Genomic DNA, 70,888 nt, shown 5'->3' with positions numbered 1-70,888 from the left:
ACCACACAGACAGACAATGGAGGCAGATGCATGGGAACACCACCACCCGAGAGTGTCCCTTCACGTCATCCACTATCCTGACTTGGCAGTTTATCCTCATTCTTTCAATGTCACTAGGTCAAAATCCTGGAACTCACTCTCTGTACTGACACCACATAGACTGCAGTGAGTCAAGAAGGTGGGCTCACCACCACCTCCTCAAGGGCAATTGGGGTTAAGCAGTAAATGCTGAGTTTGTCACTGACCTCCCCCACAAACATTCCAAGAGTCAATTAAAAAAAATTTTTGCAACCTTCAAGATTGCTGCCAACATGTACTTTGCTCCCATAACCGCATTGATGATGCAAACCGCCTGGTGCCCATTTCAACATTTACCAGCAGTCCTCGTGCTGCCTCACTGTCTAAAGCTACACTTACATTAATCACATCAACATCACTATGTAGGCATGTGGGAGCAAAACTGAAGCGATCAGGTGTCCTGACTTATACGCCACCTCCAAATGTTCAAAAACTGCACTCAATATAATACTCCCACTTGCTTGATATTTTAAACTTTTTATCTTTAGCTTCACTGATACCTTTACATTCAAGGTCACCCTGTGTTTAACTTCTCTTTAGTTGTGATATCAGTGCCGTACTGCAGACCACATTGACCTCGGCATTCAAGCACTCCAGAGAGTCAGTGCCTCTAAAGGATCCATGTAGCCCAATGGAACTACATTTCCAAAGGTCACAAGCATCAACAGTAAACCACAGTACACAAGTAAAATAATGAAAGTTCTTGCTGAAAAGTAGTTCTCCTGAGAATCATACTGAGTGAAGTTGTCTTCACAAATAATATTGGACTGTACCATAAACAAAGATGTCCTTACCCATAGTTAAGGTGCCATTGGCTGCTCTCTGCACTGCATCCACAACATTTGCAGGTTGAAATCCAACAATATGATAGGCTGAGCCAACGAGGCCTATGAAGAGAAGTTACAAGAATAAGATAATTAAAGGAAGGTCTGACATTCTGTAGAGAATGACTGTTTTATTGCTGCACAAAAGTTTCACCACCACAAGAATCTAGTTCAGGGGTGGGCAAACTTTTCCGTGCAAGGGCCACATTCAGAAATCCACAATTTTAAAGGGCCGCATAGTATATTAAGTAAAATAACTTCACCCGGTTATGATTCTGGGCGCCTCATATAGAACATAGAACAGTACAGCACAGAACAGGCCCTTCGGCCCTCGATGTTGTGCCGAGCAATGATCACCCTACTCAAGTCAACGTATCCGCCCTATACCAGTAAGTAACCCAACAGCCCCCCCCCCCCCCCCCCCCCCATTAACCTTAAAAAAAATGTTTTTAAAAAAAAATTTTTTTTTTTTAATGACTTGGTTGGCCGCATAAAGACCTTTGGCGGGCCGCATGTGGCCCGCGGGCCGTAGTTTGCCCACCCCTGATCTAGTTGCTGTAGCCCCTTTGAACGGCTGTCCGACATAGAAACAGATTAAAATGGCATCACTGACAGAATGGGTCACAAACAATTTCCAAATGTTACCCACAAGCCTGTAACTGATAATATCCAGAAGCTGATTGTTTTAAGGTTTGCCTCCCCTTCAGATGCAAATAATCATATCACTGAGTGGTCATTTTAACTGGAAGAGACGAGAGGATGCATTCTATCTAATCAACACACATGATTAATAACGTACTGTGTAAGATTAGTCTAATAATGGCAACTACAAGGATACGACGAGAGGGATGGCTAAAGTAGGATGGAAAAATAGGATAAAAAGGAAGATGGTAGAGATGCAGTCACACACATTTAAAAAGATATTTCATAGCTCAGAAAGAAACAGTCTATGAGAAAGAAACACCACCCATGACTAACACAGGAAGTTAAGGATGGCATTAAATTAAAATGGCTTACCATGCTCAAAGGATTAGTGGGAGGTCAAAAGATGGGGAGAATTTTAGAACCAGCAAAGGATGACTAAAAAATAAAAGACAGAGAAACTGGCAAGAAATAGAAAGACAGTAAAAGCTTCTAACAGTGTATATAAAAAGGAACAGATGAAACTAAGCACTGATAGAGAAAAAGGGAGAGAGAAACGTGGAAGTTGTTATGTATATTTATATTGTGTGGTAGTAATGTTATTAAAAAACGTTAACATACATACAAACAGTGTGTCTACTAAAGCTGTAATTAAAGAGTCGTAAAAGGTAACGTGATCATTCATTCCAACCAGGCTACAGATAATGGAATCGTATTTTGATTACTGGAGACTCCCTGGAGTGTAGGTAATTTATGAGGGAGTGGTAGTTAGTCCTAGCTAAGTAGGTCATGTGACATCTTGGTGGGATATGGATCAAGTAATTAATGGGAGGAGCCAAATGGCTGCTGAGAGAGTGGATGCATTGGTTACAATATTCCTAAAATTTATTAGATTCTGCCCTGCAGACTGAAAACCAAAAATGGAACATCCCTTTTCAAGAAAGGAGGGAAACAGAAAGCAGGAAACTACAAATTAATCTAATTTCTCTCTCAATCGGGAAAATGCGCGAATCCATTACTAAGAAATTAGTAGCAGGGGCGATCTGGTAGCACAGTAGTCAGCAATGTTACTTCACAGCTCCAGAGTCCCAGGTTCAATTCCCAGCTTGGGTTTCTGTCTGTGCGGAGTCTGCACGTTCTCCCCGTGTCTGTGTGGGTTTCCTCTGGGTGCTCCGGTTTCCTACCACAGCCCAAAGATGTGCAGGTTCGGGGGATTGGCCATATTAAATTGCTCTTAGTGCCCAAAAAGGTTAGGTGGGGTTACTGGGTTATGGGGTGGAGATGTGAGCTGAAGTGGGGCGCTCAATGGGCTGAATGGACTCCTTCACCAGGACTGTTGGAAAATCAAAATACAAATTCAGCAGTCGACATGGTTTTGTGAAAGGGAAAGTGTGTTTGCCAAGTTGTACTGAGAGTGGCAGACAGATCATTCCTACAGTACTGTGCACAATTTTGGTCTTGTAATGAACTCCAATTGGCTTTATTGGTTGGCCAATTGGAGTATGAGCTCCCTCAATGATCGCTCATTGAGGGGGCCCATATAATCACCTGTGTAGGCTTTGTGAGCAGCCTTAAGTTGACTGGACTGCTATCAGCACTGTTTGTAGCTGCTCCTGTAATATCGTTATTGTAAATAAATATTGGTGTGGTGACGGAACTCCTGCCTCCCGTGGATTACTACAGGTCTCAATAGAATACCTATTGTGCAGGAGGCCTTCGGCCCATCGAGTCTGCACCAACCCTCTGAAAGAGCACCCACATGCCCCGCCCTATCCCCATAACCCCACCTAACCTGCACATCTTTGGGCTGTGGGAGGAAACCGGAACACCCAGAGGAAACCCCCGCAGCCTGGGAGAAAGTGCAAACTCCACACAATCACCCAAGGCTGGAATTGAACCTGGATCCCTGGCGCTGTGATGCAGCAATGCTAACCACTGTACAACGGTGCCTCCTTACTAAAGAAGGGATGTACTTGCATTAGGAGCAGTTTGGAGAATGTTCACTAAGCCAATTTCTGGGACAAGAGATATGACTAAGAGAAAATATTCAGCAGGTTAGGCTGGGGTTGAACTGAATATACAGATGCAAATAATCTGGCGTGTTTTAAACAGTGATTGACTGTGGTGATGTCAAGCATATAGAGTGACGGGAACTGAAAGATTATGGTTTTGCAAGGTGGAGTAAATAGTGATTTATCCAAGACATGTAATGGACAAGCAATCTGACAGTTCAATTTAAATTCAAATCATAAATCTGGAATTATAAAGCCAATCTCAGTAATCACTGATCTCCTTTAAGAAAGGAAATCTGTTGCCCTTAGCCGTTCTGGCCATCTGACGCACATCAATCTGGTTGACTCTTAACTGGCCTCTGAATAACTTAGCAAGCCACTTAGTCCAAGGGCAGTTAGGGATAGGTAACAAATGTTGGCTTTGCCACGAAAGCCTACGTCCCATGAACAAACCTTTTTTTAAATGAGCCCCTCATATCTGTGCCAGCTCATTGCAAAGGCTATCCAATCATACTCCTCCTCTGTCCTGCAGTACCCACCCCACCTCACCCCCCTTATGCATTTATCCAGGGCACAGAGACAGGGGTGCACGCAGTACAAGACATTAGGGCCCGGGGGTTTGAGAAGCCCAGGCTTGGTATCCTAAAGGGAGTTCTTGTAAATGGAGTCTGAGCAGCAAGTGCTTGACCTGACTGGCTTTTTTTTAAAAAATCAGTACCGTTCGTCTGACTTTTATTTTATTTCACATCAGTTTCACTGGAGTTGCTGCGCTGCTACGTCTGACCTTCAGGCAGCTTCGTGGTTCAAATTTTTTTAAGCCAGCCAACCATGAAGCTGCCCGAAGGTGACAACAGACAGCACAGCATGATTGGGTGTGCATGTAGCGTGGGAAAGACAGATCCTGCTTCTCCCACTTATGCACTGGCTACAAAACCCTTCTCAATAACATTTTTCAGTGAATACAGATTTTGTAAAATCAATTACTCCAGGATTTATGCATTCAACTCGTGGGGAAAGAAATGAAACCAAGGGCATGGGAGATAAAGAGAGCACGAGAGGGAGGATCAGTTATAAAGCTTCCATCATCCATAATCACATTGGCCATGGTGAGCAAGAGATGGGTGAAGGTTAATATGGAAATATGTGCAGGGGCAAGAGCCAAAGCAGCAAAGGAGCTCTGTAGAGCGGTGTTTCTATTGGATAAGTAATTGTTTGTACACCCATTATACATCATCAGGGTTTTCAGCATTAAATTCACAAGCCTAAAAGGTTAAGCCCAGCATGCACGAGTCTTTCAGCTGCAATGAGCAATTTGCGACATCTTCTGGGGAGGTCAAGGAAAAGTAGAAATTGAAAGAGAAGTAAGGAGTCTCTGCCAATAACAAAGCTGGCCCTGATCTGGGGAAGCTGTCAATCAGCCTTGTGCTAGGATGGACCCGGCTGTCATCCACATCCACAGCACGTGCCGTTCCCAGGGAATTGGAACTTAGCTTCTTGTGATAGTTACCTTGAGTGAGGCAAGTGAGTTGAGTCCTGTGTCAGTTTTTCCAGGGAGGGAGAGGGAGCTCAGGCAGTGACAAGTGAATGAAAAGTCCCCTCTCCTCCCTCCCTTCTACAACTCTTCAACAAAGAAAGAGACGGTCTGTTATTTCTATATCGAACAGGTAGTGAAATATATGAAACAAAACCAGAAAGATTTTCTTGAACTCCCAGTTTGCAGGTATCGAATCTTTTCCCCAAATTTGAATTTACTGCCACAGTGGAAGGAACACATTAATGTGGAAGTTACTAAAATCAGTGTTATTGCCTGTGGTGTTATAAACACTGGGGGATGATCGTGATGCAGAGTGAGGCCAACAGCGGGCATTCAATTCCTATACCAGCTGAGGTTATTCATTAAGACTCGCTTTCTCCTCTCACCCGAGGTGTGGTAATCCTCTAGTTAAACCAACACCAGTCAGCTCTTTCCCCCCCATCAAAAGGGAAAGCAACCTATGGTCATCTCGGACTACGGAGACTTTTATTTACTTTTGGGGGCTGGTTTAACTCTGTTGGCTGGACAGCTGGTTCGTGATGCAGAGCAAGGCCAGCAGAGCAGGTTCAATTCATATACAGGCTGGGGTTATTCATGACCTCAGTTATTCTCAACCTTGCCTCTTGCTGGAGGTGTGGTGATCCTCAGGTTAAACCTCCAACAGTAAGTTTTTCTGTAAAGGGGAGAGCAGCCTATGGTCATCTGGGATTTTTATATAAAGTAAACAACTAACGGGATATTTTCCTGTTAAATTAATATTGCAGGATGCTGTCAAACTAAAATGTGTACTCTGGCTTATTAATAGTGACGTTGGGATAGTAGGGTGGGTTCCGCTGCTGCTCCTAATATTAATGACCCAAATTGCAACTTTGCTATGACCTTTCAGTGTTTGGTGAATCGTGAAATGGGAACAATATCATGCACAATTGAATGAAAAATGAAAACCGCTTATTGTCACAAGTAGGCTTCAAATGAAATTACTGTGAAAAGCCCCTAGTCATTACATTCCAGCGCCTGTTCGGGGAGGCTGTTACAGGAATTGAACCGTGCTGCTGGCCTGCCTTGGTCTGCTTTCAAAGCCAGCGATTTAGCCCTGTGCTAAACAGCCTCAGCTGTTTAAAACCCTCAGAGTGAGGGTTAAAGGGCGGGACCAGAAACAAGCCCATGATTGCTAAACCTGGGGCTGCATTTATCCAATCCCACCATCGAATCTGCTTCCAGCATCTCTTCAAATATTGCAATGGGGAGTGTGAAAGCAATCCCTCCTCCGGCTCTCTTGTCAATCAAAGGGAAAGGCCGGGGTTAGGCCAGCCCTTCCTTGCCAGCGATCCTTTACCGGCCGCTCTCCCAGGCCTTCCCCCTGTGCCCAAACACTCACCGATGCCGGCCCCGATCCGTGTGGTCGCCCAGGCTTTGCTGGGACATTCCTCGCCATCCGCCGCGTCCCAGTAGCCCATCGCCGCGCGGCTCAAGGACACGGTCACTGGGTGGGGGTGGGGGTGGGGGTGGGAGGGGTGGGGGGGGGGAACCGGCCGTCAGTACCGCGAGACGTCAGCGGCGGCAACGTCACCACGTTCCCGGCCGTCAGTCCCGGGAGACGTCAGCGACGACAACGTCACCACGTTCCCGGCCGGCTTCCGAATGCGGCCGCGCGCATGCGCAGTGAGGTCACCCTCACGTTTGAAATGGGAGGCGGGAAACTGGTGCCGTTGGTCATTGAGGGCAAGGTGTGAATGTGCAAACTCACACCCTTTGCACAATGGTTGTGTAATTGGCTACCCACAGGGCATGGCCGGATAAGGATAAAAAACATATAATCGGTGCCAGCATAGGGGTGGGGTGGGTCATAGGGGAAGCTGAGTTTCTGGATGAGCTGAGGGTGAAAAGTGGGGGCCTGGCCAGAAGAGCCTTGGAACAGTCCAGTCTGGAGATGACAGATGCAAAGGGTTCAGCAGCAGGTGGACTGACTGAGGCAGGCGATGTTAGAGAGGTGGCCAGCCCATTGAGTTAAATAAGATGGCAAGGTTACAAACGGTGTGGTTCAGCCTGAGACTGACCAGACAGAGAGATGGAGTTGGTGCATTGCGAACACAGTTTGTGATGGAGCCCAATTTCATAATTGTTTATTTGGAGATTAAATTTTGGCGCATGTCAGAAAAACACCAATACATAACAGGCAGTGCCAAGGTTCGAGAGGGGGTGATGTAGAGTTGGATGTCATTAGACTGCACCTGAAATGCGTCATTGTGTTTTGGTCCAAAAGTGTGTTGTGCAATCCCTTTAGAATGTTCCCAGGTAACAGTCCACCCAGCGATTGTCCTGAAGGGCTAACTTCCCACTGACAATTGTGCTGGGCTGGGAACCATCCAGCAAAGCGATTTTAATCCCTACCTTGGGATGCTGCTCCCAATTTAACACATAGTTACTCGGATTGTCAGAAGAAAAAGGTCGCGTTACAGCCGCTAGTGCCATTAAACGGTGTGTCCTTTTTCAATCCGCTCCCTTTGCACTCCACCACTGAAGCCACTGACCTGCTTCACATCTTCAGCCTCATCCGGCCTGAGACAGGAGGTCGAGCGAGATGGGCACTTTGGAATTCAAGCGCAGGAAAGCAAGGGTGGCAATTTCCTGCTCATTGCCACTTCAAGGAAGGTACAAGCCAGAGAGATATAAAATTTTATTGACTTGACATACCAATAGCTCAGATTTAACATTAGCATTCTCACATTTAAATCTTAACATGATTATTTACTTTGATAGTATTTGCTGCATTTTGCATGATGTGCAGAGGTAGAGAAGTGTGCACTAGTTACTCTGGGGTCTTTTAAAAGAGGGCAGAGCCCTGATCGATGGAAACTAAGTGACAGGTTAGTACTCCGAGAATTTGTTTCACAGACTGACGTGGGTCCTTTTCACATACCTATACAGAGTAAAACATTTAAGAGTGTTTCAAATCCCCAGTTCCTAGCTGTAATACTGAGTGATTTCAAATTTATGGGGACAAGCGCAATCAAGTTATTTTGACGTTGGAAATATGGTCAGAGATAAGAGAGAAAGCAGTTATATATTTATCACTTTACATATCAAAGTCTTACCCTGAAAGCTGTGTTTTGTTCATTCATTGGGTCAAAATCTTGGCAGTCCCTCCTATGATGAAATGTAGGATATTATATATTATATCTCATTTTGTTGGAGTAATGTTATTAAAAAACCCTGGGTTCAAATGCAGCATGTCTGCTAAAGCTGCAATTAAGGGGTTGTGTCATTGATTTTAACCATTTACTTGTTAACATACAGATGACTAATAGAATATTGTTTATGTTTAGGAGGTTCCCTGGGGTATTTGAGGGATTGTGTTTCGTCCTGGCTAAGCAGGTCATGGGACATTTGAGTTGGAGGAGTCTGGAGAATGCCTTATGCTTGGGATACAGATGATGGAATTAATGAGAGGAATCAACTCTCTGTAGTGTGCAGGTTTTCCATAGAATTTTGGTCTGACAAGACAGAAAGATTTTCAGGTTGTTCCTGAAAGGGTCTCTCTCCAAAGGTCCACACAGAGAAGCAAGAAACCCCGATTGTTAACTTTATTTCATAAGTGGCATTTGAACTGTATTGGTTGCTTAATTAGAATATATAGTGGCGACGCAACAAGAAGGAAATGGGAGGACGACCTGGGGATGGAGATAGGGTGGGGACTCTGGAGCGAAGCACTGCATAGGGTCAACTCCACCTCCACGTGCGCAAGGCTCAGCCTGACGCAACTAAAAGTGGTACATAGAGCCCACTTAACAAGAAACCGTATGAGTAGGTTCTTCCCGGAGGTGGAGGACAGATGTGAACGGTGCCAAAGAGGCCCGGCCAACCACGCCCACATGTTCTGGTCTTGCCCCAGACTTGTGGAGTACTGGACAGCCTTCTTCGAGGCTATGTCCAAAGGGGTGAGGGTGGAGCCATGCCCGATAGTGGCGGTCTTCGGGGTTTCAGACCAGCCAGATCTAATCCTGGGGAGGAGGGCGGACGCCCTTGCCTTTGCCTCCCTGACCGCCCGCCGTAGAATCCTGTTTGGCTGGCGGTCAGCAGCACCGCCCAGAGCTGCAGACTGGCTGGCCGACCTCTCGGAATCTCTCCAAATGGAGAAAATCTAATTCGCCATCCGAGGGTCGGACGACGGCTTCCACAGAACGTGGGAGCCATTCATGCAACTGTTCCGGGACCTGTTTGTGGCCAATGTACAAGAGGAAGAATAGTCGGGTGGCCAAGAATCAGGGGAAAATGGACGGGAATCGGGGGAAGGTAGCCGGGGGGGGGGGGGGCTACGGGTTCGTTACGGGGGTTTGATGGCTAGCTAAGGCCCAAAACCAAACTAACCAGGATGTTGCCTGGTATGGAGGGAAAATCTTATGAGGAAAGGCTGATGGACTTGAGGTTGTTTTCGTTAGAGAGAAGAAGGTTAAGAGGTGACTTAATAGAGGCATACAAAATGATCAGAGGGTTAGATAGGGTGGACTGCGAGAGCCTTCTCCCACGGATGGAGGTGGCTAGCACGAGGGGACATAGCCTTAAATTGAGGGGTAATAGATATAGGACAGAGGTCAGAGGTGGGTTTTTTACGCAAAGAGTGGTGAGGCCGTGGAATGCCCTACCTGCAACAGTAGTGAACTCGCCAACATTGAGGGCATTTAAAAATTTATTGGATAAGCATATGGATGATAAGGGCATAGTGTAGGTTAGATGGCCTTTAGTTTTTTTTTTCCATGTCGGTGCAACATCGAGGGCCGAAGGGCCTGTACTGCGCTGTATCGTTCTATGTTCTATGTTCTAAATAAATGCCAATAAACATGTGCCTCGGCCATATTGGGGAATGTAAAATATGTATGCCGGCTAAAGGGGGGAGGCCACAGTTATTATTACGAAGATGCTTACCTGTAAATATATATGTTAATTTTTGCGTGTTTTTTTTTCCTCTCTCCCTAACAATTTGTAATTTGTTCAATATAAAACATGAAAACTGAATAAAGAACATTTATAAAAAAAAAGAATATATAGTGGCAGTTGTAGATAGGAAATAACTTTTTTAACTGTTAATTGGAAAGCTTTTACTGTGTAGCTAGTGTGTCTGATTCTGTGTTTAAGTTAAAGTTTCTTTTATCATAAAAGATGGTCAGCACTGTGAATGTCCCTACACCACATGGACTGCAGCGGTTCAAAAAGGCAGTTCATCTCTTCCGTCTCAAGGGCAATTAGGGATGGGCAATAAATGCTGGCTCAGACAATGATCCCCACATCCCGTAAAAATTAATTTAAAAAATGTTGCAAATAAAATAATTTGTTCATTTTGAATGAGTGCTTATCTTTGACTTAAAATAGAGGAGAATTCATATTGTAGCATGCAATAAATTTTAGGAGCTGGAGTACGAAGGGCGAAATTCTCCGACCCCCACGACGGGTCGGAGAATAGCGGGAGGGCCTTCCCGACATTTTTCCCGCCCTCCCGCTATTCCCCCCCCCCCCCCCCGCCAAACTCCCGACACGAATCGCTGCCGCCGTTTTTTTACGGCCGGCAGCGATTCACAGCTGTTCGATGGGCCGAAGTCCCAGCCCTTTACGCTGTTTTTACGAACGGCAAACACACCTGGTCTGGCCATTCGTAAAAACAGCGGGAACAACTCGCTTTTTATAACCATGGCACCGATTGGCACGGCAGTACCACGGCCGTGCCAAGGGTGCCATGGGCCCGCGATCGGTGGGCACCGATCGCGGGCAGCGGGTCCGATGCCCGCGCACTATTTGTCCTTCCACCGCCCCGCAGTATCCATTCGCGGGGCGGCTGAGGGGCATCCCGGCCCGCGCATGCGCGGATTTCGCGCAAATACGCGATGACGTCATCTGCGCATGCGCGGGTTGGAGTCTTCCAATCCGCGCATGCGCGGCTGACGTCATATGACGCATCAGCCGGCGCTAACTCCGGCAAGCGGGCTTAACGAAATTCGTTAAGCCCGTGATGCCGGAGCTTGCGGTGTCGGGCTGCTAGCCCCGACCGGGGACCAGAATCGGTTCCCGGTCGGGAAGGGGCGTGCTGGCGTCAAACCCGCCCGGGTTTGACGCCAGCCTTACGATTTCTCCCGTTTTGGGAGAATCGCGCCCGAAGTATTTTTGATTCTGATCCCAGGTCATGCTTATCATTTGCTTATGTATTGGCAGACAAGAAACAGTCTGAATTACAGCGGACATGCGATCTCTTTGCAGGGTATGACCGTTGATGCAGATATCTCGTGTACAAATGGCAAGATTGTGACAGTAGGGAAGTGCAGAAGTCAATTTGCACACAACAAAATCTCATAAAAAGCAGATGACTTGAATCTGCTTTCTCTACTTGTTGGTTGGTGGTAAGGGAGACTTTGGCTAATATGCTGCCTTCAAATAATTTTTCAGAATCTTTTATATCCACACAATAAGGCTGGAGTTCAATAGTGAAGCAGTGCCCTCTCAGCTCTGTCCTCGAAAGTCGTCTAGTGTTGGACTTCCGCTTGGGACCATGGAGTGATTGGTCACATAAAGGGCTGTTCCTGTTCAAAGTCACTGAAAAGGGCTCTTTTTACCCAGATCCAGGTGGAATTTCGATGAAAAGGCAAAGGTGAATGTTAGAGGAGTAGTTTACCCCGGAATGGTATGTCTTCTGATCACCGGACCCGGCAGAAAACAGTGAGAGGTTTGGCTGGAAAGTTGAAACAGTCTTGTGCTTCAGAGACAGTCTCTTCCAGCATGCAGGCGGGGGAGGGGCAAGCTGTAAGGCCCCAGATACAGGAACTGATGACTTTACCAAGGAGGAATTCCATAAACAGAGGAAAGAAATGCATGAGGATCATGCAAAGACCATTGCAGAAGCTGTGGCACCCCTGGAGAGTACTTTGGAGCGGATAGAGAGGTCTTTGGAGGTGCAGGGGTCACAGATTCGGGAGATTGAAGGAGTGATCTCGGACCACAGCGATCGTGTGGTGGCTCTGGAGGCGGAGATGGGGCTGCTAGGAGACCTTTGTAAAACGCTGAGGGCAAAGGTTGAGGAGCAGAATACCTCGAAAAGACAGAACCTGCGAATAGTGGGCCTGCCTGAAGGAGTGGAAGGTGTGAGTGCCACGAGGTACGTCTCGAGGATGCTGGCGGGGCTGGTGACAGAAGGGGTGCTGGATAAGGCGCCTGAAGTGGACTGAGCGCATGGGTCTCTGAGGCAGAAGCCTAGAGCTGTGGAGCCGCTGTGTGCGGTGATCATGAGATTCCATAAATTAATGGAGAAACAGAAAATTCTACAGTGGACCAGGGAGAAGCGTAGCTGCGACTGGGAGGGAAATAACGTCTGGATTTAGCAGGACATCGGAGCCAAGTTGGCAAAACGGCGGGCAGGTTTCAACAAGGCCAAGGCGGTGCTGTACCGACGGCAGATCAGGTTTGGGGTGCTCAACCCGGCGAAATTATGGGTGACGTTCGGAGGCCGGGAATATTTTTTCGAGACCCCAGAAGCGGCCAAAGACTTAAGGATCATAAACTGGGGGAGAACTGAGTGGACAATGCTTAGGAACTGGGGTGCTGGCACTATGTAATGGTCGGTAGCATGTTTGAAGTGGGTGTAGGGATTGGGGGATTTTCGCATTTTTTTGTGGGGGGGGGGGTTCTGTTCAATGTTGAGATTGTAAGGAGTTGTAGGAGTGAACGGTTTATGTGGGGATGGATGTTCACATTCCCCCTCCTGTTTTATGGGACTGTTTGTGTTTAACATCTGTTTGTTTGCTTTATGGAGGAGGCTACCTGGAGTTCAGGAGATGTCCTTGCTTGGGTGGGGGAGGGGAAGGCCAGCAGGAAGCCTTCTGCTTTGAGCTGAGGAGTGGGGCGGGGGGGGGGGGGGGGGGGAGGTCGTTAGGATGTGCCTTTGGGCAGGGGTAGCCGCGCTAGCAGTTTATGCTGGTGAACGGAAGTGAGGTGGCGGGAGAGAAAGCCAAGACGGGGGGAGGGGGGAAAGAAGGGGAAGGGGAAAAGTGGGGGGGGGGGGGGGGGTTTGTGTGACGCAGCAGGAGGGGACAGATGACATGGTCAAGGGCGAAGAAAGGGGCCATCTGGGATGGGCTAGGTACAGAGTGGAATTAAAAGGGCAGGAGTTAAGTGGGGAAGGTGACAGACAGTAGAGGGGATTGGAGGCGCAAGCCTCCGGTAAGGTTGGTAACATAGAACGTCCGGGGACTGAATGGGCCGGTTAAAAGGTTGCGGGTGTTCGCGCACCTCAGGAGCTTGAAAGCGGGGGTTGTCTTTTTGCAGGAGACCTCTGTATGAAGGACCAGATTAGGTTAAGGAAGGGGCGGGTCGGGCAGGTTTTTCACTCGGGGTTTGATTTGAAATCGAGGGGTGTGGTGATTTTAATGAGCAAAAAAATGGGATTTGTGAGTCCGAAGGAGGTGAGGGATCCAGGTGGAAGATATGTGATTGTGAGTGGGGTATTGGAAGGGGCACCGGGAGTGTTGGTAAATGTGTATGCTCCAAATTGGGATGATGTGGGTTTTATGAGGGGGTTGCTGGCAGCGATACCGGGTTTGGCCACGCACCAGTTGATCATGGGAGGAGATTTTAACTGTCCTGGAGCCAAGGGTGGATAGATCGAGGCCTAGGTTGATGGGTAGGGTACGAATGGCAAGAGAGCTGGGGGGGGGGGGGTTTATGGAGAGGATGGGAATGGTGGATCCATGGCGCTTTCCGAACCCAGACGGAAGGGAGTATTCCTTCTTTTCACATGTCTATAAGGTGAATTTGGGGATTGATTACTTTGTAGTGAGTTGGCAGATTTTGGTTGGGGTGGAGGGGGCAGAGTATGCGGGGATAGTTATCTCGGACCATGCGCCCCACTGGCTGGATATTCGGTTCAGTACGGGACGAGAGCAGAGGTCGGGGTGGAGGTTTGACTCGGGGTTGTTGGTGGATGGAGGTTTTTGCGATAAAGTGCGGTTGGCGATTAGGGATTGTGTGGAGTTCACTCAGAATGGGGAGGTGTCGGCGGGCATTTTTTGGGAAGCACTGAAGGCAGTGGTCCGGGGAAAAATTATCTAATTTACGGTTGGTGCGAATAAGGAAAGACGGCGGAACATGACCGTCTAGTGAGCGAGATAGTGGAGGTGGACAGGGAATATTTGAGGGTGCCCACCGTGGAGGGATTGGCGAGGAGGAAAAAGTTGCAGGGGCTATTTGATAGGCTGACAATGAGGAGGGCGGTAGGGCAACTGCGTAGGGCAAGAGGGGTGCAATACGAATATGGGGAGAAAGCGAGCCGCATGCTGGCGCACCAGCTGCGGAGGCAGGCTGCGTCCAGGGAAATATTGAAGATCTGGACTGGTGCTGGGAATGTGGTGTCAGAGCCAGGGAAGATAAATGAGGCATTTAGAGAGTATTACCAGGGACTTTATGAGCAAGACTCTGGAGGAGAGGAGGGGGACATGGGGCGGTTTCTGGACAAGCTGGAATTTCCCCAGGTGGAGGAAGCAAAGAGGCAGCTGTTGGAGGAGCCCCTGGGGCTGAGGGAGGTGCTGCATAGTATCAGGGGTATGAACTTGGGGAAGACCTCTGGGCCGGATGGGTACCCGGCAGAATTTTATAAGGAATTTGCGGCGGACCTGGCACCACATCTGTTGGGGGCGTTTAATGAAGCACTGGAGAAGGGGGAGTTGCCGGAGACGATGAAGCAGGCAGTAATCACACTAATCCCAAAAAAAGGGAAGGATCCGGTGGAATGTGGGTCGTATAGGTCCATATCAATATTGAACATGGATGTGAAAGTATTGGCTAAGTTGTTGGCGGGGAGGATGGAGGATTGTGTCCCGGGGGTGGTTGCAGAAGATCAAACAGTCTTCATGAAGGGCAGGCAGCTGGCGAGTAATATAAAATGGCTGTTGAATGTGGTGATGAATCCGTCGAGAACTCTGGTACCGGAGGTGGTGTCCATGGACGCGGAGAAAGCATTTGATCGGGTGGAGTGGCGGTACTTGTTCGAAGTTTTGGGAAGGTTTGGGTTTGGGCCGAGATTTGTGGCATGGGTGCGGTTGCTGTATGTGGTGCCAAGAGCGAGGGTGAGGACGAATGAAATGAGCTCACGAAGCTTTGACTTACAAAGGGATACAAGGCATGGGTGCCCGCTGTCGCCGCTGCTGTTTGCGCTGGCCATACAGCCATTGGCGATGGCTCTCAAGGGGGTCGGCAGAGTGGCAGGGGATAATGAGGGGATAGAGGGAGCATCGAGTGTCGCTCTATGCCGATGACCTCTTGAAAATGAAAATGAAATGAGAATTCACCTGAGAAAAGAGCAGTGGTCCAAAAGCTAGTGATTTGAAACAAACCTGTTGGACTTTAACCTGGTGTTGTAAGACTTGTTACGATAGTATTGTTGTGCATACCTGAACTGTAAGAACTATGTGAGATTATTGAATGGTAAATCTACAAAATTTGTAAGGAATATCATCTGGAAAATATTAGTTTTGTGAAGTCCATGTTCAGCATCTTCAAATCGGAGCTTGTCTCTGATTCATCTTCCACTGTCTAGTCAATGTTTTCCTAACAGGTACACCAGCCCAAACCCGTCACAACCAGAATACAATGAAAGGTACTCTGCTTGCAAGACATCACAGTCAAAACCAGACACACAGATGTACGAATTAACGCCACTTTAATTAATTAAACAATCCCTGTCATAATACAACAAATGCCACCGTAAGGTTAAGCATGAAGAATTACAATAAGAACATAATTCCTAAATGTATCACAGTCTTAGACGGGGTTTTTTTTTTTGCTGGGTTTCTTTTAAAACTTACGTTCATTATTACAGAGCTATGTTCAATATCCAGGATGGTGGACAGTGAACAAGATTAAACTTACAGTTCACATTCAACATAACACTGTAAAATCCAGGATACATCCGAAATGAAAGCCTAAACCTATGGCACCTTCCCTTAATAGGTTGGTGGAAGTAGCTTTGCCTTCCTCCTGATCGATCCGGGCGAAGTGCTCTCCATGCTCATTGTCACCATCCACACTTGTTGTCTTCTTTCTTTGATTATCATCTTCTTCAGTCCTCTTAAATAATGTAGCACATTTTATCTCTTCATAATGAACATTATTGCTTTCCTCTCTCTTGGTTTGGCATTGTAAACCATTAAGCATTATCTATGATCCAATTACATATTCTCTGCTTCTTTCAGAAATGCTTCAGATGTTCTTTAGTTTTTTTCTGAAGTTTTCCTGGAACCCTTATGAAATATTTTTTTCTCAACTTTCAAGTTTTGTTTCGGACTCTATGGCAGTTAAATTCATTAGCCCTTGATCAGGGATCGTGATGAACCCATACCCTTACAGTGAAATGCAGGTAGTGTATTTCCTGCTGCTTGCTCATTCTAAGCAGGAGTCCAATATGGTTGCTGCCTGGCACTGCTTAAAGCTAACCTGTACTGCTTAAAGTTAGCCTGTACTGCTGAAAACAGGCCTGTACTGGCTGCACCTTTTCAAAGGAAGGAGCATTGTAGCTGTGGGAGTTACTGAGATCAGTGGGAATTGCGCGCGCAGCAATAATCAACAATGGTTGCCCATTGGAGGACATCAAGGTTTTCACATGCTCCACTGGAGGTCTTAATGAAGAGGTGGAAAGAAAGAGAAAGAGCTGCACTCGTAGGGCATGTCTGGAAAGCAACGGCAAGGAATAGCAGAGGAACGCTCCAGTAATTAGTTCTCGCTCAGATCCGCTCATTCAAGACCCTCTATGGACCAGCCTTCAGTCTTGTTTGTGTTGCTAACCTTTTGTGATGATGTGGATCTCATTTTGGGATATAATGCTGCGACTGTGGTGCAACTCTAATGGAGACCATTGTCCTTCATGAAATGATCCTTATTCAATACAAAGATGGAAACATCTGCATTCTTCAAAGCTGCAGCATTGCTATATTTAGGGCTGTACGCATTGTTTATTTCACCACAGCAATGCTTTGTACCATTCTAGTCTGCATAGGATTGGATTTGATCAGCTCTTTTCTACTTTCAATTACATTTCATTTGTCACAACTGGGCTTGAACCAGAAACCAAATAGTTTTGTGATATGCTTTCTTTGCATTCATGTTTGTTCTCTGCAGGTGCTACACTTCAAGCAAGTTCTGCAGTGAATCTACAGCTCTTGTTTATTGCCTGCGTCCATCTGTATCATCACATCTAAGTGCCTAATGAACTTTGAAACAGTTCTGCAACTATATAGTTGGCTTGCTGGTGGTAATATGAAGCGTACCATGCGGTGGTTGATCCAACATTCTGCCCATGATGTTAGTCATCTTTACGCACTGCATATTACATTGCCAGATGCTGATGTAATCAGTAAAAAGCCAATCTTCATTATGGGTGCATCCAAGATGTTTTGTGTTTGGCTGAAGGAAGACTGCACTGTGGAAAGAAAGAAGTTGTATTTATTAGAGATAACCAGTGTGTGCTTGACATAGCGGCCACAAAATTGAATTCCACGGTGCTGCTGGTGTTTTTTGCCATGGAAACGTGGAGTGCTAAATATGGTGGTCAATCCACTAGACTGGTGTGGGAATGCCATATATTTGTCAGAGGATCTGGGAGTGGGCAGACCACTCCGCATCTACGCTAACCACCTCTTTCCCCTTTATTTAAAAGAATCAGCATCGGACTTTCAGTTGAGCAGCTTTTGACATTTTCTTGCTCAGCAAGAACTGGAAGAACTGTCTACTGGTTTGTTGGAGTCAGAAAGTAACCATGCTGGACTTTTCTAAGGAGTTCAGTGGCAGTTCAAGACCTCCAAGCAGAAAACCTGCACTCCCCCTCGGGGTTATATATTAGCAGCCCTGTTGAGCTGCAGTAAGACAGGGAATACAGTACAGGCAGCGGAGAGGAAGCTATGCATGGAACGAGAACAAGGAAAGCTTTCAATAGAAGGTTGTAGCCACCTTGAATCTTCGGGGGGCATTTCTCCGACCTCATCCTCAACTAGGAGCAGTGTCAAAGGAGCAAGAAGGTGATTTGTGTCACCACCTTCAAATGGACCTGAGGTGTGAAAGAAGCCTAGCCCATCACTTTTTAGAAGTCTGCAAATGGATCCCTCCTTCATTATCTCATATTTTGCTCAAATTTTCAGAGGAAAATATAGCTTTACAGTACTATTTTTAAAAATGTATTTAATTTTTTGGCCAATCTACCTACCCTGCGCATTTTTGGGTTTGTGGGGGAGAGCCCACGCAGACATGGGAAGCAAGTGCAAACGTCACACGCACAGTGGCCCGGGGCCAGGATCGAACCCGGCCTTCAGCACCATGAGGCAGCAATACTAACCAGTTCTCCACCGTGCCGTCCCTTAGCTTTACAGTACTGAAGCAAATTAAATCATCTTTTCAAAATTGTAAACTTTCATAATTGTTATGCTAAGCAACTTTTTTTAAGTAACTCAGTTAAAATTTATGCAATTCAAGTTGTGTTAATTTGAGCAGTATTGAAGGAGTGCTGGATTGTTGTAGGTGCTTCCAAACTTTCAATGAGATATTGTCCCAGTAGATTAAAGGGGGCTTGGTGGCACAGTGGTTAGCACTGCTGCCTCACAGCAGCAGGGACCCGGGTTCAATTCCGGCCTGGGGTGACTGGCTGTGTGGAGTTTGCACTTTCTCTGTGTCTGCGTGGGTTTCTTCCGGGTGCTCCGGTTTCCTCCCACAGTCCAAAGATGTGCAGTTTAGATGGATTGGCCATGCTAAATTGTCTTTTGGTGTCCAAAGATCTGTAGGTTAGGTGGGAATAATAAGGTGGGGGAGTGGGCCTTTCAGAGGGTCAGTGCAGACATGATGGGCCAAATGGCCTCTGCACTGTAGAAATTCTATGATTCTATTGTTTCAAAGTCCCATCTTCCGGCTTGACTAATTCGGGTGAATGTGAAAGTTGTTATCTCATTATCTGAAGAGGAGCAAGGAATTTTCCTGGTGTCCCAATCAAATATTCCACCCTCCCCAAAAGTTACTAAAATAATTGTTGCATAATCTTCCTTAGGGCAAAATGGCCACAACATCTGCCTGCAAATAATAGTTGTTACTGTTCGTGAATGCACAATATTTGAAAGGTTTTTGGGGTGTTTGTGAGAGATGTGGTAAGATTTCAGACAAAAGGTAGACATTTAGATGCTTTTGCATGGGTGTTTGTTTCATAAAGATTGTGACAGGCAGAACTTCTGCATAGCCATTTTGATCTGGCTCTCTTACCCCAGTGATAGAATCATTAGCCACCTCCATGCTCAGCAATGGTAACATTTCCGCTGCAACATTTCCTACCTTGTCAGAACGCCATTGGTGCGTGTGCTGAGTTTACAGAATCAGACACAGCCTAGAGGTCTGTACGCGTGCTTTGAAATGTCTCTTTCTGCTTTCTGTCAGCCTGGATTGTGCAGCGATAGGACCCTCTGAATTGTGCCTCTTTTGGCTCCGATGGAGAATGATGCGGTAAGTCCCAGTTATGGGACTAAGGCAGTTCCAGGTAGGATTATTGCAGATGTGTTCCTCTGTGATTCCCAGGCCTTTCAACGTTTTCTTCACCTCGTTTTCCTCTTCGTTTAGAGATAGAGAGCTGGCCAGGTGGGCTGGATTCAAGTGGAATGGTTGGAATGGCTCTGGACATTCCATTCCCTCCAGCCACGGGCTTTCCAGGATGTTGGCCAGCGTGTAGCGGTTTGTTGGAATGGTTTGAAGAATTCCTTGGATTAGTTTCTGGCAGGGATCTGACACATAGCCTGGAATTGTGTATGATCCGAGTAAAACGCGCTTTTTCAGCTTCCTGATGTTTTCTGCATGGAAAGGCAAGGTTGCTGTCACCATGAAGTACAGCAGGATGCCCAGAGCCCAGATGTCCACATAGGTACCAAAGTAGCTCTTTTCTCCAAATAGTTCTGGGGCTGCATAGGGCGGGGAGCCGCAACAAGTGTTTAAGGGTTCATTCGGCGGACACAATGCACTGAAGCCAAAGTCACCCACTTTCACACAGTTAGCACCTGAGTAGAACACATTTTCTGCCTTGAGATCCCGATGGATCACATTGTTCTCATGCTGAAAAAGGAAAATGGAACGTTAGGTAGGCAAAATATGAAGCAATCGGGGAAGGAAGAGATCAGAACACTGAGGAGTGGACAGTCTGTCGGTTGTAATACTCATACCGGCACACCCAGTATCAAGGCTATCACCGGTACCAGCTTCATTTTTCTATTCTAGAAATGGCTTCTCCCCAGAGCAATGCCAAAATTCACATTTGTAATGCAGGGTATTATCATCACTTTAATTTTACTTTGCTCACTTCCGGTTGCGGCCATGTCCGAATAGGTCGCGCACACGGCAGCTCCCGCCGAGAACAGACATTTGGGCCCTCTAACGGAGCTGTATCGGCACTTCGGCGGTGATTCCCGGTGGGGCAAGAGACGCTGGAGAGGTTCCCGTCACTGCTGCATGGAGGGGACCAGGAGTGGGGCCGTCAAGAGAGCGATTGCGGGGAAGCGAGCGGAACGGGTCCGTGAAGACAAAATGGCGGCCGGCACGGACCAAGCAGCGTGGGCCCAGTGGTCAAGAGAGCAGTAGGAATTCCTAAGAAGCTGCTTCGCAGAGCTGAAGATGGAGATGCTGGCCCCTATGAAGGCCTCTATGGAAAGGATGGTGGAGACTCAGAAGGTGCAGGAGAAGGCGATCAAAGAGGTGGAGAGAAAGCTATCTGACAACGAGGATGAGATCTTGGGCTTGGCGGTCAGGGTGGTTGCGCATGAGGCCCTGCACAAGAGATGGCAGGAGAGACTGGATGACCTCGAATATAGGTCTAGGAGACAAAACCTGTGAATTCTGGCCTCCCTGAAGGTGCGGAGGGGGCGGGCGCGAGCGCATTTGTGACTACAATGCTGGTGACGCTGGTGAGCATGGGGGCCTTCCCGCGGCCCTTGGAACTGGACGGGGTGCACAGAGTCCTCGCGAAGAAACCTAGGGCGAACGAACCACAGAGGGAGATGGTGATAAGGTTCCAGCGCTTCACAGACAGGGAGCGTGTCTTGTGTTGGGCAAGGAAGGAGCGGAGCAGTTAGTGGGAGAACTGCGAGATTCATATATACCAGGACCTGGGAACTGAATTGGCTAAGAGGTGTGCGTATTTCAACCGGGTTAAGGCGTCCTCCACAACAAAGGGGTGAAGTTCGGGCTGCTGCATCTGGTGAGACTTTGGGTAACGTACCAGAACAGGCACCACTACTTCGATACGCCGGACGAGGCGTGGACATTTATTCAGCATGAAACAATGGACTCGAACCAAAGGACAGCTGCACGTGGGTGAAACGGGTGAAATGTGTAACCGGGTGTTGGCCGAATGTAAGATTGGTAATAGAATTTAAGTTGTTCGCTTGTCTTTTTTGTAACGCCCGGGATGTGTTTCTTGTTTCACAAGAAGAACTTGGATGGCTCTCGCTCTCTTACCTTGTGGGGGAGGGGAGGTTGGGGGCCAAAGGAGGAAACAACAGTGAGATTGGGGATAGAGGCGGGAGCGGCCGGGGTCAGCATGGGTCAGCTGACTTACGGAAGCGTAATGGGGGGGGGGGGTTAATCAGTGCTAAGCGTGTGCTTGACATGAGGGAGTGGGAGCCTGGGGGGGGGGGGGGGGGGGGATGGGGTGCTGCTTTGCTGACTGAAGGGGAGCCAACTTTTGGGTACCGATGGAGAGTCAGGTTGGGGGGCCTCCAGTGGGAGGTCTGGAGCGGCCGAAAAAGGGAGATGGCTAGTCGGTGGGGGAGGGGGGTGTGGTCAACCCCCCCCCCCCCCCCCCCCCCTTCCCGGTCCAGGCTGATCATGTGGAATGTGAGGGGACTGAACGGGCCGGTCAAGAGAGCCGGCGTGTTCTCGCACCTAAAGGGATCAAAGGCGGACATGGCCATGCTACAGGAGACGCATTTAAAACTCGCTGACCAAACGAGGTTGAGGAGGGGATGGGTGGGCCAGGTGTTCCATTCGCGGCTAGACTCAAAGACCAGAGGGGTGGCAATTCTGGTTAGCAAACGGGTGGCATTTGAGGCAGGGTGTATTGTGGCGGACAAAGGGGGCAGGTACATTATGGTGAGTGGCAAGCTGCAGGGGGCTCGGGTGGTGTTAGTGAATGTCTATGCCCCGAACTGGGACAACGTGGAATTCATGAGGCGCATGCTGGGTAAAATCCCAGACTTGGAGTCAAGTAATTTGATCATGGGTGGGGGACTTCAACACAGTCCTGGATCCGGCATTGAACCAGTCTAAGTCCAGGTTGGGAAAGAGACCGGCAGCGGCCAAGGCCCTGAGGGAGTTCATGGACCAGATGGGGGGTGTGGATCCGTGGAGGTTCGTGCGGCCAAGGGCGAAGGAGTTCTCTTTTTTCTCCCACATTCACAAAGTGTACTCTCGGATTGACCTTTTTGTGTTGAGCAGGGCGTTAATCCCAAGGGTGGACGGGGTCGAGTATTCAGCCATTGCGGTCTCAGACCATGCCCCGCACTGGGTGGACTTGCGACTAGGGGCGGAGGGAGGGCAGCGCCTTCTCTGGAGACTAGATGTGGGACTGCTAGCGGATGAAGAGATGTGTGGGCGGATAAGGAGGATCATCCAAAACTATGTGACAACAAACGATACAGGGGAGGTAACAGCAACAACGGTCTAGGAGGCTATGAAGGCAGTTATTAGAGGGGAGTTAATTTCTATTAGGTCCCATAGAGAGAAGAGGGAGAGGGCAGAAAGGGAGAGGCTGGTAGGAGAGATACTCAGAGTAGACAGGAAGTACGCGGAGACACCCGAGGAGGGGCTGCTAAAGGAGCGCCGGAGACTGCAGGTGGAGTTTTATCTGCTGACCACTGGGAAGGCGGAGGCACAGCTGAGGAAGGTGAAAGGGGCAGTCTGAGTGTGGGGAGAAAGCAAGTAGGATGCTGGCGCACCAACTTCGCAGGAGAGAGGCGGCCAGGGAGATTGGGGGAGTTAGAGATAAGGCAGGCAACATGGTCTTGGGCCCAGAGAAGATCAATGAAGTCTTCAAGGAGTTTTATTGTAAGCTGTATGAGTCAGAGCCCCCGGTGGGAGGTGAAGGGATGGAGCAATTTATGGACCAATCGAGGTTCCCAAGGGTGGACGAGGATCTGGTGGAGCAACTGGGGGCCCCGATTGAGTTGGAGGAGATAGTTAAGGGCCTAGAAAGTATGCAGTCGAGCAAGGCCCCGGGACCGGATGGCTTCCCTGTAGAATTCTATAAGAAATTCTCGGAGCTGCTGAGCCCACTCCTGCTAAGAACCTTTAACGAGGCTAAGGAGAGAGTAACCCTCCCCCCGATGATGTTGCAGGCTTTGATCTCGCTCACCCTGAAGAGGGAGAAAGATCCGCTTCAATGTGGGTCCTACAGGCCGATATCGCTCCTGAACATGGATGCCAAACTGCTGGCTAAAGTTTTGGCTACTAGAATTGAGGACTGTGTCCCGGGAGTGATTGATGATGATCAGACGGGTTTCGTCAAGGGCATGCAATTGAACACAAATGTGAGGAGGCTCCTAAACATTAACATGATGCCCTCAGAAGGAGGGGACGCAGAAGTAGTGGCTGCAATGGATGTAGAGAAAGCCTTTGACCGGGTGGAATGGGAGTACCTGTGGGAAGCGTTAGGTAGGTTTGGATTCGGTGAGGGATTCATAGGATGGGTCAAGTTACTGTATCAGGCCCCGGTAGCGAGTGTATCCACGAACCGGCTGAGGTCAGAGTAATTTAGGCTGCACCGAGGGACGAGGCAGGGGTGCCCCCTATCCCCGCTACTATTTGCCCTTGCAATTGAGCCGTTGGCCATAGCGCTGAGGACTTCAAGCAACTGGAGGTGGCTGGTCCGGAGGGGGGAGGTGGGGGGGTGGAGGAGCACCAGATTTCGCTTTACGCAGACGACCTGCTACTGTATATTTCGGACCCGCTAGAGGGGATGGGGGAGGTCATGCGGATCCTAAGAGACTTTGGGAGCTTCTCGGGGTACACGTTGAACGTGGGGAAAAATGAGCTGTTTGTAATCCATGCTAGGGGTCAGGAGGAGAGACTGGGGGAGCTTCCGCTCAAGATGGTGGCGAGGAGCTTTCGTTATTTAGGTATACAGGTAGCTAGGAACTGGGATGCCCTACACAGGCTCAATATATCTCGGCTTGTAGAGCAGATGGAGGGAGACTTTAAAAGGTGGGACATGCTCCCGCTTTCCCTGGCGGGAAGAGTGCAGACTGTGAAGATGACGGTTCTTCCCAGATTCCTGTTCGTCTTTCAGTGCCTCCCCATTTTCATCCCCAAATCCTTTTTCAAGCGGGTGAACAGGATTATCACAGGATTTGTGTAGGCCAACAAGACCCCGCGAGTTAAAAGACCATTTTTGGAGTGCAAGTGGTGGGGGGGGGGGGGGGGGGGGGGGGGGTGTTGGCGCTTCTGAACCTCTGTAGCTACTACTGGGCGGCTAATATAGCCATGATTAGGAAATGGGTAATGGAGGAGGGGTCAGCGTGGGGGCGGCTAGAGGAGGCGTCATGCAAAGGCACCAGCCTAGGGGCACTAGTAACGGCACCGCTGCCGTTCTCGCCGGCACGATACACCACAAGTCCAGTGGTGACAGAGGCACTGAGGGTCTGGGGTCGGTGGAGAAGGCACAGGAAGGAGGAGGGGGCCCTAGTTTGGACCCCGATACGGAACAATCATAGATTTGTTCCGGGCAAGATAGACTGGGGGTTTCAAAGCTGGCACAGGGCAGGCATTAGAAGGATGGGAGACCTGTTCATAGATGGGACTTTCCCTAGCTTGAAGGCGCTGGAGGAGAAATTCAGCCCTGCCCCCTGGAAACGTCTTCAGATACCTCCAAGTCTGCGACTTTCTCAAAAAATAAGTGGGGACATTTCCGTTGCTACCCCCTCGTAGGATACAGGATAGGATAGTGTCTGGTATCTGGGTAGGAGAGGGGAAGGTGTCGGACATATATCAGGAGCTGCAGGAGGTGGAGGAAGACCCAGTGGAGGAAGTGAAGGGCAAGTGGAAGGAGGAGCTGGGCGAGGAGATGGATGAGGGCCTGTGGGCTAATGCCCTGGGCAGGTAAATTCCTCCTCATCATGTGCCAGGCTCAGCTTAATTCAGTTTAAGGTGGTACATCGGGCACACACGACGACGGCGAGAATGAGCAAGTTCTTTGGGGTGGAGGACAGGTGTGCAAGATGTTCAGGGAGTCCAGCAAACCATGTCCATATGTTCTGGGCATGCCCGGCGCTTAAAGAATTCTGGCAGGGCTTTGCGAAGACTATGTCCAGGACTTTGGACACGCGGGTGAAACCGAGTCCAGAAATAGTGATCTTTGGGGTGTCAGAGGATCCGGGAGTGCAGAAAGCGAAAGAGGCCAAGGTTTTGGCCTTTCCTTCCCTGGTAGCCGGGAGATGGATCTTGTTAATGTGGAGAGACTCGAAACCCCCGAGTGTGGAGACCTGGGTTAATGATATGGCTGGGTTCCTCAGCCTGGAGCGAATAAAGTTTGCCTTGAGAGGGTCCTTGCTGGGGTTCTCCTGGCAGTGGCAACCGTTCCTTGACTTTCTAGGAGAGCGTTAAAATGCCAGCAGCAGCAGCAATGGGGGGGGGGGGGGGGCCTTAGGTGGGGAACTGTTCATTTAATGTATATTCTCTTTTTGTATAATGATAACAGCCACCTAGTTTTGTTAAATATTTTCCTTTTATTTTTCTGTTATTGGTTATGTAAACATTCTGATCGAAAAAAGCTTTAATAAAAACAAATTTTTTTAAAAAATGTTTTACTTTGCTGACTGTAATAGGGCTGGAATTTCCCCCACAAGATTCGGGGGCCTGATGTTGGGATCAGTTGGAGGTTCTGGGCTTGTACTTCCCAGCAGCAAAACTGGTTCAGCATTTCTCTGGGAGGCAGCCTTACAACTACTTTTTATTGGGCTTCTTTATCTGTGTAAGGGAGAGGTAACTCTTGCACACCTCCCATGAATGCCAGAAACAAATCAATTTAGTTAAACAGCACAATGGAAGTTGGCCATTTTTGTTCCAATTTCTGTTTCAACTCTCCGTCCTTTAGTCACTGCAGGGGTGCCTTTCCCTGCACCGCGGGGGTGCCTTTCCCTGCACCGCGGGGGTGCCTTTCCCTGCACTGCGGGGGTGCCTTTCCCTGCACTGCGGGGGTGCCTTTCCCTGCACTGCGCGGGTGCCTTTCCCTGCACTGCGGGGGTGCCTTTCCCTGCACTGCGGGGGTGCCTTTCCCTGCACTGCGGGGGTGCTTTTCTCGCAGGACAGTTGCATACCATTAGGAACAGGAGATGGATAAAAATCAAGAGTGATACAATCACATTTAGCTGGCATTTTACTGTTTTTAAAGTCTCGGATGGGTGTGGTTTAATTGAGGACCCGTTTCGACTTTCACAAAGGCTGCCTTCATTAATTCTTCTTTCTTCCTTTCTTTGGGTCAGTGCTGAGCTAATTTGGTGGAGGACCCACCGAAGTTGCAGGAAGATATAGACCGGTTGGTCAGATGGGCAGATCAGTGGCAGGTGGAATTTGATCCTGAAAAGTGCAAGGTGATGCATTTTGGAAGGAGTAACACGACAAGGGAGTGCTGTGAATGGCAAGACACTTGGAAGGTCAGAAGAACAGAGGGATCTGTCTTGGGGGGTGGAGGGCTGGTCCTCAGATCCCTGGAGGCAGCAGGACACGTTAATAGGGTAGTTAAGAAGGCACACAGGAGAATTGCCTTTTTATTCCAGGGCTGGAGTAGTGTGTGCAGTTCTGGTCACCTCACTATAGGAAGGATCTGATTTGCTTTGGAGAGGGTGCAGAGGAGATTCACCAGAATGGTCTCTGGGATGCAGCATTTGAGCTATGTTGAGAGGCTGGATAGGCTCGGGTTGTTTTCATTAGAGCAAAGAAGGCTGAGGGGGGACCTGATTACGGTTTATAAGGTAGAAAGGGGTATGGACAGAGGGGTAAGGAAGCAAGTGATCCCTTAGTTGAACGGTCATTAACGAGGGGGCATAATTTAAAAGAGGGGCAGGAGGTTTAGAGTGGATTAGAGACTATTTAGATTTACTTCCAGAGGAGACTATTGCTATGAGGCTACTTAGGTAATTACAGACCTGTTTTGCTCCACTGTTGCTTTTGCAGATAGTCAACATTCACTGGAAGATCACTGGCTGGTTAAGAGCACAAATAGCTATACATAGGGCTGAAAACACAGATATAGAATGCTGAAAATTGGGTTGCCCTGGTTTTTGAGCACGAGGGGAACGATGCCAACGTAGTCGGAATCACACACAATTGTCATGTACCTAATTCAGCTGTATGTTTGTAGCATTGGTTTGAGCAGCTCCGGTGATGTTTCTCTGTCCTCCAAGCTACCTGCAGCCTCCGCGCACAACAGGGGGGCCAACAATGCCATTGGCTGATCAGGGAGGTACCACCAAGCTTCCTATTAGGAGAGGCTGCATATCGGAGATCATGGCTAATGGAAAATCCGTTTGAAAGATTGGGAGAATGTCTGAGCAAGGAAGGTTGAGGGCTCACTTTTTTACTAGTGCTGCACTGGAGGCTCTGGTCACTGAGTTGGACTCCAGGATGGAGGCTATGTATTAGCTGGACCTGAACTTGCTTCACCAGCATTCTCACAGGAAATGTCCCAGTTAATAAGAAGCAGATGAGGATGATGATCTTGGGATTTAATAAGAAGACCATAAGACATAGGAGCAGAAATAGGCCACTCGGCCCATCGAGTCTGCTCCGTCATTCAAACATGGCTGATATTTTTCTCATCCCCATTCTTCTGCCTTCTCCCCATAACCCCTGATCCCCTTATTGATCAAAAACCTATCTATCTCTGTCTTAAAGACACTCAGTGATTTGGCCTTCACTGCCTTCTGTGGCAAAGAGTTCCACAGATTCACCACCCTCTGGCTGAAGAAATTCCTCCTCATCTCTGTTTTAAAGGATCATTGCTTTAGTCTGAGATGGTGTCCTCTGGTTCTAGTTTTTCCTACAAGTGGAAGCATCCTCTCCGCATCCACTCTATCCAGTATCTTTCAATAAGATCCCCCCTTCTAAACTCCAACGAGTACAGACCCAGAGTCCTCAACCGTTCCTCATATGACAAGTTCTTCATTCCACGCATCATTCTTGTGAACCTCCTCTGGACCCTTTCCAAGGCCAGCACATCCTTCCTTAGATGCGGGGCCCAAAACTGCTCACAATACTCCAAATAGGGTCTGACCAGAGCCTTGTATCGCCTCAGAAGTACCTCCCTGGTCTTATATTCATGTTTCTCACGGAATTTTCTAGCAAACAAATCTTGATCACTGACCTTAGTCATAACTGATTCCCTACCGAGATGGGGAAGCCAAGGTCAGGATGATGATCACGTGTTATGCAGTGTCTGCCTGCCACATAAACAATCAAGCACCACCTTTAACTCCAATTCACTTTAGCGAAGGATTAGTCCTTTAAGACATAAGTGATGTATGGAGGAGGGCAGAAGAAGAAAAGAATGACCTACCTTGTAGGGTTTTCTTCATTCTCTGAATGCTGTGGCAACCTCTACACTATGCTGCTACCTGGTCATTCCAGAAGGACTTTGAAGGATATAAAATTGATACTGCTTTCTTCCTCTCACAATGTCCTCTGGCAGTCTGAAAACTAAATGCAATCTTGTGTATATGTCAGAATTTATAAATGACGCAGGAATGGAAAGATTATATAGACAATTTACTTTAAACCATCTGACCTTAAAAATGAGATGTAGATTCAGTGAATATTTGGAATCAGTCCAATTCGGTGGTGTGTAAAGAAGGTGACATCTATTTAAAGATGACAATATATGACAGAGTTTTATTTTTAAGCCAAGACTACATCTCCCACTTACCATATGTTTGACAGCCGATATAATCTGAACAAATATAAATTTACTCTCGTATTCCATGAGTCGTCCCTGCGTGGAGATCCTGGTGAACAGATCCCCTCTGTCCGCATACTCCAACACCAGGTAGAGTCGAGATTGTGTCTCCAACATCTCGTACAATCGGATGATATTCGGGTGATGAAGTTGCTCCATATTCAGGACTTCATTTATGAATGGTTGCTGTGAATTCTGGCTCAGTTGCTTCTTGTCCATGATCTTAATCGCTACCTTCTCTGCAAATTACAAAGAGGAAGACATTGTCATTAAAATAAGAGAGTGATTAATATACTGAGTGTAGTCTCCGCGCTTCCATATTGAAGTCAACGGAAGGAGTAGATAAGTTTATCTGATTCATCATTCAGGTTTCTGGACGTGTAGTGTGTTCAGAGCACTACATTATATATTAGGATAGCAGGTACTGGGATACAAACAAAATGCTTAATTTACTGAGAGACTGTGTGCTGACTGGCACTAAAGTAATCCAAGTAGTTTATAGCCTTTGCATGTTTTTAAGCTGCTTTAATATTGTCCCTCCCAAGTTAATCATGATTGGTAATCTTACTTTGATGGATCTAATATAATCTTGAGGAAATGTGCATTGACAGACCAATGTTTCTTTATGATGATATTGTTATGTTGTCATAGACCCCGAGGGGACAATCCAGAGAATATGGTTAACACAGAATGCTTATTATCAATTTCAGTGGTATATCTTGGCTCCGGGTCACTGTCCATGGGATGTTTGCACATTCTCCCTGTATCTGCATGGGTCTCACCCTCACAACCCGAAGATGTACAGAGTAAGTAAATAGACCACGCTAAATTGCCCCTTAAGTGGAAAAAAAGAATTGGGTACTCTAAATTTGAAAAAAAATCAATTTCAGTGGTTAAATAGTTACCCATGAATCTGATACTTTTCATCATATTGATATTACTCATGTGATCTTACAACCATCCAGATAAGAGCATAGTACTCTATCAGTTGCATGTCCCACCATTTGCTGAGTGTATCTGATCTAGGCAGTTACATCCATCATGGATGAGAAAATCTTAGATTGGGGGAGGTACTGTGGTGAGCACTGCTGCCTCACAGCACCAGATACCTGGGTTTGATTCCTGCGTTGGGTGCCTGTCTGTGTGGAGTTTGCATATTCTCTCCATGTTGGCATGGGTTTTTTCTGGGTGGGTGCTCCAGTTTCCTCCCACAGTCCAAAGATGAACAGGTTAGGTGGATTGGCCACGCTAAAATTGCCCATTAGTGTTAAACAACGTTGGGCTATGGGGATAGGGTGGGGGAGTGGGTCGAGATAGGGTGCTCTTTCAGAGGGTTGGTGTAGACTCAATGGGCCGAATGGTCTCCTTCTGCACTGTAGGGATTCTATGGATGAGACAGGAATGTTGGGGACAGCAGTGCGTCATGACTGTGTTCTTTTTGCAATGCACCTCATGAATAAAATTAGCAAAATAGGAAGGTGCAAAAACCATTTTAGAAGCTGTTCACCAGGGTCCATTGGAAAGAGTGGCCCTTCCTCTTCCATATCTTTTACACTTAGTACGAAGGATATTCCTTTACTGCACCTCCCATGAATCATTTATTTTCACCAACTGAGCAAGTGACCGTGCAACATTTTATAATAACATTCAGCCTCATCTAGTTAAGATAGTGTTTACCCCCAGTCCAGTGTTCTAGTACGAACAGCAATACCTTTGCCTTGGCAACCTGAGCAACGGGGATGGACCAGTGGGATTGGGATGGGGATTGAGGGGGGCGGGGGTGGGATGATTTGGTGACTTGCTGAATAAAACCCCTTAAGATTATTGTCCCAAGAACAGACAGCTACATCTTTACCAGCACATCATTATTTAATATTCCTTTCTTCAAAATCTCTTGGGTGTGCTAGGATTTTGAATCTTACCAGTTTGAATGATTTTGTGTCTTTTCTAGACGTCATTGCAATGGGTATTTTGTAATTGCCACTGTCACCACCTTGAAGGATTGTTAATGCACAATTCTTCTGGGCATTATGTACCAAGTCGCTGTTTTGCAACTGAGACACAAAGCATTTCATAACTTGGTTGTGCTTCAAATAATTGGAGCAGCCACAGCAAGTGGCTATCAGATTCATTGATTGGGCTAAGAGCAGAGGTGGTGCACAAGAGGCCAGAGCCTGAGGAACTGAGAGTTTAGGTGGGGACTTTAGGTATGTAGAAGGGCACAGAGAGAGGATCAGAAACAGAATGAGTGTTTTAAATTTGAAGCATTGTGGGAAGAAAGCCAATGTCAGTCATTCAGGGAAGGGATGAAAGATCAGCGAGGCATGGTGTGGGATAAGATACAAACAGCAGAATTTTGATGAGTCATAATGGCACAATAGGAGACCATTTGACCCATCAGGTCCCTGAGCTGAAGTTAAGGGATATCAGAGGGTGAACGATGGGATTCCAGCCTGAAGCATTGATGTAATTGAGTCTGAAGGCAAAAAAACATGAATGAGTTTTCAGCTGCAGAATGGGGTGAGGCATTTTGAGGAGGTGTAAGCGGATGGTCTTTGTTACAGTGATGATGCATTCTTCAGATGCTGTCTTCAGAGAAATGCATGCATTCAGGGCTTAGGCAGTGGAAAACTTGGGGAGACGTGGTGAAGAGAGAGTTTGACTAAGAAGAGAAGCGATGCTGCAGCAGAAGTTAAATGGCTTGAATGTTCAACTTGGGAGAATAGGGTACTGAGTTGGCAAACAGCCTGATTTACTCACAGAATTGCATTCCCCTGTCTGGTCAATCAATGGGTAGGCTACAGAGTCTTTGACAGGGGACGATTTTGGTCTTCAAACTATTTAACTGGAGTAAATTGCATCTTAGTGAGTGTGGAGTCAGATGAGCTCAATTTCACTGAGCTGAACAATGAAGAGTAACATTGGAGGATCTTACAGTGGCTGACCATGTCAAAGGCAGTCAAAAGATTGAGAAAAATGAGATAATTGCGCCATGACCACATTCGGAAAGTTTGTCATTAGTGACTTTGGTCAGGAACATTTCAGTGCTTTGCTACAAGAGAAACCTAATTGGAGAGATTCAACCATGGAATTACATAAATTTGAACGTAGACCTGGAAGATTAAGAGAGATGAGGCAACCAGTGCGAGAATGGAGAGGCTATGATTTCTTTGCAAGAGTACTCCAAAATTGTGGTGTTGAAAAGGAGAGAGTATCCTGGGAACCTTTACAATGCCAAGTGGCGTGGGGGCCAAGGAAGGAAGTTGGATTTCATAGATGTGGAGTCAAGGGAGCAGACACTTGGACTCATCAGTAAGGGAGGAGATACGCCAGAAACTAATGAAATACAATGAAATACAGGGTTTTGGCAGAGGAGAATTTGGGGAGACATGGTGGAGAGAGAGTTTGACTTGGTTAAGAAGAGAAGCAATGCCACAGCAGAAGTTAAACGGATGGTCACAATCTTAGTTACAAAATCTATGAGCTCCTAGAACTTCTTATTGGAGATGGGCATGGTGGGGCACAATGGAAGTGGATTGAAGGAGATAGTTGCTCTTGGAAAAAGAAAACCAAGATAAGTCTGCAACAAATTGAGGGAATGGCCATGAGGGGTGGGGGATGGGGGCGGGGGCAAGGGGGTGGGGGGGCGGGGCAGGGGCATGGGGAGAGCAAAGACTTTTAGAGACAAGGACATCAGAGGTGGGGTGTGGTTGAACAAAACTGAAGGCTGCTTAAGCGATGAAGCAATGAGGGGCTGTGATCTCATTGAATAACAGGCTCAAGGGGATGAACAGCCTACTCCTGTTCCTAAGTTCAAAGACTAGGCAGACTGTATGAGGAAAGGATTGGAACTATAAGACTGTCCATGATATTCTGTGCTCATTACTCGTGCCTCCATTGGTCCATGTTTTCAAAATGTCAGTTTAACAACGTCAAAGATTGTTGATAATTGTTGCTGGAATTTTGAACTAATTCCTAAATTCACTGTTTATAGGTCGATTACTTTATGCACTAAGGTCCGTACTGTTTTATAATGTTTAGTTTAGAACAGTTTTAGCATTACGTCATTGTATAATATCATAATCCCAGTATGGCACCAATTTGGATATTATAATGCAGGTGTTTCTAATCTTGTTTTCAGTGCAAGCTCTGTAACTTTGTGTATGTCCTCTTCTCTTGCAAATATCGACAATCTGTTTAAATAATCTTTTAACTATATGTTTACATTATCTATTAATCGGCCAGACTTCTCAATATACAGGGTACGATTGAGTATGGTAGATTTATTCACCTTTCGTCAAGCAGTGTATTCCAAGCTTCACCTTGGAGAAGTTCCCAATGCCAATTTCTCCACGAAGTTGGTAAAATCCAATCCTTTGTCCAAGTATCAGTTCATTTTTCACTTTCTTGTTGTTCCTCATGTCATGAATAACCTTTTCAAAGGGTGTGAGTAATACATTTGGCCCCTCTCCCTCCTCATCGTCCATCTTGCACTGCAGCAACTGCTTAACACCTTGTGTCGGGCTGAGGTAATCCGTCAAATCTTCAGTGTGAACAGAAAGCTTTTCTACCGCCATTGTTAAGGTTCACAGTTTGCATCTGAGAAAGTGGAACTCCATCACCATCGCTTTAAAAAAAAAAATTCAGTCAATGTCAACAAGGAAAAGTTCCCCACTCAAAGACGCATCCTCTCATTGGTCTCATGGAATCTCATCTCTATGGAATCTCTGTGCCTAATCGTCTCCTTCCTCAGAAGACTCTTCCCAGACTTTGATACGAGTTATGTTTGTTAGCCTCGAGTTCAGAGAACCCAGATCTAAATGATTTTGCCACAGAAAATGGTTGCTGTTCTAGGAGACTGGAATATTGTTACTTGATCTTTATTATCAGTTCAATGTTGAATAGCATTCACTTTATATTCTACTCAAAGACTAAATAGATACGGATCAGGGCAGCACCGTGGCGCAGTGGTTAGCACTGGGACTATGGCGCTGAGGACCCGGGTTCGAATCCCGGCCCGGGTCACTGTCTGTGTGGAGTTTGCACATTCTCCCGGTGTCTGCGTGGGCTTCACCCCCACGACCCGAAGATGTGCAGGTTAGGTGGATTGGCTATGCTAAAATTGCCACTTAACTGAAAATAAATAAATAAATAAATGGGTACTCTGAATTTAACTTTAAAAATAGATTCTGATCGGTGGGAGCATCTTCTTCAGCTTCTAGACAAATCCCTAAGATTCTCTGAGAAGATAGTGAAGGAAAAATACATTTAATTTCAATAATGGGCAGTAAGTAGAGTTACGCAGGGAGTCTTAATTTGTACAGAGCCACAAAACTCCAATTGACAGCTTATAAATTAGGAAGAGATCAGCCCAGAGAGCTACTGACAGGCTCGGTTGGAGTGCCCTTGTTCAACATCCTAAAGCTCTCTTCACAAAGGAGAAAACCAACACTGAGCAGTGGCATGAAAAGCAGGTTCACAGTCAAATATAACATCCTGTGTGGTGGGCACTATCCCTCCTTACCCTTTTGGAGCCATCTTGGGGCCTTTGACATGATTGATCACAACATGTTCTGCTACCACTCACCGCCATTGACCAGCTGGATAGGACTAGCCTTGCCTGATTCCATGCATCAAATCATAACCAGACAATTCCCTGCAATGGCTTCTCTTCCCAGTCTTGCACCATTACCTCTGGAGGGCAAGTACTTATCCTTGGCTCCCTCCTATTTCTCATTAATATGCTGCCCCGCGAGGACATCATCCCAATCCACATGTAAACTGTTGAGACCCAGCTCCACCTTACCGACACCTCTCTCGACCCTTTTCCCTTTTGTCACGCTACTTGACCATCATCCAGAAGTGAATCTGAAATTTCTCCCAATTAATCATTAAAAATACAGAAGCCATTTTCTTCAGCTCTCACCACAAACTTCATTCCATAGCCACTGTCTGAAGCAAAACCAGACCATTTGCCACCTTGCTGCCCCATCTCCCCTCCATCAACAAAAACACCTACCTCCATAATAATTCCCATCTATGCCCCTACCACAGCCCATCAGCTGCTAAAACCCTCATCCTCACCGTTTTTTAACATTACACTTGACGATTCCAATACTTTCCTATGGGCTGCCCTCTGAAACATTGGGTTTGTCCAAAACTCGGCTATCCTAACTCACATCAGGTCCCATTCTCACATCACCTCTGACCTGCATTAACACCGGGTCCTGCAATGCCTAAAATTTAAATTACATGTTCTTGTGGTCCAATTCCTCAAAAGCTTTGCTCCTCCCTCTCTCCTTACTTCATCAAGCCCAACAACTCTCCAAGAACTCTGTATTACCTTTGTCCTGTCATTGGTAGCTATGCGTTCCCTTCAAGAATGTAATTCCTGAATGATCAGTATTTGACTAGTTTTGGAGAAATGAGAGCTTTGTGCAAATTACTTGTTCACACCATGATTTGCACATAATGACATGTGTAAATTAACTTCCCGTGTGTTTTTTTATTTGCAAGGGCACTCTATGCTTGCATAAAAGGCCCCTTAGGAAATTAGCCAATGGATGTGCAGAATGGAAAGCTGGCAGAATGGCTCCCCATGTCACTTTCCTGCATGCCTGAAACCAATTGGTAGGAACAGTCCAGGAAAGTAATTGACCCTCTCGAAGTAGAAAGGTGGGTAGGGCAGTGGAAGTGAAGATGAAGTGGCTGAGAGTGATCATTCTGAGGGGATGCGGGTGAATTGTCAGATTTCAGGGGAAGAGCCTGTGGAAGGGCAATCAGTGAAAACTGGGCGATGAGCAGTTAGTTGTGTAGCCTGGGGTTAGGTTTAGAGATAGTTGAATGCACAAACATATCTCATACAGGAAACCAGCTTAAAGAGTGCAGGGGGGAAAAAAGTGGAACAAATGTGCTGATTTGATGAGTGATGCAAGACCAGACAATACCGAGACAGTGGAGGAATCAAATGAATGAAGAGATAGAGCTGGATGTTATCAGCATACTTGTGAAAGTGGACGCATGTCATAGAATCAATGCATTACTGATTATGGCCATTCGGCCCACTGAGTCTATACTGGTTCTCTCTATACAGCAATCCAGTTAGTCCCATTCTATCCCTGAGGCCCTGCCAGTTTATCTCACTCATTCACATCAAGTTTCCTTTCGAACTGATTGATTCTTTCCACTTCCACCACCCTTGAAGACAGCAAGTTCCAGGCAAGGATTGGAATTTCCAATCCTACCTGTAGCGTGCATCGGGGAGGGGGGGAGGGAGGGAGGGGGGGGGGGGGATGAAAAGCCCGACCCAAAGTGTTACTTTTCACATGGCACAATGACGGCACAGTGGTTAGCACTGCTGCCTCATAGTGCCAGACACCTGTGTTCAATTCCAGCCTGGGTGACTGCCTGTGTGGAGTTTGCTCTTTCTCCTCGTGTCTGCGTGGGTTTCCTCCCACAGTCCAAGGATGTGGGTTAGGTGTGGTTATGTGGTGGTGGTGGTGCGGCGGGGGGGCTTTCTAAGCCGCTATTGATAACAGCGTGGTTTATCATGGTGACGCCTCCTGCATAGAGAGAGCCTGATGTCCTCAAATCTGTTCAAAACCCTGAGGGAATTTGCATAAGTTTGCAAGCCCTGTACATGTCTCTGGTCTCAAAAAAAAAGACCCAACCCCTGGATTTGGTGCACTTGACTTGACTGTGTAACCTTGCTGACTGAGTGCGAGACGTACTGCCGGTGATAGTGGTAGTGGAGTGGGATCAGTCAAATCAGGGCTTGAGTGTCTAAATGGAGTTGTGAAGAGTGTCTACTCGGGCAGAGCACCAGGGAACTGTCTCTGGTTGTTGAACTTTATCCAATCAACAGTCAGTGCCTTCAGGATAGCAAATTATGTTCGAAAAAAATACCTACCTAACAACTTCAATCACAATGTGTACAAAGAGTGCATGAAGTGTAATGCGAAATATCACCCCGCCAGCCCGCAATGCTTCAGGCTGAGCGTATTAGAGCTAATAGTCCGGTTCAATAGATTGGAGTGCCTACTGGTGACCGACCATGAAAGAAGTCTCTTCTTAATTCTCTTACTCCCCTGCTGCTTATCATGCTTTCAGGCCGTGAAACATAGAGGCTGAAACCCTCGCAACATTTAAGAAGTATTCAGATGAGCACTTGAAATGCTGTGGGATACACGGCTATGGACCAAGTGCTGAGAAAATGGGATTAGAATAGGTAGGTGCTCGATGGCTGGCGTACACACAATCCATGCTGTAAAAACTCTATGACTCTCTCTATGAGCTCAGTGCTCAAGAGGAGCTGCAAGATTGCTGCTCTGCCCCACATCACCATAACTGGATTGTGGCTCCACTTGGAGCGAGCAATGTATTACCAAATAGTACAACATAATCGCAAGTAATTTTGAGGTGAGACAAGCACAGACCTTCAGATTTGCTATGGTATCGGTAAAGATGCTCAATAGTGTCCAGCAGTTTGGTGCAGGAATAGTTTTAGAATGGAATTAAATTGGTGACAATATAGAAATTTTAGAATTGAATTAAATGGGTTACAATATCATTTTTTTAAATGCCGAAACTGTATGCTATCAGACAGAAAACGGCCTGTCCCAAACTCACAGGATTAGTTTACCTGTTTAATCAAAATTGTGTAATTGTTCTTCTCCATCGTTGTAGTTTATGTTGATCGGTCAGTTTTGCCTTGTCCTGTTGCATGAGAGCCTGCGTTTCAATGTCCTCTGATGCTTTCTGTTCTGTGGCAGCTGCGCTTAGGAGTCCAAGAAGAGCTTCAATCTCTGACGAATGTAACAAAGAATAAACAGCAGTAAGACTGCTCACTGGGTTAATCTAATTTGGTCACTGACAGTCCTGAGGATGAGGATTAATGCAGTTACTTTCCCTTTTTATATCTGGCCTGGTTATTCTTAACAGGATTTCAAGAATTACTGCCTGACCTAAAATGACGCAATTTATTAAAATGTGTCACTCGCGCAATCACTTTTAGCAGAATGTAGACAAGCATTTTACAATCACCTGCCATTTCTGGCCGTAATCTACCACGTAAAGCACCATTTCTCATTGTGATGGGAGAGTCCCTTCACTCATGGCATACCAGTTTACATTAATATTAACATTTGACATAGGAAGGAGGAAAAAGTCTTTCAAGGGGCTTCACAGAAGCAGAATGAGACAGAAACAGATACTGAGCAAATGAAAGGGATGAAATTGGTCCATGCCAACAGACACGGGTTTGTAGCAAATCAGCAGCCAACTGCTAGTTTTTTTTTAAATTCCTTCGACTTCAAAATTGTGGCCAAGCTTCTTGATTTTAAACCAAATAAAAGTGACAGTGCAACGTGGAAACCAGTTTTACAAAAAGACTTTAAAAACCATTGTTCCATGAGCCTCAGGTGAGAAATCAGCATCGCTATGAGTCTTGCTAGTATTTTACCTGAAAGGTGTGTATTAAGGAGGCTATTAAAAGGAGAAGCAGTTGGAGAGGTTTAGCAAAGGAGTTTCCAGGTGATCGGGCCTAGATGTCTGAAGGCATGGTCACCAATTGTGGGGCAAAGAGATTGTGGGATGCGTAAAAGGCCAGAGCTTCTCCCTTTTTTAAAAATTTAGATTACCCAATTATTTTTTCCAATTAAGGGGCAATTTAGCGTGGCCAATCCACCTACTCGGCACATTTTTGGGTTGTGGGGGCGAAACCCACGCAGACACGGGGAGAATGTGCAAACTCCACACGGACAGTGACCCAGAGCCGGGATCGAACCTGGGACCTCAGCGCCATGAGGCAGCTGTGCTAACCACTAGGCCACCATGCTGCCCAACCAGAGCTTCTCCCATAAAGGTGTGTTGGTTTAGGATGTCCCAATCTTCAATTCTCACACTACTGTGCGTATATGTAATGCCCAACCAAATCATGTGTATGTCTAGCCGATTTATAATGCTCCTGCAAAGCCTTGAGATATTTAACTTTCTTACAGATTCTCCATAAATACACAGTTTGCCAGTGTGGTTTGTAGACCCAGTTATGCTTCCTCCCCTCACCCCATCCTTTATGTTGCTGTCCTGGTCTCTCTGGGGCAAACATTTTCATCAGACAGTTTGAGTCCAAAATCTCTAATACCATGTGACCAGCATGAGCCCCAAGTTGACTCAGCAGCTTATTGGGAGCCCACCAGGGACCTCAGAAGCAGGATTTTTACTTAGTCAGGTTGCCATTACTGTAAGAGGAGATAATCCAGGTAGATGTATGCCAGCACTTATTGCGAGCAGGTCATTAAACGCCATCCAGCACCAATTTCCCCCATCTATCTCCTACTGTTCACACCAGGGTCATCTCATCAGCAAAATGGTGGGCAACACAGGAGCATTATTTCAGTTAAGGTGGGGAGACCGATGCTTGTAGGTAGGTGGGAAGAAACCTGTCACTAGATAGATTAAAAACCTGCTTAGAGAGGAAGCAATTGGGTTAAATTTCTTGCAGCATGTGTCAGCATGTTAATGTCCAATGAATATTCACCTAGCTTTTTTGTGCTTCTGCAGAATCATGTTTAGATGGGGTAGTATCACTTCCAGGTACCCAGTGACTTAATGGCAACTTACTAAGTGCCAGCAGTTCCAGCCAACTCTCTGCTAGCCAAAAGACCAAAGTATAGAATTCATGTTTTCTCAGACTCTAACACACAAGTGCAAATGGAACAGGCTTGCAGGAAATGGCGACTGGGTACTCATGGAAGGAAACCATTGAAAGGAGTCGGACTAGCCCTGTGTACGGAGCTGTCAGTGGCTCTGGATACCACATGTCTCACATTCAAGTTTTGCAGATTGGTATCAGGAATTAAGTGACCTAATAAGGAAGGGTAGGCAAAGTAAGGGAATTAACACTTTGTCCAATTCACTTTGACACCATGGAACCCCCTGATGTTCACTCTCACTTCAGTGGAATAAAAATCCTCAGCACACCATAGTTTAAGGGCTCTGTAACCCTTTCACTTGGAACCTGTATTGGAACCTCTTTTAGTGCTGAAACATTCTATGATCAAGGAATAATTTTCTTCTTGGTAGTAATCAGTGGAGTGTTCAGCAGTTTCATTGCACTCTAGAATCATTCTCCACTCCCAACAGTGTAGCCCAGTCAGTGTGTTCCCCAAGTTAGAATCAAAGTATGCAGTGCTGGAGGTCAGGCGAACGAGCCTTCAGAGACACAAGGCCAACATACTTGAACCAACCACAGCACTAACAGAATGATGCCTATTTCAAACCTCTGTTTTTGTTTTATAAATTTAGAGTCCCCAATTATTTTTTCTTTTTCCAATTATGGGGCAATTTTGCGTGGCCAATCCACCAAACCTGCACGTCTTTGGGTTGTGGGGTAAAACCCATGCAGACAGGGGGTTAATGTGTAAACTCCACATGGACAGTGACCTAGGGCCGGGATTCGGATCCGGGTCCTCAGCGCCGTAGTCCCAGTGCTAACCACTGTGCCACGTGCCACCCTAGCCCAAACATCTGTTTACTCAAAACTCAAACTTGAAGGTGAAACGATCCAAATCTCCCCTTTTCCAATCCCACTCCAAAACCAAAGTAATATTACCAACCTTCCAGAAATGTCCAGTGCAGAACCTTCTGCGCTGTATGTTCCATGTACGTGTCCTGGGGGTCTCCAGGGAGGTTGAAGTTTGAAATCTCCAGGTCACTCCCAGCGTGCATTCAGTGGGTAGCCTCACACCTGATCCAATCCCAACAATCGCTTTCCCAGACTGGACCAAACAGAAGAACCCCCATGGCCAACTCACTGCCCATTGCATCGTCTCTTAACCTGATTGGTTAGCAAGACTCATGGCCATTGGTCAATCTGTTATACTATTGGTCAATCCACTTGATGGGACACCCTTCTCCCACTCCTGATTGGTAGAGGTTGTGCCCCACTCTGTATTATGATTGGCAAAATGGGGGGGGGGGGGGGGCAGCGGCTAACGGGGGGAGAGCGCGCTGGCCATTGGTTGTCGTGGATCGGCTGCCTGTGAGGCGGGAAGGCCGGCAATGGAGGAGCTGGAGAGCGGGGTGGCGTTGGCGGAGCCCGGCCAGAGCCTGCAGCTGGAGGCCGAGGCGCCGGGCTCGGCCCCGCTCCCGGGGCTGCACCATAAGTTGCTCCGGCTGCCGCTGAGCCGTATCAAGGGCCTGATGAAGGCTGATCCCGATGTGTCGCTGGCCAGTCAGGAGGCCGTGTTCGCCATCGGCAAAGCCACGGTGAGTGAGTGGGCCCGGCGGACCCCGGCCCAGCGCTGCTCCCCCTTCTAAAGATATGTTGACTTTGGAGAGGTACAGAGTATATTTACCGTTACTATATTTCCACTGCAAGGGTTTTTAATTATTCTTTGATCACCATACAGTGTGAAGCACAGTATTAAAAGCAAGAACACCAACAATACCATCAGACAATACATAGACATCACACCATGTTTCTAACAAGTTTTCTAAAAATCACTACATTTGCAGCATTCAAAGGGAAATCGGGCAAAGCTCTGACTTTTTTTCTTTACGAATATCAAGATGTGAACGAAATTTTTTTAAATAAATAAATGTAGAGTACTTAATTTATTTCCCAATTAAGGGGCAATTTAGCGTGGCCAATCCATGTACCCTGCACATCTTTGGGTTGTGGGGGTGAAACCCACGCAGACACGGGGAGAATGTGCAAACTCCACACAGACAGTGACTCAGAGCCGGGATCTGACCTGGATCCTCAATGCTGTGAAGCAACGTTGTTAACCACTGTGCCAGCATGCCATACCTGAACAGGTAGTAGAATGTGGCTACTAGGGGCTTTTCACAGTAACTTCATTGCAGTGTTAATCTAAGCCTGCTTGTGGCAATAAAAAGATGATTTATTTATTTATTATTTCTGCTGCCCGTGTGAACTAAATTTCAGTAGTTTGTACTGAAGATCGTGCAAAATGCTGCAATTGCGAGTAGAGTTTTCAAGCTCTGAGGTAGTAAGGCCATGTGTCAATTTATACACAGCAACCAAATCAAAATTCAGTCTTCTCTCCTCTCTAAAGATTGTAATCCAATAATTCTTAAATTATAAAAAGGGATTACACAAACTAGGAAAGAAACAAAATACTGATGGTTGTAACAGAACTTCTTCAAAGTAAGAGAAATGGCAGTGAATTAAACACTAAAATAAAAGTTAAATGCTGCATGAATTGATGACTAAAATGCTCAATACTGTGTAAATTAACCATCCCAAAGGCTAGTGTTGAAAATGGGATTAGATTAGATAGGTGCCTGATAGCTGCCACAGATGCGATGGACCAAAAGGCCTCTTTCTGTGTTGTAATATTCTATGCTGTGCAACCTAACCACTAAATACTGTGTAACTTGATCACTAAAGGCTTACATACTGTGTAACCTAACCACTAAAACCTAAATACTGTATTAATTAAACACTAATGTGAATGTTGCCACAGTCCCAGGTGACCATAGGCTGCTCTCCCCTATGAGAGCTGACTGGTAGTAATTTAACCTGATGGTCATCACACCTCAGGTGAGGGGCAAGGTTGAGAAGGCAGGACCTTCATGAATAATCTCAGCCAGCGCGGTTATCCATGAAGGCCCTGCCTGTGGTGGTGGCCCTCCGGTTAAATCACCACCAGTCAGCCCTGTCTCAAAAAGGCAAGAGCAGTCTAAATTAAACGCTATAATAAAAGCAAGAAATGAAGACAGAAAATGCTGGGAAAACTCGGCATGTCTGGCTGCACCTGTAAGAGAGAAACAGAGTCCATGCTGCTTTTTTTAAAACACTGAAGATGTCATAGCGACTCAAAATGTTTAACTCTGTTTCTTGCTCCTCAGTTGCTGTCAAACCTGCTGAGTTCATCCTGCATGTTCTGTTTCTATTTCAGATTTCCAGCATCCACAGTATTTTTGCTTTTATTTGAATAAAAGCAAGATACTGTGGACTTTCTGAAGGAGAGGCATGTTCAACTCCGCATCAACTCTGTTTCTCTTTCCACAGATACTGCTGGGTGTTTCCAGGGCTTTGTTTTATTACACAAACTAGGGTTGTGTTCCCTGGAATTCAGATTAAATGGTACTGATGGTTTGGCACTATCCATCCCATTTCCACCAGTTAGGATGTCTAGGACTAGGGGGCATAGCCATACATGTAGAGCCAGACCTTTCAAAAATTGTAAAATGCATCCCCACACAGAGGAATCGAAGTTTTTAACTCATCCTCAAATGGCAATTGGTAGATCAGTATTTGAGGGATGAAGGGATATGGGACAAAAATAGGAATATGAACTTAGCTTCACTGATCCTCATTGAATGGTGGAGCAGGATTGAGTGTTAAATCGCCTTCTGCACTGCTATGTAGCCACCCTGTACAGGTCAGTGCCAAGCAGCCCAGTGATCCCTGAAAGGGAACTCCTTCTAATCTCACCCTGTAACGGAAGTCATTCATAACTCAGCCCCCTGGTGCTGTGGATTTGTTGCCTTTTCACCTTTTCCAGGGCTTGGATATTTTCTTTATGCCCCAGTTACCAGACTGTTGTATTCAACAGCAACTCGTGTTTACAAATAATATGATAGAACATAATAAGGTGCTTCACAGGAGTGTAATTAGACTAAAAATTGACAGTGAGCCAAAGAAGAAGTTATTGGGGCAGTAACCAAAGGCTCGGTCAAAAGTAGGTTTTAAGAAAGGTAGAGAGAGGTTTGAGAAGGCAATTTGAGTTTAGACCCGAGAAAGTTAAAGTCACAGTTGCCATGGTGAGGTGAAGGAAGTGGGATCAACCACAATTATTTTATAGAAGTGATAGTTCTAAATTTTGCAGTCCAGAGGTAATCATCAGTCGAACACCAGATAAGTTCAAAGAGCCGTTTATTTTCACTGCGGGGCTACAGCACAGCTGTAACTCAGAGTTACAGCAAGTGAAAAAGCAAATTTCTCTCAGTTACAGTTGACTATATATTCTTACAAAATCCATCACACCTTTCAATCATTAGTGATACAATTAGCTAATTACGCCCCTCCTTTAAGTAATTATTTTCTTCCCATGATTAGTAATACAGTTAGTTTCATAGCATAGTAAATCTTTATCAAAAGTCCGAAGGAGTGAATCTTCCCCCGGCTGTGTGTTTTGTTCCCACCACAGATTCCCACAGACTGTCACGGTCATGATAACGCGTTCTCACAGGAACAATTTATTTCACAAAGCTGGTATACAGACGTGACATTTCATTTCCCATCAGGCTCCGATTTAACTTGACCAAACTCTCATTCCATTTCCCATCATACTCTGATTCTAACTTGAGCCGAACTCTCAGATGCAACTCCAAAATTGTGTTCATTCTTTTGAGGCGAGCTGACAATGTCCGTTATCCTGTGTGCGGTAGGGTTGCAACAGAAACAGAGGTGACTGCTGAGGCCAATCTGTGCCCAGAAGGTCCTGCAAAATGGACAGGATACTACAGGACAGTTGAGTTTTGGATGAGTTGCTGGGTTGGAGGTTTCTTCTTGTATGCGATCATGGAACTGTTGAATCATTTTGTGATGATTTCCCAGGGCAGCCGATTGTCTCCATTACCTTCCGAAGGCATTGGTCAGGTCAAAAAGAGTGGTGTTGAGGTCCATGTTCTGTTCTTCGCATTTCTCCTGGAATGTCTTAACAGCAAACAACATTTTGGTGGTTTCTGAAACCACACTGACTCTAACATCAGTTCCTGGTTGAGATGTAGCACTCGGAGTGGTCCAAAAGGATTAAGAACATAAGGACATATGTTACTGGCAATGGAAAGATATGAGATTTCTATCTGGTTGTTGGAAGATTGAGTTCCTTTCTGCTTGTACAGCTGGATAATGGAGGTGCCTTTGTATCCTTGCTCTCACATAGACTGCAAGAATTCAGTGAGCTTCCTTACCAGGCACCTCCCTTGTGGACCTCCGAAAGGTGTTTGATGGTGTTCATCATTTCTAACTGTGGGAGGGTCATCAAGAAAGCAGTCTGTTGATTGCTTCTCCATTGATGGATGAAGGCTGATTGAGGTTGTGCTCTGCTCATTTTTCTCGAATTTGGGCTTTTTCTGTGAGCAGCGTTGACCCATTAGCACTGAGGATTGGCGTTGAGTCAGGGACTGGGGCCCATGGACAGATTGTTAAATAAAGATACATGACTGAGGTTCATCTGCTTGCTGACTGCCAACTGTCTTGGATCTGAGTTTGCACAGTCCAAAGACGTGCAGGTTAGGTCTATGATAAATTACTATGATAAATTACCCTTAGTGACCAAAAAGGTTAGGAGGGGTTATGGGGATAGGGTGGAAGTGAGTGCTTAAGAGGATCGATGCAGACTCGATGGGCTGAATGGCCTCCTTTTGCACTGTATGTTCTATATGTTCTAGTTGCGAATCCTTTGGTAGGCATCATGCTTGGGTAGTGATGACTTGTCGTTAAGGTAAATCTCCAGGTGATGTTTCTCCTCCAATAGTTTCTGGATGATCTCATTTGAGCCAATCTTGATGCTTATGAAGGTAGGGCCAAAGGCCTCTTGAAAATGAAATCCACTATATCTCTGAAAGTAACCCAGTCATCCTCAATGCAATGAGTGTTCATTTTCACTGTACATAGATGACTTTCTAGCTTCTCTGAGAGATTTCATCACTACTGCCTGATTGAGGTCTTGAGACACTGATGTACTTCTTCTATATTCTATGTTCTATACCTTCATCCATCAGGGCTGTCTAGAAGGATAGATTTTGATATTTAGCCATGAAATGGTAAGACTATGATCAGTTCAGCAGTCAGTGCTTTTGTTACACACACATTCTGACTGGTGATAACAGAATCACTTAGATGCCAGTGCATAGAACAGGGGTGCATCCAAGAAGCCCTGTGATTTAGCAAAGTGGAAAACTGGTATTGAGTTAGGAGCTCATGCTCAGCATACATCTTCAGCAAGAGGAGACCGTTGCAGTTAGAACTGCCAATCCGGGGCAACACGGTGGCGCAGTGGGTTAGCCCTGATGCCTCACGGCGCCGAGGTCCCAGGTTCGATCCCGGCTCTGGTTCACTGTCCGTGTGGAGTTTGCACATTCTCCCCGTGTTTGCGTGGGTTTCGCCTCCACAACCCAAAAATGTGCAGGGTAGGTGGATTGGCCACGCTAAATTGCCCCTTAATTGGAAAAAATTAATTGGGTACTCTAAATTTAAACAAAAAAAGAACTGCCAATCCCATTTTTCCCCAATCACCTGGTGATCTGTGCCAACACTTGTCTTGAAGTCACCAAGAACGTTTATGCCTGGCTTTGATAATGTAGCAATTATGCAGTGGAGGTCATCTGAGAAGTTATCCTTGACTTCATCAGAATTGGTCATTGTAGAGGCATACACACTTGAGTTACTTCCCTTTTGTTGTGCAAGATGAGTTTGAGCACCATCAGACAATCACCAACACCGGGAAGACAAGTCATCTTATGTACCAGCCTCGTACTGTTATTCTCCACAGCCACTCCAAAAGAATGGAATCCTGCCCAGATTTAATTGAGCTGACTAATTCTAGAGGGTGGCGAACTACACTTTGTAGCTAGCCAGCTCTCTACAGACGAGAGCAGTTCTTCTCTCGGGTTTGTCGTTTGGGGCATTGTCCCTGAGAGTGCCATTTGTCATTTTGTGTGCCAATACTGACCATATCAGCATTACTCTACTTTTTTGCGATTGACTTCTGACTATGGTGGGATCACTGCCAGCTGTGGCTTGCTGGCCAGGGTGATGAAGTTGCCAATGTTTAGAATACCTTTTCAAACCCCTTCCTCATGCTAGAAAGTTGAGCACTATGGTCCTGAAAAGGGCTGCTGAGTTGCTCAGGGTGCTGCCAAGTTCCACTACCTCCTTTCAGTGTAAAACAGCCCTCTGGCCTGAACTGCCTGTGTGCAGACTTGCGGCTCAAACTCTCAGTGAATTAATGCTGCCATGTTGCTCACCACCTTGACAGAAAGATAATATGGTATGGTAGATAGAAAAATGGTGAACATGACTTGTGTGTGAATTGGATTATAGTGAGCGAGAGTTGCTTATTGTCAGCTTCACTCTTGGCCTTGCCTATCTTGGTCCAGTGGCAAGATAGAGTCTAGACAGCTGGAGATACATCTGGATGCTGCGAGTAACCAGGACATCATCTGCATCTTGTCGATCTTTGCACGTTGTTTACTTATTCATCTTCAAGCCTGTCGGAATTTACTTTGGTCACATCCGCCCAGAGTGAGGACATCATTTTTCGCATGTTGAGGTAGACAAACCCCTAAGTTGCTGAGGGTAGGAGACCAGATGGCTGCTATGGCTGACCCGTTGAAAGAGTTTGCTGGGTTATGTCCCCTGTCGCATGCTAAGCCACAAGCAAGGGTGGAGTGGTGGTGAGGAACAATGCAGGATGAGCACTAAGTGGAATCAATCCTGAGTGAGTTGTTCAAATTTACTACGCATCCGATTGAGATACATTTGATATGTCAGACCAATTTGCAATAGGAAGAGGGTTCTATACATTGCATCAATCAATTAAGCATTTGGATGACCTGATATTGTGAAAGACACTATTAAGAAAAAATGCATACCTTTCTTTATAATCCAATTGATGGTTCTATAAATAGTAGGGAACAGATGGCTTGTGCCTAACCTGCCTCGCTCTTCAAATGTGACTTTAGGAATGTCCCAAGAATGTTATTGCACAAAATGGCACTGGAGCATGGCATCTCTGTGAGCTCTCCCTAACAGATCCACTTTTTACTTAACTTACAATTGTTACCTTGTGTTGCCCTATTATGTATTTTGTTTCATTTCCTTTTCTTTTCATGTACTTAATGATCTGTTGAGCTGCTCTCAGAAAATAATTTTCACTGTACCTTTGTACACGTGACAATAAACCAATCCAATCCAATCATACAGTGCAGAAGGAGGCCATTCGGCCCATCGGGTTTGGACCAACCCTCTGAAAGAGCGCCTTACTTAGGCCACTCCCCCGCCCTATCCCTGAACTCCACATATCCTGCACTTGAATCCACTTAACCTGCACATCTTTGGACTTTGGGAAGAAACCGAAGCACCCAGAGGAAACCCACACAGATACAGGGGGGAAATGTGCAAACTCACACAGACAGTCACCCAAGGCTGGAACTGGGCCCGGGTTCCTGTGCTGTTAGGCAGCAGTGCTAACCACTGTGTCACTGTGCTGCCCCACAATGTCAAGATGCCAGCAATGCTGCAAATGGCAGCATGCGTGAGTGGCGGAGGTGAACCATCCTGTTGTCAGATGTAAAGTGGTAAATGCAGCAGTTTCCCATGTTGTTGATGCCAGTGCCAATAAATTTATTTTCTAGGGTTACATTCCTGTTCATCCCCAATTGTAAAGTACAGTGTACCAACTCTGGTATTCACTTAACCATGTATCATCTTAAAAAGCAGGGATCAGTATTAATGCAGGTTAGCAGCAATGGGAACAGTCACATGATGGTAATCAATAGGTCGACTGACTAATGGGCAAGGGATAAATGAACAAGGCAACAGCTTTTATTTATATGGCCTGTTTAGCATAAAATGTTCTCTAGTGGTTACAGGAGTGTTGTAAAGCAAAATTTGGCACCAAGCCACATACAGTAATGGTGACCCAGTAAGGAGTGCCTTGAAGGAAGCTGGAATTAGAGAAGCAGAGAGGTTTAGGGAGGGAATTCCAGAGCTTTGGGCCAAGGCAGCTGAAGGCTAAGCTAATGTAGTGAAGAAATGAAAATCTGGATGGTTAATAGGCTTGGAATAGATGAGTCAGATATATCGTAGGGTTGTGGGACTAGAGTAGATTGCAGACATTGGGAGAGTTGAGGCCACAAAGGAATTTGAAAACAAGGTTGAGAATTTTTTTAATGAGGCATAGCTTGATTAGTGAAGATGGATTCTCGGATCACAATTGGCCAAGCAGCATATAACAGTAACTGTTTGGAGAGGCAAAGACTATTTTTCCATCTAGCCTACCTATTCAAATCTAATTGTGATCTTGAAACTAATAACAGCATTCCATCCTTTTTTATAATCTATTATGACTTCCTGCCCCAGCATAATTATTAGTAATCTCTTCAAATGGTAACATGTTGAATTTGTTGATCATAACTTTTAAATTGTGTTCTGTAGTCCTCAAATGTTATGGGTGACAGAAGAACCATCTGCATCCAAAGTCTCTTCATCTGTAAACCAGTTTAATGACTTTTTTATCAAGTCTCTGCATCTATCCCATTCACGGAAATCTTTCCTCCAGAAAGTAAAGCCCTCGTGTAAATAATATTTTCAATAATATCTGTTTGGCTCTTGACATATTGTGAATTTATTTTTATTCAGCTTCATTTCATTTACTTTGTTGTGTCAGGTCAATTTTGCAGATTGACCTGATGATTCTAGAGTTTGCATAATCTTTTAATCTCTGGTATTAAACAGTGGCATTGATCATCTTGCATAAGAGTGGATTAATGAAGTTTAAGATTTAAGAAAAGCTACCATCTTGCATCTTAGTATAGCTGCCTATGAGGCAAAGATAACGTTCCTCCTGGAATAGAAGTTAGGGTTAGTGGGACACCTGGAGGAAGGCATTCTGGCTGCTCGGGAAGGTTCCGAGAGTTGTATCGGGCCTACTGGAAGTATGTACTGAATCTCTGGAGAGACAAGGTAATTGGGTACCCTACTGAATGTATTTGTTTTCTCCTGACAGGAGCTGTTTGTTGAAGTGATCGCAAAGGATGCATACACATTCGCTTTGCAGGGAAAGCGGAAAACCATCCAACGGAAGGATGTGGGTGAGTCTGCCAGCAGTGCCTGTTATGCCAGGCTCTTGCCCCCGGAGCATACACAAGGGCCTTTGTTATTGTGTGTGTGAGTGGTTGGGTTTTGAACTAAGTTGGGGCACAGGGTTGTTTGCTTTGGTGAAATAGTCAATAGTGACTTTAGTCGGAAATTGTCCATGTTGCTGAATTATGTATTTCTTTTTATTTCTCTTTCAGATAATGCAGTTGATGCCACTGATGAATTTGCATTTTTGGAAGGTGAGTGCGTCCTCCCTCTGCTTAGCAGCTAGTACCATTGTTCTAGCAGCTATTTTCTCCTGACCCTGATGCCATTACTAGGTTTATTCGTAATTCATGGACAGTGGAGTGCAGGAAGCAGATGAATCATGTAATTCACCCCCAGTAGAGGAGGCATTGTTGGTGCAAGGTATGGCAGACACAGTTACCTTAAGTAGGGGTACTGATGTGAAGTCTCAAACTTTCTGAATTGCACAAACTGTCTGAGCTGTTATCAATCTTCCACAACCACCTATGCTGTTCTTAAATGTTGAGTGGTACCTGCTTCAGTCAGATTTTGATAGTACATTCTACAGCTTTACAGTTTTTTAAGTCCTATAACTTTTGCATTTCATCTTTCACCCATGGCCCTTTACGAACAAGGAACAGGAGTAGGCCATTCAGCCCCTCGAGCCTGTTCTGCCATTTAATAAGATCATGGCTGATCTGATATCCTCAAATATGCATCTTGCCTACCCCAAATGACCTCTCACCCACTTTCTTACAAAAATCTATTCACCTCTGCCTTAAAAAAAAAAATCCAAAGGTTCTGGTTCCACCACCGTTTCAGGACTTGCGTGTAGAGGATTATCATAGCAGATCAGTCATGAGCTCATTGAATGACGGAGCAGACTTGATGGGCTGAATGGCCTGAAAAGAGTTTCAAAGACTCCAGATCCTCTGAGTGAAATAATTGTCCATTTTATATGGTCATTATTTCATAATTATAAGCAATTATCACATCACCTATAACAGCACTGTGGGTGCACCTGCATCAGCTGGACTCCAGCAGTTCAAGAAGGTCCAGCACCTTCTCAAAGGCCATTGGGGATGAGCAACAAATGCTGGCCTTGTCAGTGATGCTCTCCTCCCATGTAGGAAAGAAATAACCTGAAATAAGATCGGAATATCTTTCATTATCACATTTTAATGTTTCCAAGCCTTTTTTTCCTTGCATTTGTATTTCTTCATCCATGGTAGCAATCCAGTGAATCTACACTGTCCCCTCTCCATTGTTTCAACATCCTGTGAGCCCCACAATTACACTGTACCCGACTGTTAACCATCCCGATTGGGCCCTTATTCTTTACCTCTTAAAACCTAGTATTCTATTAGCCATTCTTTTATCCTGCTGCTTATAATGTCTTGTAATCCTGAACTCCAAACTCCTCTGTTTATCCGTGTCGCCTGGACTCCACTTCAATTAATAAGTTATTACACTTCTTTCACGCTTCCCTCTCACAAACAATTTAAAAGTAATTAATTGGCTGTGAGCTACTTTGAGACGTGGGGAGATCATTGTCCTGAAAGATTAATGCTGTTTAATTCTACACAAATACTGCCTGACCTGTTATTTACAGCATTTTATTTGTGTCCGATTTAGAGCATCTGCAGTATTTTGCTTACCCCTCTGTCTCTTCCCGCCCAGCTCCCCATCTCTTCTCTCTGTCTCTCTCTCTCCTCCCCCCCCCCCCCCTCCCCCCCCCCCCCCCCCAAAATCTCTGTCATGATCTGATTCTTCAAACTCCCTAATTCCATTTGTAAGAATGCCTTCATCCTTACTTTCCCAGGTTCTGGTGGTGATGATGCTGTAACACCAGAAAAGGCGGGGGGGGGGGGGGGGGGGGGGGAGATAGCAATGGTCACTGTTTCTTGGGTTGCATTTTTTATCAAGGCTGCTTGTTCGTACACCCCACAGAATTTCAATACACTTTATTCTTCCAGGAACTTTGGATTGAAATGGAGCCGAACTTCACTAGAGGCCAAATTAACTGTAGATGACGAACTGTGTTCAGAGATTCTTAGTATATAAGTGTATTTACATTTTTGTATAATTTGTAAAAAAAAAAGGTACCTGTTGTGAGTAATTGATTTCAGGTTTTCATGTTTGCTGATTAAATGACTACATTCAAAAGCTTCTATTATTTTTATCTTGACTATTACCCTTGGCCACATGTCCTTTCAATCATGCTGCTAGTGGAGTTAGTGTGTTAATGCACAAATGAAAATCCCAACACATTTAGACAGGATCAATAACTTAAACAAAATAGATGATATTTCAGAATATAACTGTCATACTCAGCTCGCATCATCTCCATTGATTTATATCATAGTAGGTGCAATGATGTTATGAAAAGTTTCAGAGCACTAATATAAAAACACTGACTATTACACGATTAAAAATGCACAGCAGGATCCAAACTGCAATCTGTACTGCTGGCAAATGGAGGAAGACTTGGAAGCGTAACTGGCTGAACTTGCTGTTAATTCCAACCTGAAACCCATTCCATGGGAGCCGCTAATCTATCCCGATTGTATTAGTTTCTACCTCACTTCATTATCTTTCTGTGCATTGTAGGAGGATGGTATGTATTAAATATTTGTGTGTAATTTTGTCAGACGTTTTAATCCACTGGTTATACCACCTGAAGTCACGTTTATGCCACACAAGTGCCAGACATCAATTAACAAGTCACACTTTGTACCCTTTTTAACTTGAACTAAAATCACACTGCCCCTGCCTGCTCCATTTTTTTTTGTCAACCCATTGAGTAGCAAGGGCATTATTTGCTATGTGTATCTAAGAGACTTTCAGCGACCTTGGACATTAATAAAACATTTGTTACTACATCCGCAAATGTTTTTGAGCTGTGCCATCATGTACTGCAAAATGGCCTTCGCGGTGAAGGGTAAACTTGTGTAATGTGTAAGATCCTAATGACCTATATTCAAATACTGATCCTCTTTGTGTAATCCCACATAACCTAATTTTACTAATTGAATGTGACCTGTGCTGTATCATGTTTGTCTGTCTTCTCTCTCAAATGACAGGAATGCAAAAAGTCTCCAATAAATGCTATTAAATTATCATTGACCAGGAATTGTTAACCTGGATTTAAAGTTAGTCACGATGCTTGTTAATGCTAATGCCCTATAGGGGTCCCAGTTTGAGGGTCTGAAGATCTAAAGGATAGTTATTGATGAAGGAAGATTGTGCTTTACCTTTTTGACTGACCTCAAGTTTTTCTGATCTTTGTGCTTGTTGGTTGAATCCTGCTCTTTTTCCACCTAATTATATGAACTGTTTCAATTGACTCAACATGTTTTGATTTTACTGCACCTTTTTTGTACTAGTGGTTAATATGCCTGACAGTACAACGACCCATTCTTTGGCGTTGTTGTCTGATGGGAATTAAAGTTTTTTTTTCTTATTTGTTGTCTTTGTCCCTTTCAAGTATTGATGGCTTGATCAGAGATGCAAAGAAAAAGCCTTGGGGGAGAAACCGGGTTGCAACTGCAAACTGTACCAGTAAGATGTTCCTTCAGTGCTTTATCAGCGAGGGGTTATTCAGAAAGGAGCGGAGAGCCTTTAAAATATAAATAGGTTAAAAATCTGACTGCTCAAAATAGTAACGTTCTGCATGATTCAAGATATCAATCGTAAACTTGCTGAAATGCCAAGAATAGTTCGTACTAATCCCATCATACTAAACAGTAGATTTGTGCCGTATTGACGATCATTGAGACTATTGCTGGGCAACAGGGAGGGATCAATAGATTTGCAACAGGTTAACATGTTCTCCGTATTCAAAAATACCTAGCTTCCAGTTAAACCAGCCAGGTAGAATTTGTGAAGAAGCAGCCTGAAGGCTCCAAAGCCAAAATTGGGTGGACCAAGAATAAGGGAATCCCTACAATGCAGAAGGAGGCCATCTGTCCCATTAAATCTGCACCACCCTCTGAAAGAGCACACTACCCAGGCCCACTTCCCTCCCATGCTCTATCTCTTTAACCCCACTCCGTGATCATGGCCGATCCACCTAACCTGCGCATTTTGGTCTGTTGGAGAAAACTGGACAGATATGGAAAACATGAAAACTCTACAGTCACGCACGACCAGAATTGGATTGAGTCCATAAGACCATAAGACATAGGAGCGGAAGTAAGGCCATTCGGCCCATCGAGTCCACTCCACCATTCAATCATGGTTGATTTCAACTCCATTTACCCGCTCTCTCCCCATAGCCCTTAATTCCTCGAGAAATCAAGAATTTATCAATTTCTGTCTTAAAGACACTCAACGTCCCGGCCTCCACCGCCCTCTGTGGCAATGAATTCCACAGATCTACCACTCTGGCTGAAGAAATTTCTCCTCGTCTCTGTTCTATTCTAAGGCTGTGCCCCCCCCCCCCCCCCCCCCCCCCGTCCTAGTCTCCCCTGCTAATGGAAACAACTTCCCTACGTCCATCCTATCCAAGCCATTCATTATCTTGTAAGTTTCTATTAGATCTCCCCTCAACCTCCTAAACTCCAATGAATATAATCCCACGATCCTCAGACGTTCATTGTATGTTAGGCCTACCATTCCTGGGATCATCCGTGTGAATCTCCGCTGGACCCGCTCCAGTGCCAGTATGTCCTTCCTGAGGTGTGGGGCCCAAAATTGCTCACAGTATTCTAAATGGGGCCTAACTAGTGCTTTATAAAGCCTCAGAAGTACATCCCTGCTTTTATATTCCAAGCCTCTTGAGATAAATGACAACATTACATTTGCTTTCTTAATTACGGACTCAACCTGCAAGTTTACCTTTAGAGAATCCTGGACTAGGACTCCCAAGCCCCTTTGCACTTTAGCATTATGAATTTTGTCACCGTTTAGAAAATAGTCCATGCCTCTATTCTTTTTTCCAAAGTGCAAGACCTCGCACTTGCCCACGTTGAATTTCATCAGCCACTTCTTGGACCATTCTCCTAAACTGTCTAAATCTTCCTGCAGCCTCCCCACCTCCTCAATACTACCTGCCCCTCCACCTATCTTTGTATCATCGGCAAACTTGGCCAGAATGCCCCCAGTCCCGTCATCTAGATCGTTAATATATAAAGAGAACAGCTGTGGCCCCAACACTGAACCCTGCGGGACACCACTTGTCACCGGTTGCCATTCCGAAAAAGAACCTTTTATCCCAACTCTCTGCCTTCTGTCTGACAGCCAATCGTCAATCCATGTTAGTACCTTGCCTCGAATACCATGGGCCCTTATTTTACTCAGCAGTCTCCCGTGAGGCACCTTGTCAAAGGCCTTTTGGAAGTCAAGATAGATTACATCCATTGGTTCTCCTTGGTCTAACCTATTTGTTATCTCTTCAAAGAACTCTAACAGGTTTGTCAGGCACGACCTCCCCTTACTAAATCCACGCTGACTTGTCCTAATCCGACCCTGCACTTCCAAGAATTTAGAAATCTCATCCTTAACAATGGATTCTAGAATTTTGCCAACAACCAAGGTTAGGCTAATTGGCCTATAATTTTCCATCTTTTTTCTTGTTCCCTTCTTGAACGGGGGTTACAACAGCGATTTTCCAATCCTCTGGGACTTTCCCTGATTCCAGTGACTCTTGAAAGATCATAACTAACGCCTCCACTATTTCTTCAGCTATCTCCTTTAGAACTCTAGGATGTAGCCCATCTGGGCCCGGAGATTTATCAATTTTCAGACCTTTTAGTTTCTCTAGCACTTTCTCCTTTCTGATGGCAACCATATTCAACTCTGCCCCCTGACTTTCCTGAATTGTTAGCACAATTGAGTCCATGGCACTGAGGCAGCATGCTGGCCACTGTGTCACATGCTCAAGCCAAGGAGGGCAGAATGAAATGGAAATATCAAGGATAAGCAGCACAATGACGTGACAATGAAGAAATAACAGGAGCTTTGAGATTGTGAAAATAACAAATGCAGTGAAGGAAATTGAAAGCATTACTCAATGAGCAAGAGAAAATAACTGGGTTTGAAGTGACTAAGGAGCAATGGTCTAAGTAAGAAAACTAAATTGTTGGTGATGGGGAATGTGAATTATTGAGAAGACACAGAGCAGAGACTTGGGGAGTGTAATTAAAATGTCGCCAGAGAATCATAGGCTGCTCTCTCCATTGATTCAAGTTGAGGGTGACCACACTTCAGGTGAGGGGCAAGGTTGAGGTGGTGTGGCCTTCATGAATAACCTCAGCACAGCAATTGAACCCGCTGTTGGTGTCACTCCACATATGAACCAGCCATCCACCCAACTGAGCCAACCAACCCCTTGGGAGTATAATAACTCGGGGGGGCTGCGAAACAGCAATCTTGAGGATGAGAGATTGAGGAGTTGGAAGAATGAGGGCGATGATGAGTGTGAACTAATGAAAAAATAAAATTGAAGATAAACAGGAATGAGAGTGAGCATAGTAATGGAAAGGATATTCCTCCCTGTGCCACAAGAGGAGCCATGAGATTGGAAGTAAATGAATGCCCAAGAGAGATTATTGGGTTCATGCTTCATTGTTTGGAAATTTACAATGTGTGAAATCACCCAAGCTTACAATGTTGTATTCATTTATTCTGTATTATACTTCAATTTACAATGATTAAACTCTTGCAATAGTCACGAACCTCCATATATTAAGACATCTATATAGAATTATATACACATATGCATATTTTACAGCTAACTGCTTTGCAGTCACCACACTTTCTATGGAGTCCATTTCTCACACCTTGCTTCCATGTTTGTACTTCTAAAGAGATTCGGATGGATTCCACTGTTCCCAGATCTCGTGAGGATACCTGTTGCCCTCCTTGAGCCAGGCACATGGCTGTGGTTCTCAGACTGGTAGTTAATAGCTTTTTGGCTGGGTGGTGATTATAGTTGTCAATACTGGGTTAATGGCACCCACAGCTGCCAGCAACCATGTCATCGTACTGTTTCAGCACCACATTCTCATCGTCATCAAAATAGAGAAGATTAATAGAGAAGAGCTTGTCTGGGATGCAGCATGGAGATGCCACGCCATTGGCTAGCTTAAGAGCATTGATAATGGACTGGACAGTGGCATGGTTGGTGGGTCTCATATTTTGGCCCAGTGGGAAGACACATACTCCTTTGCAGTGGTAAGCATTATAACCTCGAGGGGAGATGATCCAACCGGCCCAGCCGATGTCCTCAAAGTCTACATAAAGAGGATACCTCTGACACGCTTGGAAATCCAAAGATCTTGTGTTCCGGTTCTGGAGTTTTGCATGGGGGAGTGTTGGAGTCTCTGTGGCCACATCTGAAAGAGAGCAATGCAATGAGTTAAGATGTCTTGTGCATTCCTGGTGTCATTTAAAAACAAAAGATCTTGTCCTTTCTGAAGAGGTAGATGTGGAATTTCACAGGCATCAACATCTGCATTTTTTTTTAAAAAAGTAAACACTGCAGATGTTGAAATTCTGAGCATTTCCAGTGTTATTATTTCATCCGTGGAGAGAGAAACAAAGTGAATGTTGGTCGGTGACCTTTGATTAGAATTGAGACGCTCTCTCCCTCTCTGGGTGGTGTCAGGCCTGAGTATTTCCAACTATTTCTGCTTTTATTAATACTTTATGCATTTGGAAGTGTCTGCAAGGACAGGACATTCTCAAAGTAGGGTCCTAATGGGCTGAATTACGGTAATAGAGGTATTAGTGATTTAGAGGATGAGAATAGAAATTTAATAGATTTTACAGTGCAGAAGGAGGCCATTCGGCCTATCGAGTCTGCACCGGCTCTTGGAAAGAGCACCCTACCCAAGGTCAACACCTCCACCCTATCCCCCTCACCCTGTAACCCCACTCAGGGCAATTTATCATGGCAATCCATCTAACCTGCACACCTTTGGACTGTGGGAGGAAACCGGAGCACCCAGAGGAAACCCACGCACACACTGGGAGGCTGTGCAGACTCCACACAGACAGTGACCCAAGCCGGAATCGAACCTGGGACCCTGGAGCTGTGAAGCAATTGTGCTATCCACAATGCTACCGTGCTGCCCCACCTGCTAACACAGCTGCAGGTTAGGTGGATTGGTCATGACCAATGTGTGAGGTTTATGGGGGAGGGGGTCGTAAATCGAGTGCTCTTTCGGAGGGTCGGTGCTGACTTGATGGGCCGAATGGCCTCTTTCTGCACGACAGGGCTTCCCATGTTCCACTCCAGGATGTGGGCTGCGTAAAGAGATTGTTAACAACTTGAACCAACCATGGATTTGATACATTGGCTCTTGAAACAGGCAGGTTAGAGAATCTTGCTGTAGCATGTCTGGCAACCTCGAGCATTAGTTTGGCCAACACCCATATAAACACTTTAGCCATGGGTTAGACGCAGGGAAGTGATTTAGAATTTTGAAAAGCCAATAGATATTTGCGTGGGAAGTAAGGCTATTAAGTGATTTTTAATTGGGATTAAAAGCCACCTTCACAGCAGCTGGGAGCGGTTGCACTGGCTGGCTGATCTCCCTGCATCATTGAGGGGAGGTACTCGAGTCCAAGCGAATGCAACAAATTCTGAATTAAAGCCGCAGCCTTCCATGCTGTGTATGGGCGCAGTGCACAGGACAATGCATGAACCCTTTGAATAGTCAGGAATTAAAAGTTAATCATTCTATGTAAGTGAATGGAATTGCTATTTTTGAGTCTCATTTAAATGGATCTGGGGGAACCTCTCCATTGGGTACCTAACTAAGATTTTAACCAACCTGTTTAGCCATGTGTCCAAGGATAGCTTTTTTGCAAGTGTGTTTAAACTCAGTGAGGCGGGTCCTGCTCTTCGCTACCAATCACAAAGATTTTACCTCTTGAGGAAGTAGAGGCGGCAATTCCTCTTCTCTCGTCATCTGTGAAGAGGACCAGCATTGGCTGCTTGCTAGCGTGATGGTCTCTCCGAGTGGCGAAGCGGACAATGTGATTGTTGAGTTGCTGCCCAGTCAGAGTTTGCACAATGACCAGCAAGCCCTTGTTGCTCGTTTTATCCTGCGTCCAGGCATACACCTGCATAAATAAACACATCTTTCATCAGTCGAGTACAGCAAGTGTTTCATGTTGTGTTGGACTCCCTCTTTTATCACATGAACCGTTGCCAGATCGGGTACAGCAGGTATCAGATGCAGAGCAAAATAATCTCCCTTTTCTCAACCCAAACAAGAGGTCCTGACCCACAATGTCGGAACAGCGCCGCCTATTGCATCACTGTCACATTTCCATTTTTCATTTGTAAGATTGACATACCTGAGGGGTCATTGGCTTCAGCTTCCCTCATCTAGCCAGAATAAGGCAAACCCCTATCAAATAAGGCAGGATTTTCACAAACCTTCCCTCCCATTGTGTGAAAGCCCGTTCCCTTTCTGTGTGAATTTCTTATTGTCCTATTTTTTCTCTCGCATCATTTCAAGCTCTCCCCGTCTGTTTTGGTATCCTAGTATCAGCCCAAACAGGGATCAGTCCAATGGCTTCTTTGTACCCTCCCCGTGGATTAAATATGCCATTTATGGTTTAGTGAAACTGCACACAATGCTTTAAAATGGTTTCTGTCGGGGACTGCACATTTCACAGTTTTAGCATACCTTTTGACAGACTCAACTGGTTGTGGAGGGCAACACGTTGGCACAGTGGTTAGCACTGCTGCCTCACAGCGCCAAAAACCCGGGTTCTATTCCCACCTTGGGTGACGTGGAATTTGCACTGATGTCCTCCCACAAAAGATTGTCTCTGTGTATGTTGGGTGGGGTTACGGGGATAGGGTGTGGGAGTGGGCCTGGGGAAGGTGCTCTTTCGGAGGATCGGTGCAGTCTCGATGGGCCAAATGGCCTCCTCCTGCGCTGTTGGGATTCTATGAATAAACCATTCTGTGCTCTTTTGTTGCGGTCACCATTGGTTTAACGAGTTATGAATAGAATCGGCTGTTGCTCCAATCACTTTCCCCTTCATCTTTATCCAGTCCCACACTATTTTCTGTATACTTGTCAGATTTAGTTTCCATCCACCCTTGTTGCCTCCGAGTGAGAGAGTAGTCAGCTTTCTGTGGCACAGGCACGTCTAATCCCGTCTACTAATCCAGTGTCGCTTTCAGTCCATTTAACCTGATCAGTTTCAGTGGCGCCGGGTCTTTACCCTCACACGAACCTGAATGTCTATTATACAGGAGCACAACTCAGGAACATGAATAAGAGATTGTGACTTCTAGTCCTATAATCCCCAGCAAGGAGAAACACCTGCCCTGAGAAATCATATCCAGCTTCTGTGCTACCTCTACTAAAAATATATCAGGGGTCTGAATACACGGGTATAACAAAGATTGATTCATTTACTGCTGATGGTATATCAATGGTTGATGTGGTCACCCCCACAGCTATAGCAATGTGAATACTCCCCATCGAGTCACTTACGCCACCAAAGGAGGCCCATCAGCCCATCAAGTCTAGGCCGGCTCCTTGCAAAGTGAGTCCAAAATACTGTCGACTCTGGACCGCCCCCCCCCCCCCCCCTGTAATTTATTTCCTTTCAACGCCCATCCAATTTTCTTTTGAAATCATTGATTGTTGCCACTTCGACCACCCTTGTGGGCGGCGAGTTCCAGATCATTGCTACTCGCTTTGTTAAATCAACATCTTTACATTCCCCCCTGCATCTCTTGCCCCAAATCTTACATCTGCGTCCCCATCGTACATGTATCATCAGTTAATAGGGGTTTTCCTTGTGTGCCTTCACTAAACCTGGCCTGGGTGCTGCTATAGGAGAGGCCAGCATGGTTCATTTTGCAAGGTGCGAGAGGAGATGGGGATGCGGGTATGACAGAGGATCAAAACAGTGTTATTGCTCTGGGTATTATTGAATGCAGTAATGCAATGTGACTTACAGCCGGAGTGATTGTGAAGACCTCCCAGGTGCTGTCATGGGCTGCCAGTACTCGCGATGACAGAAGCCGATGTCCCTCTGCTGTAGACGTGTTATTCCTGTTCAATATCTGGTAGACACTGACCTGGAAACAGGGTGTATGCAGCTCAGACAAGTTGTTGGAGCAAATTGTATTGTCAACAAGGCCAGGAAACAACCAGTGACCATCAGTGATTTCCACAGATCTGACGGCACTTCTTCGTCTTGCTTCCAACATGATGCAGTGGTGCATCCTGCTGCAAATTACTCCCTCCCAGCTGTCCCCATTGTTCCTACCTGAGAAACCACCACATCATATGTACAACCAATTGATTAAAAGTAACTAGACACCAAAACTGTCAGTCACTGAGACTGTTAACATAAATTCTTCAAAACCATCCCCTTGTTTCAACAACCTCTTAACTGGGGTGGGGGGGGGGGGGTCCTGTGGGGGTGTAATGGGAGGGGGAGGTTACTGTGGGGTGTAATGGGGGAAAGGTTCTTCTAGGGGTGTAATGGGAGGGGGAGGTTCCTGTGGGGGTGTAATGGGAGGGGGAGGTTCCTGCGGGGGTGTAATGGGGAAAGGTTCCTGTGGAGGTGTAATGGGGAAAAGCTTCCTGTTGGGGTGTAATGGGGAAAAGCTTCCTATGGGGGTGTAATGGGGGAAAGGTTCCTGTGGGGGTGTAATGGGGGGAAAGGATCCTGTGGGGGTGTAATGGGGGAAAGGTTCCTGTGGGGGTGTAATGGGGGGAAGGTTCCTGTGGGGGTGTAATGGGGGAAAGGTTCCTGTAGGGGTGTAATGGGGGAAAGCTTCCTCTGGAGGTGTAATGGGGGAAAGGTTCCTGTGAGGGTGTAACGGGGGAAAAGTTCCTGTGGGGATGTAATGGGGGAAAGGTTCCTTTGGGGGTGTAATGGGGGAAAGGTTCCTCTGGGGGTGTAATGGGGGGTGGAGGGGGAGGTTCCTGTGGGGGGAGTAATGGGGGGAAGGTTCCTCTGGGAGTGTAATGGGAGGTGGAGGGGGAGGTTCCTGTGGGGGGAGTAATGGGAAGGTTCCTCTGGGGTGTATTGGGGAAAGGTTCCTGTGGGAGTGTAATGGGGGGAAAGGTTCCTGTGGGGGTGTAATGGGGGAAAGGTTCCTGTGGGGGTGTAATGGGGGAAATGTTCCTGTGGGGTGTAATGGGGAAAGGTTCCTGTGGGGGTGTAATGGGGAAAGGTTCCTGTGGGGTGTAATGGGCAAAGGTTCCTGTGGGGGTGTAATGGGGGAAAGGTTCCTGTGGGGGTGTAATGGGGGGGGGTTACTGTGGGGTGTAATGGGGAAGGTTCCTTTGGGGTGTAATGGGGGGAGGTTCCTCTGGGGGTGTAATGGGAGAAAGGTTCCTCTGGGGGTGTAATGGGAGAAAGGTTCCTCTGGGGGTGTAATGGGAGGGGGAGTTCCTGTGGGGGGGAGTAATGGGGGGAAGCTTCCTGTGGAGTGTAATGGGGAAAGGTTCCTGTGGGGGTGTAATGGGAGGGGGAGGTTCCTGTGGGGGGAGTAATGGGGGGGGGGGGAGGTTCCTGTGGGGTGTAGTGGGGAAAGGTTCCTGTGGGGGTTTAATGGGAGGAGGGGGGTTCCTGTGGGGTGTAATGGGGGAAGGTTCCTGTAGGTTGTAATGGGAGGGGGAGGTTCCCGTGGGGGGAGTAATGGGGGGGAGGTTCCTGTGGGGTGTAGTGGGGGGGGAGTTCCTGTGGGGTGTAATGGGGAAAGGTTCCTGTGGGGGTGTAATGGGGGAAAGGTTCCTGTGGGGGTGTAATGGGGGAAAGGTTCCTGTGGGGGTCTAATGGGGGGGGGGGGGTTACTATGGGTGTGTAATGGGAGAAAGGTTCCTGTGGGGGTGTAATGGGGGGGGGGGGGGGGGAGCTTACTGTGGGGTGTAATGGGAGAAAGGTTCCTGTGGGGGTGTAATGGGGGGGGGGGGGTTACTGTGGGGTGTAATGGGAGAAAGGTTCCTCTGGGGTGTAATGGGAGGGGGAGGTTCCTGTGGGGGGAGTAATGGGGGGGGGGGGGTCCTGTGGGGTGTAATGGGGGTGTCCTGTGGGGGGGAATAATGAGGAGGTTCTTGTAGGGGCATAATTGGGGGACGGGTGTTGCTGTGGGAGGGTGTAATCGGGGGATCTCCTGGCAGCGGGTCCTGGGGATGGTGATGCTGTGGGAGGGTGAAATCTGGAGGGTTCCTGGATGGGGTATAATGTTAGGGGGAAGGTTCCGGGGGGGGGGGGGGGGGGGGGGGGTATTTTGGTTCACACAAACATTTTTCCAATGACAGTTTGCCATCCAAATTTCCTGCCAATCTCTGGTGTAATTGATTCATAAACATGGCCGAAATCACTGTAAACAATAATTGCGCAAAGTCCATAACATCAATTCCTCCTTGCAGAATGACAACTGCAGTTTCAACCCCTCCACCATTCGTGTACAATAAGTTCAAACACATACAGGGGACGCTTTATGGGGAAATGTAAAAGGGTTTGCAAATTCACTTTCACCTGCTCCGCACAAACCAGGACAATCAGAATGACCCCGTTCTTAGATCAAAACAATCCAGTGTAGATCTCAGTGTGGACAGTGAAAACCGCAGAAATCTCCCGCTGTACGGACAAGGCTGGGTTTAGCTTTCCACCCGTTAGTTGCAGGAGGTACGGTTCTGTTTGGAGCCCCTGTTTGAGCACCGGGGTCTAGACAGGCGGAAAAGACTGAGGAAATTCGGGCGGAGTGTAATTCGGAGTGTGATTGCATCACTCGGATTTCCCCGGATCTCTTCTGTCCCAAATAGACAGAGTCTGCGTCCAGGAAATCCCACCTATACTGGGAGGACCGTCTGTGAAGCCTCACTAACCCTGCTCTCTCTGGTGCACCTTTCTCACTCGCTGTTTTCCCTGAATTTCTTTCTGCCTCGCTGCCACTCTTCCTTTCCCAGTCTGTCTCTCCCTGTGTTGACCTCCCCTGCAGATGGGAAGTTTGGGCTTGGCTGCATTGCAGAATATTGGCCCTGCCCCATACCTGGTAAAAGTGCTGCCTGTGGTACAGGATGTCCTGGGACAGACGCCCTCGCAGTTTGAAGAGGTGAAGCTCGGCGGCCAGGATGGTCTCACTCTTGGCCACACTGGACAGGTTGAAGAAGAACTGGAACTGCTGACTGCGGCCTGAGAGAGAGAGAGGAAAGTTGCAAAGGTGAGCAAGGTGGCGTCTGTCAGTAACAATTTCTAAACCAAGCTCCCATCCAGCCAAGGGCTTGCAATGGGGGTTAGCTGGACTCTCACTTCTATCCGGGAAGCTGCGCACCGTGTTCCCCAGCAACAGGTCAGGAGCCTTGGTCACTCCGTCCACGTCTGCCACCGTGTTGTAAAGGTCCAGCATGTACTGAGGGGCTGGCGGAGCCTGTGGGGGGACTGAGGGGCGTCTTCCATCCCGAACACCTCCAGCAGCCTCTTCAGTGCCTCGGAGCGAACCTGCTGGCTGTGTCTGGACAGACTGGAGGGGCAACCCGGACCCAGGGACACAAGAAGGAGCAGCAGAGAGGCACCGAGACTGGAGCACATGACACTCAGAGCCTGGATGGATATTGACATCCCTCCCTGCCACCGAGAGAGCTGTAATATATCCTCACTCCTTCCCCTCCTCCCTGGGCAGCCCCATTAGGATGGAATATGCAAGCGGCCAATTAGTGGGTGTGAGGGGCTCGGATCCTCCTGTTAACGAGGTGTGACCCTACACCCAGGAAGGACAGCGCTCTTCACTCTGTAATACACAAGTATTGACTGATCCCCGACCCCACAGGCAGAGCCCCCCCGCTCTCCCCTCCCTCATTGTCCTGACACAGTCGGGGCCGCTTGCTGAGTCCTCGACTGATTAATTTCCACTAATGAAACCATTAACTGTACAAACACAGGGAGCTGGCATCCCCGAGAGGGACAAGGTCAGAGGGCGAGAGACTGGGTCAGAGAAATAGCCTGGGTTAGTGAGAGGGATTTGGGGGCCTGGTTGGGGATGGTGGCTGGGCTGTTTCTGTGTCTTCCTCTGGAGCTGTTACCCTGGGCTGAGGCTGTGCGATGCAGGGAATGGAGCCGGTTACCTGGAGCCCTGCAAGGGATTTCTCTTCAGGTGGCACGACAGAAACACCAAGTATTGTGCGTTCAGCAAGATCCCACTAACAGATCATCTGTGTGGTTCACAGAATCACTGAAGATTACAGTGCAGAAGAGACCCCTGGCCCATCGAGTCTGCCCCACCGCATGAAAGGTGCTGACCTGCCTACCTAATCCCACTTGCCACCACTTGGCCCATAGCCTTGAATGTTATGACGTGCCAAGTACTCATCCAGGTGCTTTTTAAAGGATGTGAAGCAACCCGCCCCAGGCTGTGCAGTCCAGACCGTCATCACTCTCTGGGTACAAACATTTTCCCTCTAATCCCCCCCCCCCCCCCCCCCCACCCCAAGCCTCCCACCCCTCACTTTGAACTTGTGTCCCCTCGTAAAGACCCGTTAACCAAGGGGAACAGCTGCTCCCTATCCACCCCTGTCCATGCCCCTCATAATCTTGTACACCTCAATCCAGTCACGCCTCAGTCTTCTCTGTTGCAGAGAAAACAAGCCAAGTCTATCCAACCTCTCTATATAAATTAAATTGATTGATGTTGGTTGAGGAATAAATATTGGTTAGGAAATGGGGGGAATCGCAGAGTCACAGAATTCCAATGGCGCAGGAGACTTTTGTGAGAGCCACGAAGAATCCAGCACGAGTTTGTAGAATAGAAAGAAATAACATTTATTTGCAATTACATATATACACAACAGCAGCAGCAGCAGTACTCTCTTGCAGCTCACTCCTCTCTAGCTGGTTCCAAACTGGCCAGCTCTATTTATGCAGGGAGTCTGCTAATGATTTCTCCGCGCCCCTCAATGGGGAAGCTCATACTCCCTAGGGATTGTGGGATTGCCATTAGTCCCCAGTCAGTGGTAAGCAGGCAGGTTATAACTTCCCCCCCCCCCCCCCCCCCCCCCCCCCCCCCCCCCCCCCCCCCCCCCCCCCCCCAAAGTCCAAGGAATCCACCGAAGACCCTGGCGAAGGAGAGTGTTGGACTTGTTTTGCCGCAGGTCGGACACCATTTACATGAGGCACTGGATCAGGCAGCGTGCAACGAGATGGAGAACGGCGCTTCCGTGATTAACGGCGTAACGTTTGTACATCCACGGCCCGTGTGACCGAGGACTCCCCCTCTGAGGCGTCCTGTGTCTCCATCCCGTCCTCGTCACCAGTTTTGTGAGAGCCACGAAGAATCCAGCACGAGTTTGTAGAATAGAAAGAAATAACATTTATTTACAATTACATATATACACAACAGCAGCAGCAGCAGTACTCTCTTGCAGCTCACTCCTCTCTAGCTGGTTCCAAACCGGCCAGCTCTATTTATGCAGGGAGTCTGCCCCCCCCCCCCCCCCCCCCCCCCGCTCATTGGGGAAGCTCATACTCCCTAAGGATTGTGGGATTGCCATTAGTCCCCAGCTAGTGGTAAGCAGGCAGGTTTATAACAGAGACCATTTAGCCCATCGTGTCTGCACCGACTCTGCATCGTGGCTAAGTGCCATTCCCCTGTACCCTGGCACATTGTTTCTATTCAAGTAATCATCTATGAATGCATTGACTGGACCTGCCTCCACGACTAGTGGTGGGCAACATGCGGCCGGGCCGGGGGGGGGGGGGGGGGGGGGGCGGGGTGGAGGTACATGCGGCTCACCTGACATCAGAATGCGGCCCACAAGGCATTTTGTTGTAGAGTAGACCACGTGCGGATTTGCCACATTCTGCTGGTTTCCATCCATGTAGCTTTTTTTCCCAGTGGTACGGCTGAAGTGATACATGTTAAGCCAGGCAAGTGAAGTGAGGAGTGTGTTGACTGCTCACAACGTTGACTGTGAGAGCCGTTTGCTTCCTCTCCGTCCAACCAAATCAAATATTTCTTTTGATTTTACCACTTGAAGTTCAGGATTTTTGTTAATATATGAATGATTAAGCATTTTCGATAAATTGCTATGAAATATTTAGTGTGTATTAAATGTATTTAATCTTATTCAAGGGCCATAGTTAGTGAACAGGCCTGATTTCAGTCCTGTGGCCACTGAGATGAAGAAGGGCCACTCATGCGGCCCACTCACTAGCCCATCACTGTTCCACCACACTCCCAGGCAGTGCATTCCAGACCCAAACCACTCCTTATGCAGAAAAGAATTGCCCTGCTGCTCCACAAAATGGGATGGTTTACACCCTCCTGGGGAGTCAGATGGGGCCTCGGGTTTCATGCCTCATCCAAATGTAACCGCGCGGCAGTCCCTCCATACTGCATAGAACCGCTACAGTACAGAAGGAGGCCATTCGGTCCATCGGGTCTGCATCAAGCCTATGAAAGAGCACCCTACGTAGGCCAGCTAGGCCGCCCTAACTCTGTAAAGCTACCTAACCCACACACCTTTAAACACTAATGGGCTATTTAGCAGGGCCAATCCACCTAACCTGCACCTCTTTGGACTGTGGGAGGAAACCCACAAACTCACGGGGAGAATGTACAAACTCCACACAGACAGTCACCCAAGGCCGGAATTGAATCCGGGGGTCTCTGGAACGATGGGACAGCAATGCTGACCTCTGTGACATCGTGCCGCCCCACCCTGGAGTGTCAGGCAGAATGCTAACCCTGAGGGGGACTTGAACCCACAATCTCCTGACTCAGAATGGAGAGCGCCAGCACTGTGCCCCAGCTGACAGCAGGAGAGGGCCGGTACCAAGACTGTAAAGATGAGGAACCCTTTTGTGACTGTGCAACTGGTTGAGGTGGTGTTGCTCTAAGATAAATGCAAAATACTCCGGATGCTGGATATCTGAAATAAAAACAGAAAAGGGCAGGAAATACTCAGCAGGCCTAGCAGCATCTGTGGAGAGAGAAACAGAGTGAACATTTTGGTTGTTTAATCACAACCCTGGCAGTTCTACTGTGACGTAGCACAACTCAACAATGGACACAAGTGTAAAGATATCCAGGCACGAATAGGACTGCATATCACACGGAAGAAAGGTAAGAATAGGGGAAATTGGGAAGCTAAGGAGCCGATAAAAATGCAATGCTCAATTGACAGGGCTTACAAAAAGCTAAACATTGGTCTTGATGATGAAAGTGGACTCGGAGGGGATGGCTGCAATTGTGATAGTCGCTTTTGTGCATAAGATACGCTTAAAATTTTGTCGAGGTACAACTTTTATATAGTATTTTATTTCACCTCCCTCTTCCGAGAAGGGAAAAAGGATTAATTCCTGAACAGAGTACATCACGAAAGCAAATTAATTCCAAATCTTATCAACCATAGAAACTGAACACTTTCGTACATTTCAACAAATTCCTTTCACTTTACCTTCATTGCCTCCTGGAATGATATGTCGCTATTACCATATATTATCATGTAAATGTTCTAATTAACTTACGATTTGCAATTCGGACAGCAGCATTGGTTGCTGGTGTGGGGCTTAGTGTGCACTAAGACATTATCCTAAGTTTAGCAACACGGAAGCCAAGAAATGGCAATAGGATGAATGGTCAGTACTGCACATTAGTGGAAATTACTTCAGAGTGGACTGGCAGTAAATGTTGTAATAAAAGCAAGATGCCCAGGGCGGCACGGTGGCACAGTCGTTAGCACTGCTGCCTCACGCCGCTGAGGACCCGGGTTCGATCCAGGCCCCGGGTCACTGTCCATGTGGAGTTTGCTCATTCTCCCCATGTCTGCGCGGGTCTCACCCCCACAACCCAAAGATGTGCAGATAGGTGGATTGGCCACGCTAAATTGCCCCTTAAATGGAAAATAAATAATTGTGTACTCTAAATTTATTTACAGAAATCAAAATGCTGCGGATGCTGAAACAAAGGCAGAAAAATGCGGGAGCATCTGTGAAGAGAGAAAATAGAGTTAATGGTTCAAGGAGGTATGACTCTTCTGAAGTCATATAGCCTTGAAACCTCGAAGGACAAGAGCAACAGACACATGGGAACACCATCACCTGGAGATTCCCCTCCAAGTTACTTGCTATCCTGACTTGGGAATATATTACCGTTCCTTTGCTGTCACTGGGTCAAAATCCTGGAACTCTCCATTACAACATAGAACATAGAACATAGAACAGTACAGCACAGAACAGGCCCTTCGGCCCTCGATGTTGTGCCGAGCAATGATCACCCTACTCAAACCCACGTATCGACCCTATACCCGTAACCCAACAACTTTTTAGGACACTAAGGGCAATTTAGCATGGCCAATCCACCTAACCCGCACATCTTTGGACTGTGGGAGGAAACCGGAGCACCCGGAGGAAACCCACGCATACACGGGGAGGACGTGCAGACTCCACACAGACAGTGACCCAGCCGGGAATCGAACCTGGGACCCTGGAGCTGTGAAGCATTTATGCTAACCACCATGCTACCGTGATGCCCTGCCCTGCATAGTGGATGTAGCTACACCACAGGGATTGCAACGGTTCAAGAAGGTAGTTCACCACCAACCCCTCGAGGGCAATTGGGAATGGGCAATAAATGCTGGTCTAGCCAGCGGCATCCACATCTCATGCAGTAATTTTTTTAAAGCTGTCTTTTGAGGCCAGTAATAAAAAGTCTGAGAAGGGTAAAAATAACAGAATTCCCAACAAAATGAACCAATACATGTAATAGAAATTCATCAGGCTAGGCCAGAATCCCCAACAATCTGTTTTAAATGTAGGATATAAACCTACTGTCACCCACAGATGGAAATCCAGTTGCATTTAAGTAATGGCAGAGAAGCTTAACCACACTGGCAGTGCAGCCTCTATTTTATTCCCAGTTGGCTCTTTGTGACCATAACCTTGACCAGAATCCTGGACCGCTGCTTTCATCAAAACTCCAAACTTTTGACCCAGCTTCATAACAGTAACAGAGTTATGTACATCTGCTCCTAATCCATACAGACCCCAGCTTTGATCCTTGGTGAGATGAGCTTTTGGCTGCTATTGTAATGATCTGATCACATTAAGTTAGGGTGACATCAGGAACTCTTATTACTGCCGAGTGATATATTGATATAATGTCATGGGTAACTACACAATGCATAATTCCAAAGTTTGCAGATAGCACAAAACTCAGAAATCTAGGTAACAATGAAGAGAATGGCAACAGACCTGTGAAAGGCATAGACAGACAGGCAGATCAAGTTTAACATAAAGTGAAATGAGACATGTTGGTAGGAAGAATGCAGCCAGGCAATATAAATGCAAAATGCTGCAATTTTAAAGGGTGTGCAGGAACAGATAGACCTGGGAGTGAATGTTCATAGATATTAGAAGGTGGCAATAGAGATGAAAAGCTATTAAAAAGGATTGTAAGATCCTTGGATTTATTAATGAAGTATACAGTACAAAAAGGGGAAGATTAGCTAAACCTTTATAAATAATGGTTAGATCTCAACTGGAGTATTGTGTTCAGTTTCATTATTGTTACAGCTCGTGCTAAGGCTGGACAAGTTTGATTCCAAAGGGAAATCTGACTTGATAGATCCTAACTTTAAAAAAAAAACTCTGGAGGGCACATTCACAGGAATCTGCAAGTGTACTTCTAACAAAAGAATAAAACATTATTAAACAAGAAATAGTAACTGTGCTACACCAGACAAAAGGTTGGAAATATTTCAATACACACATCAGTAAATTAGTCAAATCACATTATTACAAAGAACAAAGAAAAGTACAGCACGGGAACAGGCCCTTCGGCCCTCCAAGCCTGTGCCGACCATACTGCCCGTCTAAACTAAAATCTTCTACACTTCCTGGGTCCGTATCCCTCTATTCTCATTCTATTCATGTATTTGTCAAGATGCCCCTTAAATGTCACTAAAGATACACTCACAGATACATATATATTCATAAAGATAACACAATTTC

General features: G+C 46.5%; 4 protein-coding genes across 4 annotated transcripts in view; 1 reads left to right on the top strand and 3 right to left on the bottom strand.

Annotated features, from left to right (window-relative positions):
- ndufa11 (NADH:ubiquinone oxidoreductase subunit A11) overlaps positions 1-6,595 on the bottom strand; it is a 16,021-nt gene extending 9,426 nt beyond the window's left edge. Inside the window, exons 1-2 of the mRNA XM_038777437.1 lie at positions 6,469-6,595; positions 873-965 (exon numbers count right to left, since the gene is read on the bottom strand). Coding sequence (XP_038633365.1) covers positions 873-965; positions 6,469-6,547 — 172 coding nt within the window. The 5' untranslated portion in view covers positions 6,548-6,595. The remainder of the gene's footprint in view (positions 1-872; positions 966-6,468) is intronic.
- Positions 6,596-15,766: 9,171 nt separating this feature from the next.
- LOC119953052 (serine/threonine-protein kinase NIM1-like) lies at positions 15,767-37,966 on the bottom strand. The gene is made up of 5 exons (XM_038776853.1): positions 37,721-37,966; positions 33,371-33,706; positions 29,050-29,318; positions 19,428-20,195; positions 15,767-17,538 (listed from the first exon to the last, which is right to left on the bottom strand). The coding sequence occupies exons 2-4, from the start codon at positions 33,654-33,656 to the stop codon at positions 19,461-19,463; spliced, it is 1,290 nt and encodes a 429-aa protein (XP_038632781.1). The 5' UTR covers positions 33,657-33,706; positions 37,721-37,966; the 3' UTR covers positions 15,767-17,538; positions 19,428-19,460.
- A 3,121-nt stretch (positions 37,967-41,087) lies between these two features.
- Positions 41,088-53,405, top strand: pole4 (polymerase (DNA-directed), epsilon 4, accessory subunit). Its single transcript, XM_038776854.1, has 4 exons — positions 41,088-41,346; positions 49,845-49,929; positions 50,134-50,175; positions 51,919-53,405. Exons 1-4 carry the CDS (start codon positions 41,140-41,142, stop codon positions 51,930-51,932), a joined length of 348 nt encoding a protein of 115 aa, XP_038632782.1. The 5' UTR covers positions 41,088-41,139; the 3' UTR covers positions 51,933-53,405.
- A 3,065-nt stretch (positions 53,406-56,470) lies between these two features.
- Positions 56,471-64,501, bottom strand: LOC119952932 (anti-dorsalizing morphogenic protein). Its single transcript, XM_038776567.1, is given in 6 exon segments — positions 56,471-57,279; positions 58,819-59,014; positions 60,879-61,001; positions 63,933-64,075; positions 64,193-64,318; positions 64,321-64,501. Coding segments are annotated over 6 exon segments (1,158 nt in total). The 3' UTR covers positions 56,471-56,890.
- Between the last annotated feature and the right edge of the window lie 6,387 nt (positions 64,502-70,888).

Source organism: Scyliorhinus canicula, chromosome 18, assembly GCF_902713615.1.
Source record: "Scyliorhinus canicula chromosome 18, sScyCan1.1, whole genome shotgun sequence".
Classification (NCBI taxonomy): domain Eukaryota; kingdom Metazoa; phylum Chordata; class Chondrichthyes; order Carcharhiniformes; family Scyliorhinidae; genus Scyliorhinus; species Scyliorhinus canicula.
The sequence above is the reverse complement of the archived record's forward strand: the minus strand, read 5'-3'. Positions and strand labels throughout refer to the sequence as shown.

Bases quoted from the DNA above. Each gene is read 5' to 3' on its own strand.
- pole4 (XM_038776854.1), top strand. From the start codon at position 41,140: ATGGAGGAGCTGGAGAGCGGGGTGGCGTTGGCGGAGCCCGGCCAGAGC. The intron at 41,347-49,844 runs GTGAGTGAGTGG...TTCTCCTGACAG, and splicing joins TCGCCATCGGCAAAGCCACG to GAGCTGTTTGTTGAAGTGAT. The intron at 49,930-50,133 runs GTGAGTCTGCCA...TTTCTCTTTCAG, and splicing joins CATCCAACGGAAGGATGTGG to ATAATGCAGTTGATGCCACT.
- LOC119953052 (XM_038776853.1), bottom strand. From the start codon at position 33,656: ATGGCGGTAGAAAAGCTTTCTGTTCACACTGAAGATTTGACGGATTAC. The intron at 29,319-33,370 runs GTGAATAAATCT...TGTAATTTGCAG, and splicing joins AATACACTGCTTGACGAAAG to AGAAGGTAGCGATTAAGATC. The intron at 20,196-29,049 runs GTAAGTGGGAGA...TTCCTTTTTCAG, and splicing joins TATCGGCTGTCAAACATATG to CATGAGAACAATGTGATCCA.